Here is a 64,556-nt window from a genome sequence, read left to right on the forward strand (position 1 = left end):
CGCTCCGCGTAGCTTGATTGATTGATTGATTGAAAAGTTTATTAACAGATTGCAGAATGGGTACAGTACAGTACAGCTCAGTACATACAATTGTTAATTGGGGATGCAGACCAACTTTCGTCCTGTTTACATCAGGGTCCCCCATTTTCAATTCATCATAAATCATAAAGCTCAACTCGTTATTATTTTGCGCACAGACCGCCGAAACACGGGAACGTTTTGATTATATTTAAAAGGCTTTACGTTAAACGAAACAAGTGGAATTTCGAAGCTGTAAGCAGAATAAGTCATATGAATATAGTGTTCTTCCCCCTTTTTACTGTACAAGAAAGAATAGAAAACGCATTGCAATGACACCATGCAGATAGTGGACAGACTATATGATGGAATTCAAGTTCATGTATTGAAAGGCAGGATACATCATACATGCAGTGAGATTCATTGTTCTTGTATATGCTCTCGTATTATATTGTTTATATAGGCTACCCAATACTGACATCAAAATAGATTGTAGTAGTATGCCTCTAGAAATCATGCAGCAGGTAGAAAATTGACGGGAGATCCATCGCGATTTGGAATAGAATTGAGGAGAACTTTAATCCGTGGGTATTAATCAAACAACACGGGAAAAGGCAGTCATATTCCAGCGCGGTCTTTATTAGCCGACAACAAAATAGATGCCTCTAAAAATCATATAGCCAATCGAACACAACTAATAAAGGCATTCATATTGTACAGCACGGTTATAATGACACACAACACAACCAACGCCAAACAGTGGTCAACGAACGGTCTTTATTAGTATTTTGAGCTGTCCAGGCAGAATTGCAGCAATGGTCTTAGGGAGCCGTTGATATCTGACATCACCGTTTACAAATCCGCCTTTTATTTATCCACCTCCGTTACGAGGACCTCCACCTCGGTGTCTGTGTAGTTTCTCTTTTTCGTTCGCTTTGCCATCCTCCAACATTCCACGCACAGGGATTCCCTCATGGTATTTGAAGGGGAGGGCCTGACCATATTTGGTTGGTCGGGGCGGTTTTGGTATGCAAATACGTGAAAGCGTGCACGAGCTGCGGCGCAGGGCCAAGGTGGGATTCATCATGACAGGTGTGCGTAGAGCCTGCTTACGCACGTGTGATGAATGCCGACTTCCCTGTGCGTGCGCTAGTTCTAAATTCCGTGCTTACGTGTGGAAGTAGGTCAAGGTCAAAGTCCACGTTGATGAATGAGGGCCCAGGTCTGTAACTTCCCCCCCCCAGGGAAGGGTTAATTGAATGGGAAAATATTAATGCACACACATTGTATCACGCTCAAAGAAAAGGAAATAAAACCAAAGTGTGGGCCCACAATTACCAAAACAAAAGCCCTATGCTAATGCCGGCATGTAATGTAATGTTTGGGGTCTGCAGTTAGCAACGTTAACTTCACCCGCAGGCCGCTCCACACTGTGTAAGGTGCAATAGATCCTGGGCGCCGAAGCCCTAATGTTTACTCTACCAAAATGGCGGCCGCGCCGCTCCACCACCGTCCTGGTGGCAAGATGGCGTCGAACACTCGCGTCGCAGGTGCTAGCAGGCGGAGCTATAGCAGAGGGGCAGTGCTGGCTGAGCTGGTGCTGGGCGAACTCTGCTGGTGGTAAAGAACTCCCCGTGTCCTGCAGGCAGCCTGGAGCTCTCCGGTGCAGACAGCTGTTGACGCCCGGGCAGACTGCTTGGATGTCCCGTACGTCTCTGGCACGCAGACTATACCGTCACTGTAACTAGGTATAACACGAGCAATGCTACTGTGATCCTTAGCCGCACGCTACCTATACCGCTCACTGTAACTAGGTATAACTCGACTCTTAGTGCCTGACTCTGCACTTAATGTTCATAATATCATAACACTGGTACTGCTAGGATATCGTATCCACTAGCCAGTACTTCCTATCACCCGTCACTGTTCCACGGGGCACTCCGGCATAAAGTCAGCAACGGGGCTATCCAGAGCCCCCCCGTTAGACGTGACTTCTCGTTGTCAAGTTCACTGCCGAAGAGAACGACTTCCGCTCGGCTCCTCCCTTTATCATCTCTCAGCTCTCTCCGCCACTCTCTGCCTGCTACTGCCCCCTGCTGGTCCCGCCTGCCAGTCACAAGGGGGACGCACTGTAAAATATGAATCAATACTGTCATTTATGATCCGTATTCACATGCTCTTTGGACGGGGCGTTTGTGTCATTGTTCGTGTGAATCAATGACACTAGTTAGAATGTCTTTGTGTACAAAAAGGGATATAAACACAGTCAGCAGTTCTGAATAATATACCATATTTTCCAGACTGCTACACATAGTTTCTAAAGGATAATCTGTAATGCTAAAACACAGAACATGCATCGTTTCTAAAGGATAATCTGTAATGCTAAAACACAGAACATGCATCGTTTCTGAAAGGATCATCTGTAATGCTAAAACACAGAACATGCATAGTTTCTGAAAGGATCATATGTAATCCTAAAACACAGAACATGCATATTTTCTAAAGGATAAACTATAATCCTAAAACACGCTGGAAGTCTACGTTTGAATTGGTTCTCAAACGGACGTAGGTCTGCAGTAAGCATCGACACAGAACACAAACCTAAACGTCGTCAATCCACTCGCTCTGTCAACGTGTCAACGTCGATAACCCGTAACAACAACAACAACAACAGTTGAACATTAACAAAAAAACAACTCCTTCTTTTCCTCCCCCGCCCCCGCCGCCACCACAGAGAACCTGGAGCGCATCGTGGAGATCGCCAAGCTGCGGGCGACGCAGAGGAAGGCGCGCTTCGCCAAGCTGAAGATCTGCGTCTACAAGGAGGAGATGCCCATCACGCCGTACGAGCGGCCGCTCTTCAACTCCATGCGCTTCGAGCGCTCGGACAGCGAGGCCAAGCTCTTCGAGCACCACTGCGAGGTGGACGTGTCCTTCGGCCCGTGGGAGGCGGTGGCCGACGTCTACGACCTGCTGCACTGCATCGTCAGCGACCTGGCGGACCGCGGCATCACGGCCGACCAGCAGTGCATCGGCGTCTGCGACAAGCACCTCATCAACCACTACTACTGCAAGAGGCCCATCTACGAGTTCAAGATCACGTGGTGGTGAGAGAGGAGGCCCGTGTGCGGTGCGTGGCTCGCGGGGGGGAACGGAGCGGGACCGGGGAGGTGGCGGAGGTCCGGCGTGGGTCGCCCCCCCCCCCCCATCTTCATCCCGATCTCTCGCTTATGAACACCTGGTTTTGAGAACTCCCCTTTTTCCGATTCGATGTAAATTCGATCCGTTCCTGAAAGCGCCGACACACCGGCGTTGTTTTCATTTACAGATACGGGAAGTAGGGTTGAAAGGTCACACGTAGCACCTCCCTACCAGCTTCCTGTTTCACAAGATAACTATACAGACTGAAGGGCTGTTCCCCCTTCCGGCCAAGTCTAACAGCGCGGCTGCATTCAATTAATTTCCAATGTAGAGGAGCGTACGCAGTACCTGGCGTTGTACGTCGTGGCTGCGTTACGCTCCTCTACATCGTGTACCTTGTGGCTGAGTTAACTTACACTCCTCTACATCGTGTACCTTGTGGCTGCGTTATGCTTCTCTATCTCGTGGCTGTGTTACGCTCCTCTACATCGTGTACCTCGTGGCTGTGTTACGCTCCTCTACATCGTGTACCTCGCGGCCGCGTTACGCTCCTCTACATCGTGTACCTCGTGGCTGTGTTACGCTCCTCTACATCATGTACCTCGTGGCTGTGTTTGTTACGCTCCTCTACATCGTGTACCTCGCGGCCGCGTTACGCTCCTCTACATCGTGTACCTCGTGGCTGCGTTACGCTCCTCTACATCGTGTACCTCGTGGCTGCGTTACGCTCCTCTACATCGTGTACCTCGTGGCTGCGTTACGCTCCTCTACATCGTGTACCTCGTGGCTGTGTTACGCTCCTCTACATCGTGTACCTCGTGGCTGTGTTACGCTCCTCTACATCGTGTACCTCGTGGCTGTGTTACGCTCCTCTACATCGTGTACCTCGTGGCTGCGTTACGCTCCTCTACATCGTGTACCTCGTGGCTGCGTTACGCTCCTCTACATCGTGTACCTCGTGGCTGTGTTACGCTCCTCTACATCGTGTACCTCGTGGCTGTGTTACGCTCCTCTACATCGTGTACCTCGTGGCTGTGTTACGCTCCTCTACATCGTGTACCTCGCGGCCGCGTTACGCTCCTCTACATCGTGTACCTCGTGGCTGCGTTACGCTCCTCTACATCGTGTACCTCGTGGCTGCGTTACGCTCCTCTACATCGTGTACCTCGTGGCTGCGTTACGCTCCTCTACATCGTGTACCTCGTGGCTGCGTTACGCTCCTCTACATCGTGTACCTCGTGGCTGTGTTACGCTCCTCTACATCGTGTACCTCGCGGCCGCGTTACGCTCCTCTACATCGTGTACCTCGTGGCTGTGTTACGCTCCTCTACATCGTGTACCTCGTGGCTGCGTTACGCTCCTCTACATCGTGTACCTCGTGGCTGCGTTACGCTCCTCTACATCGTGTACCTCGTGGCTGCGTTACGCTCCTCTACATCGTGTACCTCGTGGCTGTGTTACGCTCCTCTACATCGTGTACCTCGCGGCCGCGTTACGCTCCTCTACATCGTGTACCTCGTGGCTGTGTTACGCTCCTCTACATCGTGTACCTCGTGGCTGCGTTACGCTCCTCTACATCGTGTATCTCGTGGCTGTGTTACGCTCCTCTACATCGTGTACCTCGTGGCTGTGTTACGCTCCTCTACATCGTGTACCTCGTGGCTGTGTTACGCTCCTCTACATCGTGTACCTCGTGGCTGTGTTACGCTCCTCTACATCGTGTACCTCGTGGCTGTGTTACGCTCCTCTACATCGTGTACCTCGCGGCCGCGTTACGCTCCTCTACATCGTGTACCTCGTGGCTGTGTTACGCTCCTCTACATCGTGTACCTCGCGGCCGCGTTACGCTCCTCTACATCGTGTACCTCGTGGCTGCGTTACGCTCCTCTACATCGTGTACCTCGTGGCTGCGTTACGCTCCTCTACATCGTGTACCTCGTGGCTGCGTTACGCTCCTCTACATCGTGTACCTCGTGGCTGTGTTACGCTCCTCTACATCGTGTACCTCGTGGCTGCGTTACGCTCCTCTACATCGTGTACCTCGTGGCTGCGTTACGCTCCTCTACATCGTGTACCTCGTGGCTGCGTTACGCTCCTCTACATCGTGTACCTCGTGGCTGTGTTACGCTCCTCTACATCGTGTACCTCGTGGCTGCGTTACGCTCCTCTACATCGTGTACCTCGTGGCTGTGTTACGCTCCTCTACATCGTGTACCTCGTGGCTGCGTTACGCTCCTCTACATCGTGTACCTCGTGGCTGCGTTACGCTCCTCTACATCGTGTACCTCGTGGCTGTGTTACGCTCCTCTACATCGTGTACCTCGTGGCTGCGTTACGCTCCTCTACATCGTGTACCTCGTGGCTGCGTTACGCTCCTCTACATCGTGTACCTCGTGGCTGTGTTACGCTCCTCTACATCGTGTACCTCGTGGCTGTGTTACGCTCCTCTACATCGTGTACCTCGTGCCATGCTGCTAGACTTGGCTGCTTTGGGTGAGAACGAACTATTAGATGTGATTTTGGCACAATGACACCACAATAACAATTAGCCTTCGCTAGCGTGGCTAAAGATGCGTGTTACCTACTTCTAATGTCTCACGAATGAAAACAGCGGTGCGGGTGCTTTATGGACGGCCTGAAACAACTCCCAGTTTGTGACGAATCGGACGGGCTTCCTAAAAAGGGGCGGAATATCCCTTTCGAACCTCTTGAATAGATGGGTTTTTAGTACTTTTAGTAACGATTGTTAGAAGTTACATCTTATCTCTATTATTTTGTATCGGAACAGTGTGATATTACATCGTTAGGGATGAAAATGGTCTAAGACTCGAACCATGTTCAGTGACATGGAATAAGCACATAATTAAATGGTTGAGTCTAAAATGGCGTCACATCACAGTCCATAATCACGAGGACCGTTTTGATTCTCTCAACCATTAAAACCATGTGACCACGTGGTTCGAGTCCAGGCGGTTCTCATTCCAAACCGCCTCCTATCTTACTGAGTGGAACCTTTAAGGTATGGATCAGGATCCAATGTGGGTTGTGGGTCTTTTCTTCTCTTGGGGGGAGGGTACTAGAAATACCATAGTATGCTGAACCCCAGACCCGAGGCGAGACTAAATCCACGCACTTTGCATCTTTGCCTGAGATGCTGAAGATCTGTTTATAACTTGTTAATTTATTGATGGCCACCCAGCCGTGGTCTTTATTGTGCTAAACTCTGAGAGTTTCACCATCGAGCGTTAGTTCGTTTTCTGTCCAGGGATTGAAGGGTTTTAGGGCGGAGAGTTGATCTCATATTGTGATTATTACTATGATGTCTCTACTTTGGACTCCAGTGTCATTCATACTATTGCGGTTGTTCTGTTGTGATAGCGCTCCTGCAGCAGGCAAGCTGGTTACAAGACAATGTCCTCACAACCTGGATGTACTGTACAGTAGCAAGCTGGTGAGACGTTTCTCCGGTACTGTACATATCTACAGTACATCAAAATTACAATTTTATTACTGATGCTCTTGCCCTTGGCTGATGACAGTGGTTCCCCCGGAAACAAATAAATTGTCTTTGTGAGGGCATGGAAGGCAATAATATGATCAGCCTGTCGTTCTGCAGCTCAGTGGTGACCCCTACTGGCGCCAATGCATATTTCATCTTCATCATGGGAAGGGGGTTGTTACCAGGGAAACATGACCTGTATCTCTGCAGAGATGTTGCTAAGATACTTATCATTTTGCAAAACCAATGACCCAATATTAAATGGGCACAACGCTGGTTTATTTGACACATAATGTCACACACATCCAAAAATTCTGAACGGTTTTGCACACATTCGTTTAGTTTGACAGTTATTGAGAGTAAAATGGGTGTGAATATGGACACCAGTGATGTCACCAGGGACTTTGAATCCTTGTGTTGTGTTAATTACAGCTCAATGAAATGATAAGGTAGCAGTCCTGTCCTTATAAGACAAGGTATTGCTACATTATTTCATGGAGCTGTAATTAACACAACACAAGGATTCAAAGTCCTCGATGACATCACTTTAAATATTACAGTTCCTAAAATGTCATCAGTACCTCATCAAAGAAAAGCTGTACGTACACTCTGCTCTCACACTACGCTTCACTGCTGCTCTTTTTTTTCAAAAGGGAGGGGGATGCTGTACACTCTAAAGAAAGATGGTTCCTCAGAGGTTGTTTTGTGAGACGACGTGTGAACGGAAGCATTAGTGGTTCTCTTTACCACAAAGAAGGTTTGCGTGAAGAACCAAGTGGTTCCGTGGGTTGTTTGTGATACTTTTACTGGTTCTTTATAGAACTGTAACGGGTTCCGTTTAGAACTTTTGTTGGTTCTAAACGGATCCGCTGTGGTTGTTTTTATAATTCTGAACTCCAGCAGACCAATAACCTCCTCAGTGTTGTGATGGAGCAGTTTAAGCGTCTTTCTCGGTTTTAACGTTTTTGTTTTGAAACGGTGCTATGCAGCACCAAGTGATTACGGTTATATATACAGTAGCACCTTTTTAACAGGGGTTCTATTTAGCACCAAAGGTGGTTCCCCTATGATCACTAGCCAAGGAGACTCTACCTTTGCAGAGTGCAGTGGTTGGGCCCCCAGGACCCCAAGCCTCTGGAGCCACATGTAGTAGAGGCCTGGGATGGAACCCTCCTCTCAGCCTTCCTGCTGTCGGAAAAAATAAAACAAAGTAAAGACAGTGTACTAAAAAAATACAAATAAAGATCTTTAGGGCCTCCAAAAATGTGGGTCAGGCCCTGAATAGAAACGTCAGATATTTACATATTGCAGGAACATACAGATGTCACAGTACAGAAATAACACGTGTCCAGTAGTTATAAACATCTTGACTTGTAAGCAGTTCAACCGTTTGTTCAGTTTTTATTATTATTTATATAATATTTGTATAATATAAATATTATATTTATATATATGTAATTATTTATATAGTAGCTGCCACATAGTGCTTGTCTTAAAGTACACTTAAGCACCTACCATTTCCGTTGCAGCGCATGGCATAGAATAGTCTACAAGTCTTTATGACCCTTTATGACCTTTCCATTAAGTCCAGCTTTAAAGTGCCTTTTCTTAAAGGGCACCTCAGTTTGCACTTAGGGTTCATGTAGCTTCATTCATTAGTCTAGACTCTAAGTGACTAAATGACTAAATGTAGTCAGTGGTACAATTCTGTCACACCTTCTGTTTTATTTCCCTATTTAAACCTATTCACCATTTTTTTTTTTTTTAAGTTGAACACGTATGTTGATTTACTTTAAACTATGGATCCAGTGATGTGCTATTAACTATGTAACAGACTGTGTTTCTGTTGTGAAATCCACTTTTCAGAAAACAAGTAATACTTTACATTAGGAGCCCAATGAGGAACCAATGAGGAACTATAGGCTATTGTGTTAACAACGCATTAACCATCGGTTCCTCAATTCTCAGACCTGATGTCTCAGTGAGGGGAAATCCTTCATACTTCACTTCCCAATGAGTCAGTAAATAACTAGAACTATTAGAACTACCCAACAACACATTCAGTAAAGAACTAGAACTATTAGAACTACCCAACAACACATTCATTAAAGAACTAGAACTAGTAGAACTACCCAACGACACATTCAGTAAAGAACTAGAACTAGTAGAACTACCCAAAGACACATTCAGTAAATAACTAGAACTAGTAGAACTACCCAACGACACATTCAGTAAAGAACTAGAACTAGTAGAACTACCCAACGACACATTCAGTAAAGAACTAGAACTAGTAGAACTACCCAACGACACATTCAGTAAAGAACTAGAACTAGTAGAACTACCCAACAACACATTCAGTAAAGAACTAGAACTATTAGAACTACCCAACAACACATTCATTAAAGAACTAGAACTAGTAGAACTACCCAACAACACATTCAGTAAATAACTAGAACTAGTAGAACTACCCAACGACACTTTCACTAAAGAACTAGAACTAGTAGAACTACCCAACAACACATTCAGTAAAGAACTAGAACTAGTAGAACTACCCAACGACACATTCAGTAAAGAACTAGAACTAGTAGAACTACCCAAGAACACATTCAGTAAAGAACTAGGACTAGTAGAACTACCCAACGACACATTCAGTAAAGAACTAGAACTAGTAGAACTACCCAACGACACTTTCAGTAAAGAACTAGAACTAGTAGAACTACCCAACGACACATTCAGTAAAGAACTATTAGTGATTTCTATCTCTATCTATTTACAACACAAATGTCCACCGGTATTTCCCGACAGTTAATGTGAACTCAAACCACACCATGTGAATGTATTTTTGCTTGTTTTTTTTCTTCCCGAATTTAGATTTTTTTCAATTACAAGTGTTATGATCTGCACCTTCTTACTGTTGGGTGTTTTTTTCTCCTCCACTCTGGGTATATATTTGTTTTAATATTTTTGAACATAATGATTGTTTTTTTTTTGGATCTTTCAAAATGTCCTTCTGTGTGGCTGGTGAATGTCCTGTGCAGAGTCCACCCCGCTGGCTGGCAGTATAGCTATAAACTGCTGATGGCACACAGGAAAGAAAAGCAACAAAAGAAAAACGAACAAAAAAAACTATCGTGCAGCTTTACAGTTCAGTCTGCAAGGTAACTCTCGCTTTAAAGGAACACGCCAAGGTTATGGGGAATGCACTTACCGTCTTCTCCAGAGTCAGACGAGATGACAGTACAGTACTGTATTTGTAAATCTGGTACGTCATAAATGTATAGATGTAGCAGTACTGTCTATCTGTATGTCATATTATGTTACGATGTATTGAAAATGGGGGACCCTGATGTAAACAAGACGAAAGTCTTTCTCTGGTCTGCATCCTCTTAACAATTGTGTGTATTGAGCCGTACTGTATTGTACCCATTCTGCAATCTGTTCATACAATTTTCAATCAATCAATCAATCAATCAATCAATCAATCAATCAATCAATCAATCAATCAATCAATCAATCAACCAATCAATCAATGATAGATACATGTACTCTCTGTGTGTTCAGGAGAACGCTATCTGGCTGCAAGCTGGCCTATAGTTTACCACAAATTAATGGAAGCAGATACGGACCACTAGCCTATATATCTTAAAACTCCAGGAGAGGTGTTTTTGGCCAACAGCTAGGCTAGCTGGTCCGTATCTGCTTCCATTCATTTGTGCTAAGCTAGGCTAGCTTGCAGCCAGAGAGCCTGAACACGCGAGAGGAAATTGGTTTCTATCTTCTTATCTGACTCTGAAGAAGACGGTGAGTGCATGTCCTTAATATTGCCGTGTTCCTTTAACATATTTGCATTATTTGATGTAATGCTTTGCTATATTGTACGAATAGTAAGTTGTGTATATTTTATGGGTTTTATAAAAATATAAAATGCAGCTTGACTTTAGTCTGTGGTCATTGATTTATTCACTCACGCAGACATTCACTGAAGTCATTCATACAATCGTGGGACACGCTGTCAGCGAGATCTAATTTTGTTCTTCACATGATAAAAACTAGTAGAGACTAAATCTGGATATTAATGAATATAATATAATAAACATATATCACACAGTATATTTAGGACACGATACATTTCAGATAGTCTAGATCTGAAGTAAATAACTTGACAACTATTTGAACGTTGGGTGATGTCACAGATTGTACTGTTCTCTGGTCTCAAGCTGCATGAGAGAGTGAACTGTCCTTTAATTCAACATTTTCTCAAATCTTCATGGAATGTCGTTTTCTGTCCAGCATCTTTGGATTTCAGAAAAGGAGACTAAATGTGAAATAATCGTATGAATATCGGGGGCAGAGTTAAACGCTCAGATCATCATGCAGCAGAGGTTACAGACGGGCGTCAACAACATTATTTTCTCTTCACTGATTTAGAGTTCAAAAGGAAAAATGACAAGTCATTACAGCCCTTCCTGAAGGTCTGCTGAAAAGGTTTTACATTTTTCCCACCAGGGGGCGCTGGTGATCCTTACTTGTCTTGATAAAACAAATTGTGTTTTTTGTTTATTATTCTAAGATGGTCTTTAGAGAAAAAAAGTAATATAAGAACCTTGGATAGTGCTGCCCACTACAAGAATGATAAGATAAGATATTCCTTTATTGATCCCCTTGGGGAAATTATCATTAGCATCATAGCAGCATGGGGGAGGGGGGAGGGAAGGTACAGGGTAGTAAAAAGCAGTGTAAACAATATAACAAATCAATTTAATTAACATAACATAATTAACTCTGGACATGTGCATAATGGTCAACAAGGTGTGAGATGAGGGTATGTATGACTATGCCCTCTCAGTTATATTTGCCCTACAATAAAGAGTTACAATATATAATCTAATCGAATCATCTAAATATAATCTAACATATAGTCTGAAAAAACGAAATGCTAATGCAATATATAATCTAATAATCTAAATCTAATCTAATATATAATAAAAAAAAAAACTTAAATGCTAAATATATGATCTGATGAAGTATACAGTATTCACATAAGGTGCGGTATGCATAAGGTAGTATATTGTCCTTTTAGGTTCCTAGTAGTTGGATGTCTGGCAGCAGTCCCTGCCCACTGTTGTGGAGCCTGATGGCCGCTGGTATGAAGGACTTTGGCCGAGGCGGTTAGTTGAGTGTCTATGAGTCTAAAGTATATAGTTATTATAATATTAATATGAGCTCAATCATCACTCAAAATAAAATACAATTAAATCAGTTGTTATTATTATTATTATTGTTATGGCTATTGTTATTGTTATTATAATAATAATAAAATAAAAAATATTATTATGATTATGTACTCAGTATCCATGTATCGTGTGGTCACTATGGTAACCGAGTCGAGGGGAATGACCACTTCCTGTACACTTCCGGTATCCGCTAGAGGCGGGACCAGACATGTTATTTTCATACGAGGTGTAACGTTCGTCACTGTGGTTGTCCTTGAACACATTCTGGAAGAGAGGTGAGCATTTAATCCAATTCATAAATGCATGTTTATAAACTACTAGACTATAATAGTGAACTGTGTTGCGCGAAAACAAACTACTAGCTCGTTAGCATTACGTGTATAAGCTAGTATAACGTTAGCAGACATTCATTATATGTACACTCTCAGCAATTATTATTAATATCAGGGTATACCCGTATACCAGGGATATGACCTAACATAACATTAAGAACCAGTCCTTAGCGTTAGTGCTGAAAGAACAGCTCCTCTACCTGCATCCTGTACAACCGCAGTTAGTCGCTATTCTATTAGCTGTTCTCCTGAGGTCATGCAATTTAATATTAATAAGGACTGCTGTAATGTACTTGTATCATGTTTTCAATATGAGTGTTTAGATCAAGGCTATTAGTATTGTAAGTGCCCTTCATCAGCGAAGTAGCATCATGATAAATCATTTAAAACCGCATCGGATCGATAACTAAATGTCCATACACTTATGCAAATTACCTTCAACCAACTGATGATGTACAAGTGCTTATTACAGTACAGTATCGTTTCTGGGATACATTTCGCATTGGTTGAAATATCTAGTAAACACATTGCTGCACATCATTAAGTTAGTTCAAGTCCTTCTCACTGCTGCAATAAAAATAACAGACACAGGACAGTTTGGGCTTCAGGAAGAAATTGTGTTAAAACAGCTATTACATGGCAGTAGATTATTACATGGCAGACAGTAGATTATTACATGACAGTAGACTATTACATGGCATTAAACTATTACATGGCAGTAGGCTATTACATGACAGTATGCTATTACATGACCGCAGACTATTACATGGCATTAAACTATTACATGACAGTATGCTATTACATGACCGCAGCCTACTGTTGTTTTTCTATGATTGGATGATTTGTTTGTAGGCATACACACACTTGAATGCGAATTTATATTGGAAACATAAAAAAAACAATGGTAGTTGACAGAATTCTATAGTATGAGACGGTACTATGAGTACTAGCACAACGGTATCTAATGACATGACATCATGAGGAATGAGATGAGATAGCCCACTGTCTGCTGGACAGAACATTGTTTTGTATCCAAAAAGCCCATATACCACAATATGTAGCCTAACACCAATACACACATAACAATATATACTAATACACCACAATATAGAGCCTAACACTAATACACACATAACAATATATACATACACCACAATATGTAGCCTAACACTAATACACACATAACAATATATACGAATACACCACAATATAGCCTAACACTAATACACACATAACAATATATACTAATACACCACAATATGTAGCCTAACACCAATACACACATAACAATATACATTGTGTGTATTTGTAATGTGTGTATTTGTAATGTGCGTATTTGTAATGTGTGTATTCATAATGTGTGTATTTGTAATGTGTATTTGTAATGTGTGTATTTGTAATGTGTATTTGTAATGTGTGTATTTGTAATGTGTGTATTCGTAATGGGTGTATTGGTAATGTGTGTATTTGTAATTTGTGTATTTGTAATGTGTGTATTCATAATGTGTGTATTCGTAATGGGCGTATTCGTAATGTGTCTATTTGTAATGTGTGTATTTGTAATGTGTGTATTCGTAATGGGTGTATTCGTAATGTGTATTCGTAATGAGCGTATTCGTAATGTGTCTATTTGTAATGTGTATTCATAATGTGTGTATTTGTAATGTATTTGTAATGTGTGTATTCGTAATGGGTGTATTTGTAATGTGTGTATTTGTAATGTATTTGTAATGTGTGTATTCGTAATGGGTGTATTTGTAATGTGTGTATTCGTAATGGGTGTATTTTTAATGGGCGTATTCGTAATGGGTGTATAGAATAGAAATACTTTTATTGATGTTCCAACAAGCCATTATGAAAGGGAGTTTTAATAGAGACATAAGTACAGCAATTATCACACTGATACAGAAAAAAGGAAAGGATGGAAACATCTGTGCTAACTATCGTCCATTGTCCCTTCTTAATGGAGACTTAAAATGATATGCCAAGGTCCTCGCACGACGTCTAGAGACGATACTGCCAATATTGGTCCACCCAGACCAAACTGGATTTGTTAAACAAAGATTTGCATCAGATAATTTAAGACGACTGTTACACATTATTGACAAAGCTCCAAAAATATCACCATGTGCAGTGTTGTCCCTTGACGCCGAAAAGGCCTTCGATAGGCTGGAATGGGAGTACTTATGGCACACCATGAAGAATATGGCATTTGGAGACACATTTATAAATATGCTCAAAATCTTATATCATAATCCAACGGCCATGGTTATCACATCCAATCAGTGTTCCACACCCTTCCCTATCAGACGTAGCGTCAGGCAGGGTTGCCCCGCCTCCGCATTATTATTTGCGTTATCTCTTGAACCCTTGGCCCAAAAAATTAGAAATTGTGCCGAAATAAAACCCATAATAGTAAATAACACCTACCATAAAATTTGTCTGTACGCAGACGATCTGTTATTATTTCTTGACAATACACCACGGTCCCTACCTGTAGTCCTAGACACTATTAAACATTTTAGTTTTATTTCAGGCTACAAGATCAACTTGAATAAATCAATTTTACTTCCCCTAAATACAGCAGCAAGTAGTCCCCAACTACATACAGAAATACCAGTGGGCTCTGGTTTCAGATATTTAGGTATAGATATATACACATCCATTGACAAAATTGTGTCAAAAAATTACAAGAGCCTTAAGAAGGTAATATCTGACGAGTTAAACCGTTGGTCACTATTATTAATCCCATTTTCAGTCAGGCTTTCAGTAGTCAAGACCCACATTCTCCCTAAGATCAATTTTCTGGTAAGCATGATTCATTTACCGCCACCTCCAGGATTTTGGGAGAAGCTACAGGGACTAGTATTCAAATTTATATGGCGTGAACAACATCCACGAATCAGCAATTCCACACTCCAAAACAGTAGGAAAGCAGGAGGGCTATCTGTTCCTAATTTTGAACAGTACTATTTTTCTTTTATGCTCAGACCGTTGCTAAGATGGTTCAATAATGATTCTGACATACCATGGGTGAATATGGAGAGGCACATTGTATCTCCATATACATTCAAAGATATACTATTTTCTGGTCTATCCCCAAGCTTTTGCCGTACTAAATTCGGCCCAATTATAGCACATTCAATTTACGTCTGGAAATATATTGCCGAAACGGGACAGTGGAACACAAAATGGCACATAGATACCCCTATTTTTGATAACAACTTCTTACTGTTGGGAGGGGAACCAGTTACATTTCCCAATTGGCAAAGACAAGGTATTCACAAACTATCTGACATATACAGTGAATACGGTCTCAGATCATTTCAAGAGCTCAAACAAATCTATAATGTCCCTAGTACATCCTTCTTTTTTTATTTACAGTTACGCACTGCAATGCGCACTTATGGTGTCCCATGGAATCAGCCTTTACCAGGTCACCCTTTAATGAATATAGTGAATGGCATAAATGTTAAAAATGGTTTTTGTTTCTGGGTTATATAATAAAATACAAGGAAAACTAAACAGAACTACAGGTAATACCACTGTCTGGAACATAGATTTAAAGAATTACAATGCCTGCATAAATTGGCAGAATGTATGGGATAATATTCCACTAACCTCTCGTAATTATAATAACCAATTAACTCATTACAAAATGATACAAAGATTTTATCTGTCACCCAGGAAACTCTGTCAAATAAAAATATTACAAAGTCCTCTATGTGCTTTATGTCCGCAAAAAGTTATAGGAACATACATACATATGATGTGGGAATGTCCAGGAGTACTCGCTTTTTGGGCCAAGGTTGCATTATTTCTCACTAATATAACAGAGATAAACATACCTTGTTTGCCACAGATTTTATTATTAAATGATGATTCATCTCTAAAATTAACACCTCACAAAAAGAGAGTGTTTCTGGCCGGTTTAACGGCAGCAAAGAAAATGCTCGTAATGAGATGGAAACCACCCCATAGTCTCAATATTTACCGTTGGAAACTGTCCTTCTACGAAGTATTGAGATTAGAGGCATCCAGTGCTAGAGCACAGGGAGCAAGGACAGAATCGATCCAAATATTACTTACTGCGGCCCAGAAGGTAAAATCAGTACTCCACTAGGTTGAACACTTGTACCTTGACACCAGAGAATGAACAAAAATCATGTTGCTGTTGTTTCCATTTATCTTTTCCATTTATCTTTTCCTTTTCTGTTTACTGCTATAATTTGTTGTGGTTGTTTCTAAATTGTATTGTATTTTTCCCTATTACTTGGTTATCTAACAAACATAATTATGATTTATTTTCTAATTAAGAGTATCCTATACATGTATGCATCAAGGTTTCCCCCTCTCCTAAAATGTCTATGCAAACCCGGGGGGCTGGGAGTGGGGTTAAGAAGCGACCTGGGCTGTCTCGCAGCCACAGGACCGCCAGAACGGAGGAAAAGACTGTCACAACTGCAACAGGCAGGCTACACAGTATATGAATATACTGACGGACAATATATACTGAAAAGACACTTTTTATGCCACTGTGTGAATTAATATGAAATGCTGATGTGAATGTCCTTCCTCTGAACTTGTTTTAAAAAAAGACAAAATAAAAAGTTGGTCACAAAAAAATACTTTTATTATCCCGAGGGAAATTTGACACTGCAAATCGCTCAACATTTAAACATTTAAACATTTAGACAGAACAGGTCACGAATAAGAATAACAAAACAAATCAAATCAAATTGCCTAAGATAGGGCGGTCGGGTGGCGTAGCGGAGATTGCGCTTGTCACCAATGCAAGAGGCTGCGGTCTCGACTCCCGGAGTCAGCATTGCCTCTGGCTTGGACCGGCCGTCATTCTAACTCGTTTGGCTGAGTTAGGGGGAGGGAAGTCGTGGGTGGTGGTCAGGTCTGGGCGCCTGCTCGCGTCTATATTAATCCCAGCCCAAGAGTGCTTCGCGTTTCTCTGATTGGCCACGACGCCCATGTGACCGAGGCTGCTGCCTCCGCGTCAAGAAAGACAGACAGGCATTCTATTGCCATGCTTTGCGACAAACTCTAACCTTAACCAACTCCGAAAGAATGCCTAAACTTAACCCTAACCTTAACCAACTCCGAAAGAATGCCTAAACTTAACCCTAACCTAAACTTAACCCTAACTTTAACCAACTCCGAAAGAATGCCTAAACTTAACCCTAACCATAACCAACTCCGAAAGAATGCCTAAACTTAACCCTAACCTTAACCAACTCCGAAAGAATGCCTAAACTTAACCGGCGAAAGAATGCACGTTTATATAGAGAGATGATAAATTAATTAAACGTAAAAAAAAAAAGAAAAAAAATTGAAGTGATTCGAACTTGTCACCAACACACCGCAGGCTCCACAGCAAGGCGGCGAACGAGTTGAGCTAACCGTCGATGTTAAAACAGGGGGGATTACGGCTGCATAATGCCGCGGCAACCTATCGCTCTGCCGCTCCGTTCTGCCGCTCAGCCCTGCCGCGGGGCGCGCTAGGCGTTGTCGCGGCCAATCAGGGAAAACGCGGAAGCACTCGGCAGCACTCTTGGGCTGGGATTAAAGAATAGGCCGCCTGCTCAGCGAAAGGCAGGAAGTGGTGAGGGCAGCGTGACCTCCCACGCGTTACACTTCACCAATGAGAGTCCTCGCTGCCAGGTGAAAAGAGAGCCACTGGCTGTCTCCACATGTGTCGGAGGAAGCATGCGGTAGACTTCAGGGTTCCCTTGTACAGACGAGTAGGGGGAACATGTGCACAACGACCAGGTAGGGGAGGGGGGGGAATTGGCATAGCGACTAAATTGGGATGGGGAGAAAAAGAGAAAAATCTGAGAAAGAGAGGATAGAGCCATATGAAATCCGTTTTATTATTTTCCAAATTCCATTTTATTTTTTCCCAAATTCCATTTTTTCCGTTTTAATATTTCAGAATTCTGTATTTTGCCTTTTATGCTCATTTTACCATCAGAAATAGTGTCTAATAAGTGGGAATTAATAAATGTCCACAATTGAATAAGATATAACAGTCCATTTAATGTTTTTAAGTGCTGTAACTCAGAAATACAGTTCAATTTTACACAATATTTTTCAATTAATATTATGACAAAATAAAAATACATATTTCAAGTGTAAACAATAGATACAGCTAGCTACTACTGACATTATCACAATGACAATGTCAGTAACCTAGCTATATCTATTATATTGTGATGAAATATAGTAATGCATAATTTAGGCACCTTTAGTTTAGTTTATTTCGTTGCATTAAACAAATGGATGGGTGCACTAGATTTAGCAAGAAGCTATCATTTCCATCTATAGTCCTATGTACTGTAACGTTTCATAGCTATTTAAGTTTATTTAGATTATAAAGGGCAGTGTATGACAATCGTTTGCATTAAACAAATGGATGGGTGCACCAGATTTAGCTAGAACTTCTAGAAGCTATCATTTCCATAGATAGTCCTATAACGTTACATAGCTATTTAAGTGTATTTAGCTTATAAAGGGCAGTGTATAATGACAATGACAGTTTGCATTAAACAAATGGATGGGTGCACTAGATTTAGCTAGAAGCTAAACGTTCTAACGTTATAGCTATTTAATCACAATAGTGTCGCAAGTGTTTTTGCGGGTCCAGTCCATGGAACGTTGACAGAATTAGCAAAACACCTTATCACCGGAGGCATAAAAGTCATTAGGATACTGTTCTGCTCTGAATTGAGGGCTTATTGTGGAATTGTTTAGCTTCTTGACGATGTTAACACTGAAGCAGCCAGACGCTTGAGCACCGCGGCTGTGTTGTGTGTAACACGCTGTAGAGTCCCCGCCTCCCCGGTCGCGTGTGCACCAAACGTTCCACCCAAAAATGAAATTTCAGTCCAGATTAGGCCAAATTCTGCAATATTCCACGTTTTGCAGTTGATTCCATTTTTATTGGTTAATTCCGCGATTCCGTCCGCGATTCCGTGAACGCGGATTTCATATGGCTCTAAGAGAGGATAAAAAAAATAAAATAAAAATAAATTGCCTAAGATAAGAGTAGAATCAAATAGAATAAAAACGGAATAAAATATACGGTAAATAAATACAGTAAAAATATACTTAGGTCTACAGTAGGTGTTCTCATGTTATCCTTTGGATCCTTGTTGTGTGTTTTTAATCCATCAATAAAATCAATCAATCAATATTGCACAGTGCTGTTTCAAAACTAAGAGTCCAGGAAGATGGTAACTGTCACTCAGTGCTCAGTGATGCAGTGAGGCACAGTGATGCATTGTATAGTCTGATGGCTGTCGGAATGAAGGACTTCCTGTGCCGTTCAGTGCTGCATTTAGGTAGTGTGAGCCTGGCACTGAACATGCTCCTCCTGTCAGCCAAGTCTGTGTATAGTGGGTGGGAGGAGTTTTCCGTGATGGCCTGGAGCTTAGCAAGGCTCCTCCTCTCCACCACCCTCACTAGGGAGTCCAGCTCCACCCCAACCACGCTACTGGCCTTCCTGACCAGCTTATCCAGCCTGTTTGTGTCCCCTGCTCTCAGTCCGCTGCCCCAGCAGGTCACAGCATACAAGAAGGCGCCCACCACCACCACTCATAGAACATCCTCAACATCCTTGTACAGACATTGAAGGATCTCAGCCTTCTGAGGAAGTAGAGTCGGCTCTGGCCCTTCTTGTAGAGTGCCTCTGCATGTTTTGACCCGTTCAGATTGTTGTCGATGTGCACACCGAGGTATTTGTACTCCTCAACCATGTCCACATCGACCCGCCTGATGGAAACTGGGGTCACAGGTGTACTCCTCCTCTTTCCCAGATCCACAACCAGTTCCCTGGTCTTCGCCACATTTAGCTGCAGGTGGTTTTTATCGCACCATGTGACGAAGTCCACTACCAGTTCCTGGTATTCCTCCTCATCACCGTCCATAATACATCCCACTATCGCAGAGTCATCAGAAAACTTCTGAAGGTGGCAGGACTCTGACCGATAGTGGAAGTCGTTGGTGTAGACGGTGAAGAGGAAGGGAGAGAGGACTGTCCCCTGCAGGGTCCTGGTGTTGCTGACCAGTCTGTCTGACACACAGCTCCGTAGGCACACGTACTGTGGTCTGCCCGTCAGATAGTCAACAACCCAGGACACCAGGGGGCCTCTACCTGCATCGCCACTAACTTCTCACCCAGCAGCCCAGGCCTTATGGTATCAAAAGCACTGGAGAATTCAAAGAACATGACTCTCAGTGCTCTCACAGTGCTCCCCGGCTTGTCTAGGTGAGTGTAGGCTCGGTTCAGCAGGTAGATGACGACAGCATCCTCTACCCCCAGTCGGGGCTGGTAGGCGAACTGGAGTGGGTCTGTGTATTCGTAATGTGTGTATTTGTAATGTGTGTATTCGTAATGTGTGTATTTGTAATGTGTGTATTCGTAATGTGTGTATTCGTAATGTGTGTATTTGTAATGTGTGTATTCGTAATGGGCGTATTCGTAATGTGTCTATTTGTAATGTGTATTTGTAATGTGTGTATTTGTAATGTGTGTATTTTTAATGTGTATTTGTAATGTGTGTATTTGTAATGTGTGTATGTGTAATGTGTATTTGTAATGTGTGTATGTGTAATATGTAACTGTAATGTGTGTATTTGTAATGTGTGTATTTGTAATGTGTATTTGTAATGTGTGTATTTGTAATGTGTGTATTCGTAATGTGTGTATTGTAATGTGTGTATTCGTAATGTGTGTATTTGTAATGTGTGTATTTGTAATGTGTGTATTTGTAATGTGTGTATTCGTAATGTGTGTATTTGTAATGTGTGTATTCGTAATGTGTGTATTCGCAATGTGTGTATTTGTAATGTGTCTATTTGCAATGTGTGTATTTGTAATGTGTGTATTTGTAATGTGTGTATTTTTAATGTGTATTTGTAATGTGTGTATAATGTGTGTATTTGTAATGTGTATTTGTAATGTGTGTATTTGTAATGTGTGTATAATGTGTGTATTTGTAATGTGTATTTGTAATGTGTGTATTTGTAATGTGTGTATTTGTAATGTGTATTTGTAATGGGTGTATTTTCTGGCAGGAAGCAGCCAGTCCAGTGTCATGAGTGTATTTGTAGTGGGTGTATTTTCTGGCAGGAAGCAGCCAGTCCAGTGTCATGAGTGTATTTGTAATGGGTGTATTTTCTGGCAGGAAGCAGCCAGTCCAGTGTCATGAGTGTATTTGTAGTCGGTGTCTTTTCTGGCAGGAAGCAGCCAGTCCAGTATCATGAGTGTATTTGTAATGGGTGTATTTTCTGGCAGGAAGCAGCCAGCCAGTCCAGCGTCATGAGTCAGCGAACGGAGCGCCGCGGGATCCATGTGGACCAGACCGAGCTGCTCTGTAACAAGGGCTGTGGTTACTACGGCAACGCTGCCTCGCAGGGCCTGTGCTCCAAGTGCTGGAGGGAGGAGTACCAGCTGGCCCGACACAAACAGATCCAGGAGGACTGGGCCCTGGCCGAGAAGTGTGTATATTTCAAACCTTTATTTAACCCTTTCACTGCCACACGACGGAAGGTTAACCCTTTACTATCACACTACCGACGGTCGCCGTGCTGTTGTGTGGCAGTGAAAGGGTTAACCTTCTGTGTGTTGTCACAGTGAAATGGTTAACCGTTTGGTAGTGCGGCAGTGAAAGGGTTAAACCCAAAAGGCAACTGAGGTTTCCCTCATTTACAGTCACGTCGAGTGTACATACAGAGTTAAGCAAAAAAAGGCACATAAAATCACACAGCATATAAAATCATAACAATAAGACAAGCAAGGATAACAATCAATTAAAACACGTACAACTTGACTGACAAAGGTTGGAGATCAAGGTTTTAAACTCTGCAACAGAGAGGAGAATCTCAAGCTTTAAGGACTGTTGGAGTTCATTCCATGAGCTAGAGGGCATCATAGCGAAATTCAGATTTACCCTGTTCAGAGCAAACTCAGGGGACCTTAAGGACCAGCCAGTCACTAGAACTCACCAATAATGATGTAGTATAAGGAGGTATTTTACCAATAAGGGCCTTAAAAATGAACAAATACCAGTGTTTGTGGCGCCTCTCCATCAGCGAGGACCAACCAACCTTCTCAGGACGGACACAGTGATGAGTGTCGTATCTATCATTACTGATGAATCTGAGGGCAGAGTGATATACAGAGTAAAGGGTTTAAGGGTTGAGGCCACATATAACATAGATATATCGTATTTTATCATATCATATAATTTATCATATTTTATCATATTTGTAATTTGATATATTCATATCAAATTACAACACCATCCTTGGTGCTCATCATTTCTGTAATGAGAAATGATATTTAAGGCTTAAAGGCGCATGCCAACATTATGGGATATGCGCTTACTATCCTCTTCAGAGTCAGACAAGAAGATAGATACCAGTTTCCTCTCTGTGCGTTCAGTAGAAAGCTATCTGGCTGCAAGCTAGCCTAGCTTAGCACAAATGAATGGAAGCAGATACGGACCAGCTAGCCCAGCTGTTGGCCGAAAACACCTCTCCTGGAATTTTAAGCTATAGGCTAGTGGTCCGTATCTGTGTTAGCGATCAGCGACAGCATTAGCGATCTGTTCTGCATGTTTTTCCATTGGGTTTATCTCTTTTTCTGGAGGGGAAACCCTTGCGAACACGGGGAGAATATGCATACTCTACACAGAAAGGCCCGGGAGATACCCCACCTGGGTACATGGCAACCCGGCAACCTGGTCCCCAAGTGGGAATCCAACCCAGGACTTTCTTGCTGTTAATTTAACGGTTAACCGGTCAAATGTCACACTGCGGTCCGTAACAGGGAGCACCTTTTTCACCACTTTAATCTCACAACGTTTAGATGATTACTGAATATACCTGTGGTTTCTACGCAGACTTCAGCGAGAGGAGGAGGCGGCCTATGCTAGTATCCAAGGAGCCCAGGCCACGCCCCCACATGCCACACCCCCACAGGCCACGCCCCCACAGGCCCCGCCCAGCCAGGCCTCCCTGGGGCCCTTCTCCAAGTTCGAGGAGAAGAAGACCAATGAGAAGACGCGCAAGGTGACCACGGTGAAGAAGTTCTTCAGTCCCTCGTCACGCACCGCCCCCAAGAAAGGTAGAGTCTTCACCACAAATACCAAGCGTGAAAACTCCAGAACAGATCTTTACACGTTTATTTAATTTTTTTATCAAGGTATAACACGGGGAGATATTTTCCCTAGTATTTTATTATTGAATTCTACAGTTCCTGATTCATGATTTAGGATTCACACAGTAGCATTATTCTCCACCACACAGACACACTGTTGGCCGCTTGTCTCGTGGTGATTCATGCATCACAGATACTGTATATCTACCAAACATAGGTAATGACCTGGCGAGGGAGGTTAGCCTGGTTAACCAAATTAGGGTGGGAAATTGGCACCATTCACCAGCCAAACGCTGGTAAATGTTCTCTGCGGCTGGTGAGGTTGTTGAGTCTGTCAGGCCTTGTGTCTGTATAACAGCGCCTGGTGCACTCTTTGTGTGGCCCCTAGCGTTTTTTAGAGGAACACGGCAACATTATGGGAAATGCCCTTCTCCAGAGGCAGACAAGATAGACGGGGGTGACGGCGGCTCAGGAGGTAGAGCAGGCGTCTGGTAATCTGGAGGTTCCCGGTTCGATTCCCGCTCCTCCCGGGCAGCGTGTCCAGGGGTGCGTTGGTCATGGGACGGGGGTTGCACGCCGCGCAAACGGGGGTCTGTGAGCACGCACATGCAGGGATGTGCACGCGCATGCACACAGGAACTGCACTCGACTGATGCGCCAACTCGCCAAGTACCCACCTGGCTACTTTGCATAACAATAGCTCACGTCGTCGGGTGTGTTCAAATACGTCCTCGGATACATTCACACAAAACTTGTTACATTCCATTCCTAGAGGCAATTAGGTGTTGTCTTTATTCTGTGCACACGCAAGGGGAACATTTATGTGCACGTGGCGTCATTAAAACACCAGTGCAACCAGGTATGAAATCACCAACGCACCACTGCTTGTGTCGAAGTGTCCTTGAGCAAGACACTTAACCCCCCTAACTGCTCCCGATGAGCAGGTTGGCACCTTGCGTGGTCGCCTCCGTCGTGGGTGTGTGAATGTGTGAGTGAATGGGTCAAATGTGAGGAACAAATTGTAAAGCGCTTTTGGATAAATGCGCTATATAAATGCACCATTTACCATAGATACCAATGTCCTCTCCTATCTGCCTGCACGCTAGCCTAGCTTAGCACAAATGATCGGAAGTGGATACGGACCACTAGCCTAACTTAAAACTCCGGGAGAGGTCTTTTTTGGCCAACAGCTAGGCTAGGCGGTCCGTATCCGCTTCCATTCGTTTGTGCTAAGCTAGGCTAGCGTGCAGCCGGATAGCTTCCTACTGAACACACAGGGAGGACACTGGTATCTATCTTCTGGTCTGCTGCTAGAGAAGACGGTGAGTGCATTTTCCATAATGTTGCCGTTTTCCTTCTGAAAACCTCATAACTTTTCAGAAAGGCGCCTCTGTCATTGGTGCTTCCCAACACCCTGTCAGCGCCTTTCTGCCCGAAAACAAGAATAATGTGACACAAGCCCTTATTAACCACTTCTCTGTTCTAAACATGAGAGGTGAGTTATGATCCACCAGCCAAGTTAGTTTCCTACAGGGGAAATTACCAACATACGCTCTTTCTTAGTACACAGTCCTCAGACCTCTCTCACTTACCCCCTCCTACCTGTGTACATCACTTACCCCCTCCTACCTGTGTACATCACTTACCCCCTCCTACCTGTCTCTCTCACTTACCCCCTCCTACCTGTCTCTCTCACTTACCCCCTCCTACCTGGGTACATCACTTACCCCCTCCTACCTGTCTCTCTCACTTACCCCCTCCTACCTGGGTACATCACTTACCCCCTCCTACCTGTGTACATCACTTACCCCCTCCTACCTGTCTCTCTCACTTACCCCCTCCTACCTGGGTACATCACTTACCCCCTCCTACCTGGGTACATCACTTACCCCCTCCTACCTGGGTACATCACTTACCCCCTCCTACCTGTGTACATCACTTACCCCCTCCTACCTGGGTACATCACTTACCTCCTCCTACCTGTCTCTCTCACTTACCTCCTCCTACCTGTCTCTCTCACTTACCCCCTCCTACCTGTCTCTCTCACTTACCCCCTCCTACCTGTCTCTCTCACTTACCCCCTCCTACCTGTCTCTCTCACTTACCCCCTCCTACCTGGGTACATCACTTACCTCCTCCTACCTGTCTACATCACTTACCCCCTCCTACCTGTCTCTCTCACTTACCCCCTCCTACCTGTCTCTCTCACTTACCCCCTCCTACCTGTCTCTCTCACTTACCCCCTCCTACCTGTCTCTCTCACTTACCCCCTCCTACCTGTCTCTCTCACTTACCCCCTCCTACCTGTCTCTCTCACTTACCTCCTCCTACCTGTCTCTCTCACTTACCCCCTTCTACCTGTTTCTCTCACTTACCCCCTTCTACCTGTTTCTCTCACTTACCTCCTCCTACCTGTCTACATCACTTACCCCCTCCTACCTGTCTACATCACTTACCCCCTCCTACCTGTCTCTCTCACTTACCCCCTCCTACCTGTCTCTCTCACTTACCCCCTCCTACCTGTCTACATCACTTACCCCCTCCTACCTGTCTCTCTCACTTACCTCCTCCTACCTGTCTCTCTCACTTACCCCCTTCTACCTGTCTCTCTCACTTACCTCCTCCTACCTGTCTCTCTCACTTACCCCCTCCTACCTGTCTCTCTCACTTACCCCCTCCTACCTGTCTCTCTCACTTACCCCCTTCTACCTGTCTCTCTCACTTACCCCCTCCTACCTGTCTCTCTCACTTACCTCCTCCTACCTGTCTCTCTCACTTACCCCCTCCTACCTGTCTCTCTCACTTACCCCCTCCTACCTGTTTCTCTCACTTACCCCCTTCTACCTGTTTCTCTCACTTACCCCCTCCTACCTGTCTCTCTCACTTACCCCCTCCTACCTGTCTCTCTCACTTACCCCCTCCTACCTGTCTCTCTCACTTACCCCCTCCTACCTGTCTCTCTCACTTACCTCCTCCTACCTGTCTCTCTCACTTACCCCCTTCTACCTGTTTCTCTCACTTACCCCCTTCTACCTGTTTCTCTCACTTACCTCCTCCTACCTGTCTCTCTCACTTACCCCCTCCTACCTGTCTCTCTCACTTACCCCCTCCTACCTGTCTCTCTCACTTACCCCCTCCTACCTGTCTCTCTCACTTACCTCCTCCTACCTGTCTCTCTCACTTACCTCCTCCTACCTGTCTCTCTCACTTACCCCCTCCTACCTGTCTCTCTCACTTACCCCCTCCTACCTGTCTCTCTCACTTACCCCCTCCTACCTGTCTCTCTCACTTACCCCCTCCTACCTGTCTCTCTCACTTACCTCCTCCTACCTGTCTCTCTCACTTACCCCCTCCTACCTGTCTCTCTCACTTACCCCCTCCTACCTGGGTACATCACTTACCCCCTCCTACCTGTGTACATCACTTACCCCCTCCTACCTGTCTCTCTCACTTACCCCCTCCTACCTGTGTACATCACTTACCCCCTCCTACCTGTGTACATCACTTACCCCCTCCTACCTGTCTCTCTCACTTACCCCCTCCTACCTGTCTCTCTCACTTACCTCCTCCTACCTGTCTACATCACTTACCCCCTCCTACCTGTCTCTCTCACTTACCTCCTCCTACCTGTCTCTCTCACTTACCCCCTCCTACCTGTCTCTCTCACTTACCCCCTCCTACCTGTCTACATCACTTACCCCCTCCTACCTGTCTCTCTCACTTACCCCCTCCTACCTGTCTACATCACTTACCCCCTCCTACCTGTCTACATCACTTACCCCCTCCTACCTGTCTCTCTCACTTACCCCCTCCTACCTGTCTACATCACTTACCCCCTCCTACCTGTCTCTCTCACTTACCCCCTCCTACCTGTCTCTCTCACTTACCTCCTCCTACCTGTCTCTCTCACTTACCTCCTCCTACCTGTCTCTCTCACTTACCCCCTCCTACCTGTCTCTCTCACTTACCTCCTCCTACCTGTCTCTCTCACTTACCCCCTCCTACCTGTCTCTCTCACTTACCTCCTCCTACCTGTCTCTCTCACTTACCCCCTTCTACCTGTTTCTCTCACTTACCCCCTCCTACCTGTCTCTCTCACTTACCTCCTCCTACCTGTCTACATCACTTACCCCCTCCTACCTGTCTCTCTCACTTACCCCCTCCTACCTGTCTCTCTCACTTACCCCCTCCTACCTGTCTACATCACTTACCCCCTCCTACCTGTCTACATCACTTACCCCCTCCTACCTGTCTCTCTCACTTACCCCCTCCTACCTGTCTCTCTCACTTACCTCCTCCTACCTGTCTCTCTCACTTACCTCCTCCTACCTGTCTCTCTCACTTACCTCCTCCTACCTGTCTCTCTCACTTACCCCCTCCTACCTGTCTCTCTCACTTACCTCCTCCTACCTGTCTCTCTCACTTACCTCCTCCTACCTGTCTCTCTCACTTACCTCCTCCTACCTGTCTCTCTCACTTACCCCCTCCTACCTGTCTCTCTCACTTACCCCCTCCTACCTGTCTCCCTCACTTACCCCCTCCTACCTGTCTCTCTCACTTACCTCCTCCTACCTGTCTCTCTCACTTACCTCCTCCTACCTGTCTCTCTCACTTACCCCCTCCTACCTGTCTCTCTCACTTACCTCCTCCTACCTGTCTCTCTCACTTACCCCCTCCTACCTGTCTCTCTCACTTACCCCCTCCTACCTGTCTCTCTCACTTACCCCCTCCTACCTGTCTCTCTCACTTACCCCCTCCTACCTGTCTCTCTCACTTACCTCCTCCTACCTGTCTCTCTCACTTACCTCCTCCTACCTGTCTCTCTCACTTACCCCCTCCTACCTGTCTCTCTCACTTACCCCCTCCTACCTGTCTCTCTCACTTACCCCCTCCTACCTGTCTCTCTCACTTACCCCCTCCTACCTGTCTCTCTCACTTACCTCCTCCTACCTGTCTCTCTCACTTACCCCCTCCTACCTGTCTCTCTCACTTACCCCCTCCTACCTGTCTCTCTCACTTACCTCCTCCTACCTGTCTCTCTCACTTACCTCCTCCTACCTGTCTCTCTCACTTACCCCCTCCTACCTGTCTCCGTCACTCACCCCCTCCTACCTGTCTCTCTCACTTACCCCCTCCTACCTGTCTCTCTCACTTACCTCCTCCTACCTGTCTACATCACTTACCTCCTCCTACCTGTCTCTCTCACTTACCCCCTCCTACCTGTCTCTCTCACTTACCCCCTCCTACCTGTCTCTCTCACTTACCCCCTCCTACCTGTCTCTCTCACTTACCCCCTCCTACCTGTCTCTCTCACTTACCCCCTCCTACCTGTCTCCGTCACTTACCCCCTCCTACCTGTCTCTCTCACTTACCCCCTCCTACCTGTCTCCCTCACTTACCCCCTCCTACCTGTCTCTCTCACTTACCCCCTCCTACCTGTCTCTCTCACTTACCCCCTCCTACCTGTCTCTCTCACTTACCCCCTTCTACCTGTTTCTCTCACTTACCCCCTTCTACCTGTTTCTCTCACTTACCCCCTCCTACCTGTCTCTCTCACTTACCCCCTCCTACCTGTCTCTCTCACTTACCCCCTCCTACCTGTCTCTCTCACTTACCTCCTCCTACCTGTCTCTCTCACTTACCCCCTCCTACCTGTCTCTCTCACTTACCCCCTCCTACCTGTCTCTCTCACTTACCCCCTCCTACCTGTCTCTCTCACTTACCCCCTCCTACCTGTCTCTCTCACTTACCCCCTCCTACCTGTCTCTCTCACTTACCCCCTCCTACCTGTCTCTCTCACTTACCCCCTCCTACCTGTCTCTCTCACTTACCCCCTTCTACCCGTCTCTCTCACTTACCCCCTCCTACCTGTCTCTCTCACTTACCCCCTCCTACCTGTCTCTCTCACTTACCCCCTCCTACCTGTCTCTCTCACTTACCCCCTCCTACCTGTCTCTCTCACTTACCCCCTCCTACCTGTCTCACTTACCCCCTCCTACCTGTCTCCATCACTTACCCCCTCCTACCTGTCTCTCTCACTTACCCCCTCCTACCTGTCTCTCTCACTTACCCCCTCCTACCTGTCTCTCTCACTTACCCCCTCCTACCTGGGTACATCACTTACCCCCTCCTACCTGGGTACATCACTTACCCCCTCCTACCTGTCTCTCTCACTTACCCCCTCCTACCTGTCTCCGTCACTCACCGCATACCTCTCATACACTGTACGTTCTCATCTCACCCCTCTCTTACGTTACTGACCCAATATCTGTACAAAGCACCAACTCAGTTGATCCACTCCCCTGTATCAACACTCTGTTATCTCACATTATTATCTCTGATTCTACAGAGATCCAGGGTAATGCATTCATCGCTGTACTTTGAATCTCTCCACGCTGCACCACCATGTGCTTTCATTACGTTCCAGCCTCAACCAAAGACTCTGCTGTTCGACCCCGTGACTCATCTGTTTAGGCTTGACAAGATTATTCCCCATCATACATCTATACATCTATACATCTGCCTCGCGGTCAGAGCCTGACCCACACTGGATTCTTAGGGCCGATACAGAAATAGAGAGTAAAAAAATTCAATATCAATATTCTTTATTTCTATATATATTTTCTCAAATATATATGTATATATGTAGTCACACACCTACTTCTTCCACTCTCAGCTATCTGTAAAAAGAAACTATAAATAAAAAAGTGAGACATTAAATTAATTATATTTGAGCTATTCTATAGTCTATTCTAAATAGCTTAATCGTTACTAATGATGAATGTATCTTTATTTCTAGATAATAGTCATTTTAGTAGTAATTTCTCTCTGCCTTATGCTCTGTAAAGTTTTCCTGTTGGCGCCTATCGGCCGATACACCGATTTGTTGTTGGTGATAATATTATTATTAGCCAATATTATTATTCTGATTATTCGGTCAGGCTCTATTTACGTTGTGGAATTCTTTTTTTTTATCTATTTTTTCTCCCCCCTTTTTCCGTATTTTTCTCCCATCCCAATTTAGTCGTTATGCCAATTCCCTTCCTGGTCGTTGCGCGCATTTCCCCCCCACTAGCCGGCCTAGGGAGGGTTGAAGACTATCACATGTCTCCTCCGATACATGTGGAGTCAGCCAGCCGCTTCTTTTCACCCGACAGCGAGGATTCTCACTGGGGGAGTGTAACGCGTGGGAGGATCACACTACCTCCCTCAGATCCCTTCCCTGCTGAGCAGGCGCCCCGACCGACCAGTAGGAGTCGCTGTTTACAACGACCAGGATACATATCCCACCGGCTTCCCACCCGCTAACACTGCCAATTGTGTTAGTAGGGACGACTGACCAAGCCGGAGGTACCACTGACAGCTGGATTCGATCCCAGTGTCTCTGCGGTGGTAGGCGAGCGCTTAGTCCGCTGCACTACCCAGCCGCTCCCCACATTGTGGAATTCTTGTAGCTTATATTGACCGGGTTAGGGTTAGCTAACCTCTATACCAGTGGACAGCTGAGGCATCATGTAGAACCAGCACCTTGTTTCCTCTCTGTCCTCTAGGGACAATTATTATTATTGATATTGAAGTCACGATTATTAAACACGAGTACTCATTGATTTGACTGAATTTTTTTTTTTTTTTTTTTTTTTATATTTTTCTCCGCCTGATTTTCTGTGCTTTTCCTCCCATCCCAATTTTTTGTCGTTATGCCAATTCCTCCGCAATCTCCGCTGCACCACCCAACCGCCCTTGACTGAATTAGTTTGACCTTTCTTCTTGACCAAAGGCTGTCTTTCTGTCGTCTTCTACAAGTTACCAAAGACGTTTCTAAATAACTGGAGAAACGCGTCGTGGCTCCTCCCTCCTCCCTCCTCCCTCCTCCCTCCTCCCTCCTCCCTCCTCTTTCCTCCCTCCTCCCTCCTCCCTCCTCCCTCCTCCCTCCTCCCTCCTCCCTCCTCCCTCCTCTTTCCTCCCTCCTCCCTCCTCCCTCCTCCCTCCTCCCTCCTCCCTCCTCCCTCCTCTCTCCTCCCTCCTCCCTCCTCCCTCTCAACACCAGCTGAGATTACTGTTTGGGCTTCAGATTCAGATTCAGATTCCTTTATTGTCACTTATTTCAGTACTTTATAGCAAGAAGAGTGAAAATCTATTGTGGTCCCTCGACTATAGCAGCTTCCAATAAAAAAAAATATATATATAATTTTTTTGCATAGAATAAAATAAGATGACTAAAATAAAGATTACTATATACAGTTCTAAAAAGTGTGCAGTGCAATACAATAAATTGAGCATAAAATAAAATAAGATGACTCAAATAAAGATGACTATATTACAGTTTAAAAAAAGTGTGCATTGCAGATCAGGATGTAGATATTATACTATATGAAATTTGAATAACAAAATGGCTATGTACAGTTCCAAAAGAGTATGTTGCGTGTGATGTGCAATGAGCAATGTGCACATTTTAGCAGTGTGTAGAATGCAACGTGCAATACAGTCTTTTATCGTCGGCAACAGTGTTTCTCAATTGAGGGGGTCGAGGGGCGGAGCGCACCGCTGTGAAGGAAGGGTGCGCTGCATTTACAACACGATCGTGGGAAGACGGGATGGTGACTGGAACTGAAAGTGGATGAATGTCCCAGCCCCCAGTGTCCTCTCTCCCGTCTCAAGCTGAGCGCCCTGGACGAACCACGGAGGGGTGACCGATTGATTTCTAAGATCCCTCGCTCCCCTTGAATCCATTATGGACCACGAGACGATCTCTATCGGACTTATCTGATGGACAGCGTGACCCCGGGCCCTGCTCATGAGCACCGGGGCCCCTGATAGAAACACATTCTTTACCGGGGGAAAATCTGCCGACTCTGCTTCTCTTCATAGTCATTCTGTAGGCTGAATAAAGGTGATCCTGTTTGGTGATTTCTCTGCTGACCGAGCTAGTTAACGCACGTGTGTGTGTGTGTGTGTGTGTGTGTGTGTGTGTGTGTGTGTGTGTGTGTGTGTGTGTGTGTGTGTGTGTGTGTGTGTGTGTGTGTGTGTGTGTGTGTGTGTGTGTGTGTGTGTGTGTGTGTGTGTGTGCGTGCATGTGTGTGTGTCGGTAAACCACGGTAACCTGTGCATTTCTTATCCAATTTGGCGAAAACATGGTGATCAGGTTGTTGGCCAAGAACCTGCACTGTTGATTTTTCTTTTTTCAAATCGGACAAAGATTGACGACGTTGAACAAGGTCATGGTTTCAGCCATTGTTATATATATTATTATATTATATGGTACTAAGCAACCAGATGTCTGACTGAGGGATACAAGCGAGGTCGACACCAGGTCTACATGAGGTCTCCGACCGCCAAGAACCTTGGTGTGGTCCTTGACGACCGGCTAAACTTCTCCACTCACATCGCCACCAACAACCAGAAACTGCAGATTTCTCCTGAGCAATGTCAGAAGGATCCGCCCCCTTCCTGACAAAAGAAGCGACTCCACTCCTCGTGCAATCAACAGTCATATCTCGTCTGGACTACTGCACTGCAATGCACTGCTCGCTGGTCTACCGACCACGGCCACCAAGCCACTTCAACTCATTCAGAACCACCTGATCTCCAACCTACCAAAGTCAGCATTATGTCACCCCACTTCTTAGAGACCTGCACTGGCTCCCCATCGCCGCACGAATACGCTTCAAGGTCCTCGACCTGGCATATCGCGTAGCGAAGGGAGCGGCTCCCGCCTACCTCTGGTCAATGGTCTCTAACTAACTACACACACTACAAAATCCCTCCGCTCTACATCTTCTAACTACACACCCTCAAGACCCCTCCGCTCTACATCTTCTAACTACACACACTCAAGATCCCTCCGCTCTACATCTTCTAACTACACACACTCGAGACCCCTCCGCTCTACATCCCCTGGCCGCCTCAGACCCACTCCTATCTGAGCTCCGGGAGGGTCATCAAAGAGAAGCCGCCTATTCTCAGTCCTCGCTCCACAATGGTGGAACGAACTTCCCACCACAGTCAGGACAGCCGAACCACGAGCAATCTTTCGCCGTCGACTAGAAACACACTTCTTCAATCAATATCTGAAATGAAAAGAAATTAATTAAAAATAAACACTAACGTCTAATGTCTATGCACTCAATACTGCAGCACCCAAGTTGGTGTCCATAGGATGGTGATAATATTGTATCAGGAACTCTACTGTGCCTACCACTATGGCTGCTCATTCATATTTTTTTCTAATTTAATTTAGCCTTTATTTAACCAGGTTTGCCCCAATTGAGATCCAGGATCTCTTTTACAAGGGAGACCTGGCCAAGAATAGCAGCAACACAAAGTTTCAAAATACACACATAGACATTACAGATAAAAGTAACGTTACAAAATGGTCAACATTTGCACACAGAAAACGTGGTTACAATAGGCTTCACCATAGCCTTAAATACATTCAGTGTGTTACCAAGCTTTGAATCTTCAGATCGGACTGGAGATTGTTCCATGCAGTAGGTGCGGAAAACCTAAAAGCTTTCTTTCCCATTCCTGTTTGGACATTGGGAACAGCAAAGTGCATAAAATCCTTCGAAGAGAGTTTGTAATTTCCACCATTCAAATTTAAAAGAGACGATAAATAAATTGTAAATCAAAACATACCAATGACGACATGCACATAAGGAAGTCCAGTTCACTTTTGAACATAATACACAATGGTGAGTACGAGATCCACAGTTTGTAATACATCTCAGAGCCCCATGATACACGCTATCCAGCATGTGGAGACAGTGAGCAGAGGCGTTCATATACAACACACATCACCATAATCAATCACAGGCAGAAAGGTAGACTACTCCACCAGTTTCCGTTTCACACCAAAAGAAAAGCAAGATTTATTTCTAAAATAAAATCCTAGTAAAAGCTTCAGCTTCTTTGCAACATAATGGATATATGCTTTAAAAGACAAGTGGTCATCAATAAACAATCCTAGGTATTTAAAAGTAGATACCAACTCAATTTGTTGACCATCTCTGGTAACAATTTTATCGGACAATGTTGATCTTACTCATATGTTTTCCTATGTCTACCACTATGGCCACTCATTTATATGTTTTCCTACTGTGCCTACCACTATGGCCAGTCCTTTATATGTTTTCCTACTGTGTCTACCACTATGGCCAGTCCTTTATATGTTTTCCTACTGTGTCTACCACTATGGCCAGTCCTTTATATGTTTTCCTACTGTGTCTACCACTATGGCCAGTCCTTTATATGTTTTCCTACTGTGTCTACCACTATGGCCAGTCCTTTATATGTTTTCCTACTGTGTCTACCACTATGGCCGCCCATTCATGTGTTTTCCTACTGACCCCGTGGCCCCACATTACAACCCACGGTTGTCTCCCACTCATCTCATTCTCAGCCCCTTCTGAAAGAGAGGAGAAGACCCATAGGGACTGGAGGGGGATGTTTATACCCTCATGGGAAATGGTCTCTCCAACCGAAGGTAACGCCTCTCCCATAGAACTAGAATTGATAGAATGGCCATCCCTGTACAAATGACTTACATTCCTGAATGGACATCTGGCTGGTACACCATGAAAATGGCTGCCACGGAATGTTTGGTGAGAATTGTCATGGAAACCAATGTTGGTTTGGTGCACGAGACTCAGAAGGTCGGTGTGTTACCGACATTCAACATTTTCTAGATTTGAATTGCTTATCTCTCCACTCACTCCCACAGCATACAAGTATGTGAAAAGCAACAAATAAAATACAATACAAAAAGCTACAGCTTAATAATATATATATATACATGACTGATAATATAATGCAAAAATGTGTATTGTATTACAAAGAAATTGTACAGTGATTAATACCATGAGAAGAAAATGATTTGATGAAACATTCAGCAGTTCAGGCAGTTCCGTTCAGTGGAACCTACTTTCAGGCACCAAACCAACACCAACTTCCATGACAGCAGCATCAGAATTCTATGGCAAACATGTTATCATGTACCATTTACCATGGTACACTAGAAAATGCATTCACCCTGGTAGACTAGAAAATGAATTTACCCTTGTACAATAGAAAATGATTTCACCCTGGTACACTAGAAAAACAATTTACCCTGGTAGTGCACTAGAAATAGAAAATAAATGTACCCTGCTACACTACTAGACAATGAATTTAGCTTGGTACATTAGAAAAGGAGTTTACCCTGGTACAAATAAAAAGGAATTCACCCGGGTAAGGAAATTACCTGGTACACTAGAAAATTAATTTACCCTGGTACACTAGAAAAGGCCCTTTCTATCCACTCAAGTTCTGTGGGCTCTCCTCTGTAAAGGAGATGCGGAGTGAGCAGGCTAATAGATCACCCTGTTTGATGAGGTCTCTGTGTGTTAAGCCAGGATAACCCTGCTTTGGTTATTATTTTAGTAACCCCGCGAAAACGGATTGGCTGGGAATACCTGTCAATCCGACAGACTGGCCTGATCTTCCGATTTGCTGTGAGATTGTGTGTGATGTGGTGGTACAGTAGTAGCCTGTGTGTGTGTGTGTTCAGTCCTCCCAGCGTGTGTCTCGGATGCAGAGAATAGTTTGCTTGCTTTAGTGTTTTTTTTTAACATTTTGTTTGTTTTGATGTGACTCAACCATTGTGTTCATTGTCTCACCAACCCACTTGGCTACGGTGCTGGCAGCACTGGTGGCCAGGCTCAGAGGTGGGTGCAAGTCTCACTAACTGTTAAATATCTGTATTTTTACCTGTAGAGGAGCACCACTGCGTAGCAGAAATAGATAACGTGTTCTGAACGCTTTGAGTTCCTCTCATCACTTTTCATTGTAGACTTGCTTTCAACATTAGAGTTAAAGGAGGCGGCTGGGTGGCGTAGCGGAGATTGCGCTCGTCACCAGTGCAAGAGGCTGCGGTCTGGACTCCCGGAGTCAGCATTGCCTGCGGCTTGGGCCAGTCGTCATACTATCTCAATTGGCAGAGGTAGCGGGTGGAAAGTCGATGGGTGGGGATTGGACGTTGTGGACAGCGACTCCTACAGGTCGGTTGGGTGGCGCCTGTACAGCAGAGACAGGAAGTATCGGGGGTAGTGTGAGCCTCCCACACGTTACTCCTCGCCACTGAGAGACCGCGCTGTCTGGTGAAAAGATGCGACAGGCTGCCTCCTCGTGTACCGGAGGGGACACGTGATGCAAGGCTTCTATCCTCACTACAGCCGACCAGTGGGAGGCATAGTCTAGCAACGTTCAAGACATGGGAGGGGAGAATTGAAGGGAAATAATTGGCGATACGAAATTGGGATGGGAGAAAAATAGAAAATAAGGAGAAAAAGTGGATAAAAAAAAAACATTAGAGTTAAAGGTATAATCTGTAATGCTGTCGAATAGCGACCTCTAAGGCAAAAAAAAGTTTTGCACTTTGTTGACGTGTTTGGTTTGGGTCTGATGTGTGGGTTGGAGTTGAGTGCAGAGGGGCTGCTGCTGCTGCTGGCCCCACCTCAGGCTCTGCTGAGAGAGATCTGGAGAAACACAAAGGGATTGCGCAGCTTTTTCTGACACTATGCCCCGTGCAAATAGCCCCAAAACAAACCTTGCTATTCACAAAGCACTCGCAAAGGGTGAAATACTGTGTGAAAGTAAAAGTGAAGTTATTTACGTCTTCAGAGAGTTGGTAACTAAGCGCATTCATAAGGATAACCGACGTTTCGTCAGGTCCATGTAAATCATCTGCCCTATATTAATTAGCTTAGATTTTTTTGTACACGTGATCTCAAGAATGAGCTCAGTGGCAATTCCACGTCTGGTCAATGTTAGCATATGGTGTTATTCACTGTCAAAGATGGAAAAGAAAAAATAAATAAATAATAATTGATATTCTCCGTTGGTTCATTACAATTTACTCAAGCATAGTAACAGACACAATATTCCTGACACTGGGAATACATTCCCTGAGGTCCATAGATGTCCCTAGATACCAAGAACATGCAAATGGCCTTGTAGAAGTGGAGCAATCTTCCATTTCTTTAGGTATGTACTTTTAGGTGAATCTTCTGAAAATATGCTAGGGCTTAACAGGTGCTATTAGTGGCTGCAGTGCAGTCCATTCTTTGTGAATTCGCCCCTCACAGTATAATAAGTTACTAAACTCCAACCCACACATCAGACCAAAACAAAACAGTGCAGTACCAGGCAGGCTCTTTTGCCTAGAGGTCTTCTCAGACGGCTGTCCTGGGACTAAATCTTCTCAGACGGTTGTCCCTGTGATTAAATCTCGGGTGTTTTTTTGTCTGATTCATCTGATGTTTCTAGTGTATCAATTAGGGCTTCATCCTCTTTGTTAGTTTATTAATTAACCTGTCTATTTGTTGTTGTTTAATGGTGTTGTTTTCCCCCCCATGCTGAATGAGTTACATTATTGTAAAATGTGTTAAGCATGTCATTGGACAACGTCCTGCTCATCAGCAGGGGTGTAATCAATGGTGTCGATACGGAGGGGAAAGATTAAAAAAGAACGGACCTTCAGTACGGTGTATAGAAATGTAAAACTGTATCGGCGATTCTCCTCTCGTTCTCCTCCCTGGGTCTCGTCTTCTCTCAGTTTAACTGGTGGTCGATTACCATGGCAGAAGTCGAAGCTTGGAAGCACTGGGGTCAGCCCTGACTGTAAAACTGTACCTAACTAAAGTCTTCTTGGCTTACAAGCCACTGTGTATTCATAACGTTAGATTCACTTCTAAATTAACGGAATCTTTTTGTAACAGGTGTAACTTCAGGAAACAATCTTAGTCAACAAGCAGCGTATCTGCCCCATCCTCTAATGTCTTGTCTCCACTAGCCAGGGTTTAGCCGGGGTTTAGCCAGGGTTTAGCCAGGGTTTAGCCGTGCAGTGGCACAAGTGAGCGTCTCCATTTTCTTTATAACCTGGCCAGACCGCGTGAATACTTTACGCAAGCAAGTTGTCCTTTTGCGCGATCTGATTGGCCACTGACGTTTCTGGTCATGTGACATGTGCGCCCAATCGTGTGACGGCAAGTTCTTTGGACGGTTAAGCTTAGGCGCGCTTTCGAAGTTGGTTAAGGTTAGAGTTTGTCTTGGAGCAGGGTGAGAGTCCTCGCTGTCAGGTGAAAAGAAGCGGCTGGCGACTCCACGTGTATCGGAGGAGACATGCGATAGTCTTCAACCCTCCCTAAGCCGACAGTGGGGGGAAATGCGCGCAACGACCAGGAAGGGAATTGGCATAACGACTAAATTGGGATGGGAGAAAATATGGGAAAAAAGTGAGAACAAAAAATAGATAATAAAAAAAAAAAAAACGCAATGGAGACGCAAACCATACCAAACCTGGCCATGGCTAGCTCCAGCCAGGCTGGACATAGCTAATGGACTGGTCAGGACTCCCTGGAAGAAGAGATCTTGTATCTCAATGGGACATTCCTGGATAAATAAAGGATAAAAAAAAGAAATAAAATGGAGACAAAAACCCAACCAATGGAGACATGGCATAGGTTACACAGCAGCCTTTACCATTGATTGAATTGTTGGTGTTATTTTACTATCATCTCATCAGCAGGACTCACTGTGTAATGTCACATCCTAGAGAGGTACAGGGCAATTTGTCTGGTCCGGGGCCATGAAGAGGAAGGCAGCGAAAGGTAACGTTCTTACCGGTACGTCGTGGCTCTCCCTCCGCAGAAAGCCAAGAGGGCAAGACTCCCAGCCCGTCCATCAGCCGCCAGTCCAGCGTGGAGACGGACCGCGTGTCCAGGGACTTTGTAGACTTCCTGAAGAACCTCCACAAGCCTGGGAAAGAAATCCATAAGCAGTGCCGGGCCTTCATCGACAGCATGGCCAACAAGAAGGTCTGTCGTTGTCTACATGTTGAGAGTGTTTTTTTTTTTTTTTGCCATTGCAGCTTAAAGGGTCTATAGATAACATTTTATATAGAGTAATCATTAGAATAAATAAATAAGGGCACCCAAGTGGCGACCCATGTAACGCGCTGCGTCGCGAAGCGGCCGACCCGGGTTTGGTTCCCGGACCCGGCGTCCTTTGCCGAATGTCTTCCCCCCCCCGCTCTGTCTCCCGTTCTTCCTCTCTCTCTCCCTCTACCGGACTGCCCGGTAGTACAAACAAATAAAAATCTACAAAAAAAAAATAAAAAGAATAAATAAATAATACATTCACACTTTCTATTCAGCTTTTACAAAGGTGTGGAATAAAAGTCTTGCTTTTCCCCCCAAAAAAATTATTGATTCATGAATTTATCATTAAAAATCTTTTTTTGGCAGGTCCAAAATGAATGTTGTTGTTTACATGTTACCTGCATGTATCCCCTCCCTACTTCCCATTTCCCCACGTGGAATGCACCTGATTGGATAAATGACCAATAGTGTGAGAATTACAGGTGTCCATGAGGGACACTACGCATAACAAAAGACAACTACAGGTGTCCATGACAACGTACTGTATACGTAACAAAAAAGCAACATATTCCATTCAATCGCATGAGTTTACTATGGAGTTCTCTTTTAATGGGTGTTGTTCAATGTGTCAGATCAGGATGGGAGGGAAGGCTTCCATGCAGTAATTGGAACATGCTGTATACTGGCATTGAGCATTGATGTCATGCAGCAGACGCTCACTGTTGATTCGTCAGTCAGCATTGACCCCATGACCCCTTTTGTCCTATCAGGACCTCGGTGCTGACGAGCTGTCGGAATGCGTTCAGGATTTCTACCAGAACATGTCTGACCGCCTGATGACCCACTTTAAAGGTCGGTTCATGGATGGTTCTTATTCATGGAAAATGTGAAATCAAATGACCGATTACTAGGGATGTCCGATATTATCTGCCGATATTGGCATTCAAATGTAATATCGGAAATGATCGGTATCGTTTAAAAAAATATATATATATATATATTTTTTTTACATTTATTTAACCTTTATTTACCCAGACAAGCAAGTAAGAACAAATTCTTATTTTATGTATTGTCAAAAGTATGCATAATGTTGTGTTAATTCCACGAGATATGTAAGGGATAATGATAGCTACGAGGTCATTGTCGCAAAATAATTGACCGACACAGAGTTTAAAATACCGAGGCGCAGCGCCAAGGTGTTTTAAACGTCAGTGAAGGTCAATTATTTTGCGACAATGATCGAGTATAGCTATACATTATCCCGCTTATTACATGGCTAACTTACTAACAATATACCTAATTCATCGACAAGACGAGATCAAATGCAGACGCAGTTGTTCTGTGGCTCTGTCAGCCCAAATAAAGTGATTATTATTATTGGCAGCCGGCAGGTCTGTGGTCTGATTGCATGACTGAGTGCAGCTGTGCATATGCTGAGCAGCACTGATACAGTGTGTGTAGTGGGCTTGATTGGTCCAGCTGCGCACAGCGGTCATTATTGTTCAGCAGAGGTCCGTTATCGAGTAATATCAGACCTCTGACGAGCGCTATTGACCAATCACAAGCAAGCATTTCGGCGAATGTGAAAACGCCATGTAATAAGTAATGTTAATTGCCTGAAATTATTATGTTTTTTGGGGGGGGGGGGAAACCCCGCATATATTGGTATCGGTTGATATCGGTATCGGAAATTAAGAGTTGGACAATATCGGTATATCGGATATCGGTAAAAAAGCCAATATCGAACATCCCTACCGATTACTGAGGTATCATAGTGTGATACCAGTCTTGTTTTGTGGTCAAATTTGTTCCGACAAACGTGATAAACGAACAATATAAAATGTCAGGAATGTAGTCTTGAGTTCAGCCCTGGTGAAAACTGTCTCTGGGTATTTTACTGTATAGGGGAAACAGGAGCTTGACGTAGATAGCCTAATGCCTATTTTACAGACAGATATACTAGTATTCGATTTTTGGAGCACTCTTTATTATTATTCTCCATGTTGTCATGTTTTTGTTTATAAACCCCTAATTCATAGTCAATAAGTAGTATTGAAGTATCAGCCTATACTGTGGTCGCCAGGCTCGTCGGAGCGCGTGGAGCGCGTCATGGACCAGGTGGAGAAATACGTCATGACGCGTCTGTATAAGAGCGTCTTCTGTCCCGAGACCACCGATGATGAGAAGAAAGACCTGGCCACGCAGAACCGGATCAGGTGAGTCCGTGTCTGCCAGGACCACAACCACAGCCACAACCAGTACCAGAACCACAACCAGTACCAGAACCACAACCAGAACCACAACCACAGCCACAACCAGAACCACAACCACAACCAGAACCACAGCCACAACCAGTACCAGAACCACAACCAGTACCAGAACCACAACCAGAACCACAACCACAGCCACAACCACAACCACAGCCACAACCAGAACCACAACCACAACCACAACCATGAAGCACTTTATTCAATGTAGGAATACACTGTGGTACATCAGTGCAAGAACACACAACAGTCCAGGTTCTAACAGGACAACACACTGAATGAATGAATGAATGAATGAATTATTTTATTTCGAATGTTTACACATACAAATAAATAAACATAAACAAATAATTTTTCGAAAATGTTTACAAATAAACAAACGAAAAGGATAGGTTTGAAGCCGAAGGCTTATAGAGCAACCTACCCCTAATTCAAAAACAAATTCAAAAAAGTTAAAGTTTTCAAAAAAAAAAAAAATCAACAATCAAAAATCAACAAAAACTGATCCAGAAAAGAACATACTTACTTGACTATAAGATTCTAGAACCCTGTTTTTAAACATCTTTTTAAACTTAAAAATACTTAAAAACTTAAACAGGGTACAGGACAGAGGACATATCACATTATTGTAAAGACAGGAGACTGATGGACTATACAACAAATCTAATATATACAAAATATAAGCTATGTATGTTTTAAGCTGCTGTCTTGGCCGCAGGCTTCCCTTGGAAAAAAGAGCATTGTGTCATGGGACTGACCTGGTTAAATAAAGGTGAAATAAAATTAGAAAAATAAATAAATGTGGTAGTCCTCCCCAGACCGACAGTAGGACAGCATGAGGTAGTCTACACCCTCCCCAGACCGACAGTAGGACAGCATGAGGTAGTCTACACCCTCCCCAGACCGACAGTAGGACAGCATGAGGTAGTCCCCTCCCCAGACCGACAGTAGGACAGCATGAGGTAGTCTACACCCTCCCCAGACTGACAGTAGTCTACACCTTGTATGTGTCTGTTTTCCAGGGCCTTACACTGGGTGGACATTGAGATGCTGTGTGTTTCTATGGACGAGGAGAACGCAGAGGTGTCAGACAACGTGGTCAAGGCAATAACAGGTCAGACTGGACACACACTGTCAATCTGGTCACGTTTAATCGACCAATCCCAAGCTCCGCCATACATTTTTTGATGTAGAGGAGTTATTTCTTTATAAATTATTTGATGTAGTTTGATGAGTTATTTCTTTATTAATTATTTGATTTAGAAGAGGTATTTCTTTATTAATTATTTGATTTAGAAGAGGTATTTCTTTATTAATTCTTTGATTTAGAGGAGGTATTTCTTTATTAATTCATTGATGTAGAGGAGGTATTTCTTTATTAATTCATTGATGTAGAGGAGTTATTTCTTTATTAATTATTTGATTTAGAGGAGGTATTTCTTTATTAATTATTTGATTTAGAGGAGGTATTTCTTTATTAATTCATTGATGTAGAGGAGTTATTTATTTATTAATTATTTGATTTAGAGGAGCTATTTCCTTATTAATTATTTGATTTAGAGGTGGTATTTCTTTATTAATTCATTGATGTAGAGGAGTTATTTCTTTATTAATTATTTGATTTAGAGGAGTTATTTCTTTATTAATTATTTGATGTAGAGGAGTTATTTCTTTATTAATTATTTGATTTAGAGGAGCTATTTCTTTATTGTGGACCACGTATCATCACAGTGGGAGAGGCGCGGCTCCTCCACAGCAGCTTGAGACACACAGGCCTCTCGTATGGTCTCTCTCTCTCTTGTGCTTAAACACCCTCAGATGAAGGCAGCCTGAGACACACAGCCTTCTCGTATGGTCTCTCTCTCTTGTGCTTAAACACCCTCAGATGAAGGCAGCCTGAGACACACAGGCCTCTCGTATGGTCTCTCTCTTGTGCTTAAACACCCTCAGATGAAGGCAGCCTGAGACACAGGCCTCTCGTATGGTCTCTCTCTTAAACACCCTCAGATGAAGGCAGAGTTGTAGAATAAGGGCTGAACAAACAAACCAACATTCCAAAACACATGGTAATCACATAAGTGACCTCTGCAGGCAAGATAACCTCAAACCACAGAACAATTGAGCTGGAATGTCTCTCGTTTGTTTCTCAGAGCGACACTCATAACACATGTTGTAATGTTTATCTGATAAATAATGATGAATGTGTTATTATAAGAGATTATTAAAAGCCTTGTGTTCTTTTTAAAACGATTAATTATATTCTTGATGTCCGCCAGCCTGTTTGTCTTGAAGCTTCCACTGAAACAAAGTTGCCAACATTAGAGCTAGCACGTCCACCCCTACATGTGACCATTCTACTACTGTCACCTGCCCTGCCACCTTTAGCCAGTTTGAGCCTGTGTCCCTTGCTCAGCTAGAGGAAATTATTGCCCATATGAAGCCCTCAGGCTCCCCCTTAGATGTCCTTCCCCCTCACCTTGTCAAAGAGGTCAGCGGGGTCATAGGACCAAATGTCCTAACGATCATGAACAACAGCCTTGCAGGTGATGTACCTGTACTTTTTAAACATGCTGTGGTGCAACCGCTTATTAAAAAGCCTAACCTGGACACCTCTGTCCGCTCTAATTTCAGGCCTATCTCCAAGCTCCCGTTTTTTGGAAAGAATTGTACTTGTCCAATTAATGTCTTTCCTTGACACACATGGCATTCTGGAGGTCTTCCAATCCGGTTTTAGAGCACTGCACAGTACCAAGACTGCACTCTTAAGAGTTTTTAATGATATCCTTCTGGCCACTGACTCTGGTGACTCCCTTATCCTCGTACTTTTAGATCTCACTGCTGCCTTCGACACAGTGGATCACAATATCCTGCTCTCCCGTCTGGAGCACTGGGTTGGCATTAAAGGCTCAGCCCTGGAGTTTTTTAGATCATATTTGTCTGAGAGAAGCTTTTTAGCCTGGGCGACGCTGTTTCCTTCACAGCACCACTCCCCTGTGGGGTTCCCCAGGGCTCAATTCTCGGGCCAATTTTATTTGTGTTATATGTGCTCCTCTTAGGGCCTATACTCCGAAAGCATGGCGTCTCCTTTCACTGCTACGCAGATGACAGTCAGATCTACATGCCATTAAAAAGAAACAATAGCAACCCAGTGAAACCATTGTTAGCATGCCTTGATGATGTTAAGGCATGGCTGGCATTAAATTGTCTATGTCTCAATGACAGTAAAACAGAGGTCATGGTGTTTGGTCCCAGCAATGGGCATGTGTCTCCTCCTGGTGACTTGGGCCCCCTTGGGCTTTTTGTGAAGCCAACTGTAACCAACCTAGGGGTGAAGTTTGATTGTGACCTAAAGTTGGACAAGCAGATCAATGCTGTGGTGGGAAAGAGTTTTTTCCAACTTAGGAGGCTGTCCAAGGTCAAACCTTTTTTATCCCGTTCTGTTTTCGAAACTGTAATCCATGATTTTATGACCTCTCGCCTTGATTACTGTAATGCCCTATACGTTGGCGTCAGTCAGGCCTCCCTCTCTCGTTTGCAGCTAGTTCAGAACGCCGCTGCCCATCTGCTAACGGGAACACGAAAGCGGGAGCACATTTCCCCTGTGCTGTCTGCCCTCCACTGGCTTCCTGTGCGTTTTAGAATTGATTTTAAGGTTTTACTGTTTGCTTTTAAATGTTTGAACGGCTTGGCACCGGGTTACCTCTCGGACCTGCTGGAACCTTATGTTCCCCCAAGGTCCCTCAGGTCCTTTGACCAGCTCCTCTTGGCTGTTCCAAACTCCAGGCTGAAGCTTAGGGGGGACCATGCTTTCGCTGTGGCAGCCCCAAAGCTCTGGAATGAACTGCCACTGCATGTTAGGCAGGCCCCCACTCTGCAGGTGTTCAAATCACGCCTCAAGACACATCTATTTGCTCTGGTTTTCCGTGTTTTAAACCGTTTTTGAGAGACCTGCCTTTTTATGTGACATATTGTACTTGTTTTTATTGTGTGCTTTTATTAAATTTTTATGTTTTTATGTTTTATCTTATGTTGTGGACTTGTACAGCACTTTGGTCAACTTTGTTGTTTTTAAATGTGCTTTATAAATAAAGTGGATTGGATTGGATTGGATATCAAATCACCAACACTACCAAAGGGCAATTTTTACCATATATATATATATATATATATATATATATTTATTCTTACCGTATATATATATATATTAAGGCTGTCAAAGTTAACGCGGTATTAACACGTTTTTATTTTTTTTACTAGACTTCACTCAGGTGTATTATTGATATTCTCATTGATACTATGTTTGTTTCTGACTCAAAGTGTGTGTGTGTGTGTGTGTGTGTGTGTGTGTGTGTGTGTGTGTGTGTGTGTGTGTGTGTGTGTGTGTGTGTGTGTGTGTGTGTGTGTGTGTGTGTGTGTGTGTGTGAGAGATAGAGAGAGAGAGAGGGGGTGAGAGAGATGAGGAAGGGGCAAGAGAGAAAGAGAGCTGGGAGAGTGTGTGTGTGTGTGTGTGTGTGTGTGTGTGTGAGAGAGAGGGGGGGCGGGGGTGTGAGTCCTCAGCCCATGTATGGGGGAATGTAACAAGTTCCTAATGTTTTCTTTCCCCTATTATTTCATGCACACTTTATTCATTGTTTTAAATTATTATTTTCTTTTAAGTTATTTTGTGCATCACTCTGTTTTGAATTTGATGCAAATTTGCAATGCATGAGGTTCATCCTTTTGTGTTAAATGGCTGCATAAAGCAAGCATTTGTTGACTCTCATGTTGATAAGAGTATTAAAACGTGGAACTTGAAAAATATCTGTTTAACACTTTCCGTGCCACTCACGAGATTTCTCTGGTTTTTTTATAGGTGGTTGCGTGCCACTCACGAGATTTCTTGGATTTTTTATTTTTTTATTTTTTTTATCGATCTGAAAAATTATTGCATCACCCGAGCCTACCCGAGTATAGCCGAGGGGCGCCGGCGATCACTGTGGAAAAAAGCGCCCCCTGTCGTCTCCCAGATGACATAAGTGATTTTGGAATGGACTCAATGAAAATGAATGGGGAAAAAAATCCGGTACTCCACATTTTCCAGTTCACTGATCCAGCCGGGGTTACCACAGTTCATTCTGGAACCTCAGATCCCCGCGGATCATGGAGATCTACAGTATAGCGTTGGATCCATACACGTATCGATTTTTTCTAATGGTGATCAGGTATTGGAATATACCAGTTGGATACCATCTGATGTCAGGTAAGGACTCTATGTTATCAGTGTTAGGGTAATCAGAGTAAGTTTGATGAAGTTATAAGCTGTTTTGTGAAATGTCTTCTTTCGGTTTCACTGTAAAAGTCTGTGAGGAAATCAACGGAGCGATTATCCGCGCGCGGCCGTAATGTGCTTGCGTGCACGTATAATATTGATCATCTAGCGTTTATTTGAAAACGATTCATAAAAAGGCCGACGAATATCAACGTTGTGGAATATTCCACTAAAAGACGATTTTCATAGAATGCTCCAGAATGAGCTGTTTTTTTATATCAAAACGGGGGCTTTTCTAAATGCTCTAAAATGGAAACGACGCGATAAAAAAACAATCTGCCTTCACAGCACTGACTGGAAAATAGTCTTTGATAATGCGATGGGCAGATTAGACACATAGCCATAATTTAAAACATAGATTAGGCGATATTAACGGTAACATTGGCGCCGATCGTGGCATTCAGCCGGTAAAACGGAAAACCAGGCGTGGCGCTCAAAGTGTAAGGTAGATACAAAAATTATAAAAAAAAAATTGATTAATTTGCGATTAATTGCAAGTTAACTATGGACAATCATGCGATTAATCAGATAAAATATTTTAATCGATTGACAGCACTAATATATATATATGTATCTGTCTGTACATACCTACACATAACCTTTTACATATCTGTAGATACTATATCTATATCTGTACATATCCCTTACCTACTCTTATAGTTACGCTGCTGGCCAGTATGACTTACTACAATAATATATTGTCTGTACATAATAATACTACAACTCTGTACATACATCTGATTAGCACTACACCCAGTAGTACTAATTTATATAATTTATACCCAGTTTAATCATTGTACATTGTATATTACTATTGCACTTTACTGTTACATTACCATGCTCTGTAAATAACTCATGTACAGATACTGATATGCCTACTTTGTTTACTTGTTTATTGCACAATGTCACTCTATTGGTTGGACTCTTATTATTATTATTATTATTATTATTATTACTTGTATTATGCACATCGTTGTGGGCGAGACCCCCCGCATTTCACTGTATACCTGTATGCCGTGACAAATAAAACTCTTGTATCTTGTATCTTGTACATTTGCACTCTGGCTGGATGCCAACCGTCTTTTCGTTGTACTGTACTTGTGCTGTATGATGACAATACATTTTAATCTAATCTAACCTAATCTAATTGAACCTAATCGAATTTAATCTAATAGAATCTAATCGAATCTAATAAAATGTAACCTAACCTAATCAAATCTAATCTAATTTAACCTAACCTAACCTAATATAATCTAATCGAATGTAAACTCTGTGTGTAATTTAACCTAACCTAATCAAATCTAACCTAATCTAACCTAACCTAACCTAACCTAACCTAACCTAACCTAATCAAATCTAACCTAACCTAACCTAACCTAACCTAACCTACCCTAACCTAACCTACCCTAACCTAACCTAAGCTAACCTAACCTACCCTAACCTAACCTACCCTAACCTAACCTAACCTACCCTAACCTAACCTAACCTACCCTAACCTAACCTACCCTAACCTAACCTAACCTACCCTAACCTAACCTAACCTAACCTACCCTAACCTAACCTAACCTAACCTGACCTAACCTAACCTAACCTGACCTAACCTAACCTAACCTAACCTAACCTAACCTAATCTAACCTAACCTAACCTGACCTAACCTAACCTAACCTAACCTAACCTAACCTAACCTAATCTAACCTAACCTAACCTAACCTAACCTACCCTAACCTAACCTAACCTAACCTACCCTAACCTAACCTAACCTAATATACTCTAATCTAATGTAAACTCTTTTTTTTGAACAAAATTGACATGACATACAGTAAAACTAGACACACAAACATTAAAAGTAAAAATCCACAATAAATCATAGGACTATGATAGTCCAGTATTTAAATCAAAATAAATGTAGATTAAAGGATATACATATACATAATAATAATTACGATACACTACAATACATACAAATGCTCTTGCTGGCTCTTCTGCACCCTTCCTTTCTCCTTCCCCCCCACCCCCCCCTCAGGACCCCCCTTGGACAGTAACCACCATTTCGTTTAACACCAAGGATCACAAATTCAAATGCTGTGCTCTATCTTCTCCACCATATCTGACCAAATTGCTATGTTGGCTTCACTGACACCCAGAATTCGTGCGGTAGACATCTCTAAATAAATCACATCTAGATAGGTAAGAATCCATACCTTCAGGCACATTTTATCCGGTTGAATCCAGCGTGATGCTATTAACTGCGGCATGGTCATGCTAGACCTACAAAAGGCCTTCGACACTGTCAATCACACCATTCTGATTGACAAGCTAAAAGCAATTGGTTTTGATAGTTTATCAGTGAGCTGGATACAATCCTACCTGGAGGGGAGAGAACAGATGGTGGAGGTAAACGGTACCCTATCCCCCCCCCTCACAGTGAACTGTGGTGTTCCACAAGGAAGCATACTAGGACCACTACTGTTCCTAATTTATGCAAATGACATGTCGTCAGCTTGTGACTGCAACTTGTTCCTGTTTGCGGACGACTCAGCCCTGCTGGTCTCTGACAAGAACAAATTACAGGTTGAAAAAAACCCTCAGCTCGGAACTAGGCAAAATCTGCATATGGCTCGCCGACAACAAACTATCATTACACATGGGCAAAACAGAGTCCATTCTCTTCGGTTCAAATAACAAACTCAGCAAAACAGACGGCTTCTCAGTTACAGTGGGTGACAATATTGTCACAAGGAAAGATGAAATTACCTACCTGGGTTCCATCCTAGAGGCTAATCTTTCCTGTGACAAAATGGCATCCAATGTAATAAAAAAAGTCAATCAACGAACTCGATTCTTGTACCGGATCTCCTCCCTGGTAAACAAGTATACCCTGAAGACTCTGGCAGGAGCACTCATTCAAGGGTACTACGACTATGCTTGCACCTCATGGTACCAAAGCACCTCAAAGGCACTAAAAACCAAATTACAAACATCTCAAAACAAACTAGTCAGACTACTGCTTGACCTGACTCCTAGAACCCACCTCACCCCTGCACACTTTGCCAACCTAGGATGGCTTAGAGTAGACGACAGAGTACAGCAACTTGCAATGGGCCTGGTCTACAAGATACACTACACGACCAAGGTACCCATGTACATGTCAAAATACTTCCCAAAGGTCAGTGAATACCACGATCACAACACCAGAGGGAGCTCCACAAATCATGTAAAACCCAGATTCGGCACAAACAAGGGACTAAACACGTTTCGCAATTATGCCACAACAATGTGGAACGCCCTACCCAAAGCTGTAAAGGAATGTAAATCACTACCCACCTTCAAAAACACTCTCAAAGAACACCTACGGGAGACTGCAATTCAAAACTGGCCCCTACAAATGTCCTAACCCAGTTGTACAATAAAGACCAAGCATGGCTTTGTCAGTATTCCAATGTACAGCCCCACCCAACCCAACACCTACACAACCTCCTCCAATGTACAGTTTCCATGTCAAATGTATGTCAGTATTCCAATGTACAGTGTGTGTCCCCCCCCCCCCCCCCCCCCCCCCACCTCCAATGTACAGCCCCACCCCACCTACCCAATCTCCCCCAATGCACAGTTTCTATGTCAAATGTATATACTCTTCTTCTGGATTTTTTTAGTATCACAAACAGTACTGTATTTGAAAATCTGGTATGTCATAAATGTATAGATGTAGCAGTACTGTCTATCTGTATGTCATGTGTGTCATATGATGAATTGAAAATGGGGGACCCTGATGGAAACAAGACGAAAGTCTTTCTCAGGTCTGCATCCTCTTAACAATTGTATGTATTGAGCTGTACTGTACTGTACCCATTCTGCAATCTGTTAATAAACTTTTCAATCAATCAATCAATCAAACTTTTTGGCAGCCGTAAGACCGGACAAGATTAGCCTCTTAACATCTAATGTAAACTCTGTGTGTATCGTTCACACAGACGTCATTGAGATGGACTCCCGGCGGGTGCCGAGGGACAAGCTGGCGTGCATCACCCGCTGCAGCAAACACATCTTCAGCGCCATCAAGATCACCAAGAACGAGCCGGCGTCCGCCGACGACTTCCTGCCGGCGCTCATCTACATCGTGCTGAAGGCCAACCCCCCGCGGCTGCAGTCCAACATCCAGTACATCACGCGCTTCTGCAGCCCCAGCAGACTGATGACCGGGGAGGACGGGTACTACTTCACTAACCTGGTCAGTGGGGCTAGGGTGTGTGTGTGTGGCCCCCGCTTATTCACCATGAGGGCCCACAAGTCCCCACAAGTGATGAAAACGAGATTTATTCATTGTGGGGACATTGGCCGGACCCCACAAGGTGAAGGAGCTATTTTTAGGGTTATGGTTAGGTTACGGTAAGGGGTTAGGCATGTAGTCATTATGGTTAAGGTACGAGTAAGGTAAGGGTACAGTAAGGGGTTAGGCATGTAGTCATTATGGTTAAGGTGTTAGGCATGTAGTCATTATGGTTAAGGTAAGAGTAAGGTAAGGGTAAGGGGTTAGGCATGTAGTCATTATGGTTAAGGTAAGGGTAAGGTAAGGGTAAGGGGTTAGGCATGTAGTCATTATGGTTAAGGTAAGAGTAAGGTAAGGGTAAGGGGTTAGGCATGTAGTCATTATGGTTAGGGTAAGGTAAGGGTAAGGGGTTATGCATGTAGTCATTATGGTTAAGGTAAGGGTAAGGGGTTAGGCATGTAGTCATTATGGTTAAGGTAAGGGGTTAGGCATGTGGTCATTATGGTTAAGGTAATGGTAAGGTACGGGTAAGGGGTTAGGCATGTAGTCATTATGGTTAAGGTAAGGGTACAGTAAGGGGTTAGGCATGTAGTCATTATGGTTAAGGTAAGGGGTTAGGCATGTAGTCATTATGGTTAAGGTAAGGGGTTAGGCATGTGGTCATTATGGTTAAGGTAAGGGTACAGTAAGGGGTTAGGCATGTAGTCATTATGGTTAAGGTAAGGGTACAGTAAGGGGTTAGGCATGTGGTCATTATGGTTAAGGTAAGGGTACAGTAAGGGGTTAGGCATGTAGTCATTATGGTTAAGGTAAGGGTACAGTAAGGGGTTAGGCATGTAGTCATTATGGTTAAGGTAAGGGGTTAGGCATGTAGTCATTATGGTTAAGGTAAGGGTACAGTAAGGGGTTAGGCATGTAGTCATTATGGTTAAGGTAAGGGGTTAGGCATGTAGTCATTATGGTTAAGGTAAGGGTACAGTAAGGGGTTAGGCATGTAGTCATTATGGTTAAGGTAAGGGGTTAGGCAAGTAGTCATTATGGTTAGGGTAATGGTAAGGAGTCAGTGGCTCAGGAGGTAGAGCAGTTGTCTCAGAAGGTTCCCGGTTCGATTCCTGCTCCTCCCGGGTAGCGTGTCGAAGTGTCCTTGAGCAAGACACTTAACCCCTAATTGCTCCCGATGAGCAGGTTGGCACCTTGCATGGTCGCCGCCTCCGCCGTCACTGTGTGAATGTGTGAGTGAACGGGTAAAATGTGAGGAACAAATTGTAAAGCGCTTTGGATAAAAGCTGTTATATAAATGCAGCCATTTACCATTTAAAACCTGCTGTACCTCAGTCCTCACTTCCACATCTCCCCCTGGTGTTTGTCTCTTGTATGAACTCAGTTTAACTCTGTCTCATGTTTAACTCAGTGCTGTACCTCAGTCTCTTCACCTCCACATCTCCCCCTGGTGTTTGTCTCTTGTATGAACTCAGTTTAACTCTTGTCTCATGTTTAACTCAGTGCTGTACCTCAGTCTCTTCACCTCCACATCTCCCCCTGGTGTTTGTCTCTTGTATGAACTCAGTTTAACTCTTGTCTCATGTTTAACTCAGTGCTGTACCTCAGTCTCTTCACCTCCACATCTCCCCCTGGTGTTTGTCTCTTGTATGAACTCAGTTTAACTCTTGTCTCGTGTTTAACTCAGTGCTGTACCTCAGTCTCTTCACCTCCACATCTCCCCCTGGTGTTTGTCTCTTGTATGAACTCAGTTTAACTCTTGTCTCGTGTTTAACTCAGTGCTGTACCTCAGTCTCTTCACCTCCACATCTCCCCCTGGTGTTTGTCTCTTGTATGAACTCAGTTTAACTCTTGTCTCATGTTTAACTCAGTGCTGTACCTCAGTCTCTTCACCTCCACATCTCCCCCTGGTGTTTGTCTCTTGTATGAACTCAGTTTAACTCTTGTCTCGTGTTTAACTCAGTGCTGTACCTCAGTCTCTTCACCTCCACATCTCCCCCTGGTGTTTGTCTCTTGTATGAACTCAGTTTAACTCTTGTCTCGTGTTTAACTCAGTGCTGTACCTCAGTCTCTTCACCTCCACATCTCCCCCTGGTGTTTGTCTCTTGTATGAACTCAGTTTAACTCTTGTCTCGTGTTTAACTCAGTGCTGTACCTCAGTCTCTTCACCTCCACATCTCCCCCTGGTGTTTGTCTCTTGTATGAACTCAGTTTAACTCTTGTCTCGTGTTTAACTCAGTGCTGTACCTCAGTCTCTTCACCTCCACATCTCCCCCTGGTGTTTGTCTCTTGTATGAACTCAGTTTAACTCTTGTCTCATGTTTAACTCAGTGCTGTACCTCAGTCTCTTCACCTCCACATCTCCCCCTGGTGTTTGTCTCTTGTATGAACTCAGTTTAACTCTTGTCTCGTGTTTAACTCAGTGCTGTACCTCAGTCTCTTCACCTCCACATCTCCCCCTGGTGTTTGTCTCTTGTATGAACTCAGTTTAACTCTTGTCTCGTGTTTAACTCAGTGCTGTACCTCAGTCTCTTCACCTCCACATCTCCCCCTGGTGTTTGTCTCTTGTATGAACTCAGTTTAACTCTTGTCTCGTGTTTAACTCAGTGCTGTACCTCAGTCTCTTCACCTCCACATCTCCCCCTGGTGTTTGTCTCTTGTATGAACTCAGTTTAACTCTGTCTCATGTTTAACTCAGTGCTGTACCTCAGTCTCTTCACCTCCACATCTCCCCCTGGTGTTTGTCTCTTGTATGAACTCAGTTTAACTCTGTCTCATGTTTAACTCAGTGCTGTACCTCAGTCTCTTCACCTCCACATCTCCCCCTGGTGTTTGTCTCTTGTATGAACTCAGTTTAACTCTGTCTCATGTTTAACTCAGTGCTGTACCTCAGTCTCTTCACCTCCACATCTCCCCCCTGGTGTTTGTCTCTTGTATGAACTCAGTTTAACTCTGTCTCATGTTTAACTCAGTGCTGTACCTCAGTCTCTTCACCTCCACATCTCCCCCTGGTGTTTGTCTCTTGTATGAACTCAGTTTAACTCTTGTCTCGTGTTTAACTCAGTGCTGTACCTCAGTCTCTTCACCTCCACATCTCCCCCTGGTGTTTGTCTCTTGTATGAACTCAGTTTAACTCTTGTCTCGTGTTTAACTCAGTGCTGTACCTCAGTCTCTTCACCTCCACATCTCCCCCTGGTGTTTGTCTCTTGTATGAACTCAGTTTAACTCTTGTCTCGTGTTTAACTCAGTGCTGTACCTCAGTCTCTTCACCTCCACATCTCCCCCTGGTGTTTGTCTCTTGTATGAACTCAGTTTAACTCTTGTCTCGTGTTTAACTCAGTGCTGTACCTCAGTCTCTTCACCTCCACATCTCCCCCTGGTGTTTGTCTCTTGTATGAACTCAGTTTAACTCTTGTCTCGTGTTTAACTCAGTGCTGCGCCGTAGCCTTCCTGGAGAAACTGGACGGCCAGTCCCTCAACCTGTCCACGGAGGAGTTCGAGCGCTACATGTCGGGCGAAGCGTCCCCCCGCCGGCCCGACTCCGACGGCGGCTGGCCCGCCGACACCCTGGGGCCCGCCCCCTCCGCCGCCGCCGCCAACCCCGTCCTGGCCCAGCTCAACCAGAACCTGGACCTCCTGTCGGGCCTGGGGAGCCGGCAGGAGAAGCTGATGGAGGCGGCGCAGAGTCTGCAGAGCGACCTGCTCTCCTGGCAGGAAAGCGTGGAGCGCGACGTCCAGGACATCCTGGAGAAGTACCCGCTGGAGATCCGACCGCCGCGGGCCTCCTCCTCCTCCGCCATCGACGCGGAGAACGTGGAGAACGACCGCCTGCCGCCGCCGCTCACGCCCCAGATGTTCGCCGGGTAACGCGGAGTTCCAGAGAGGAACGGCTTCTCGTTGTGTAAAGACTGTGTATGTTAAACAGGTGAACCGTCTCAGATCGTATTATTATGGTGCCGTTCAAGAAGTTGGGGGATTTCTCACACAGTATTACTTAGTGGAGGATCTACCGTCTTAATCCCTGTCGGCTTTTGTGTTTTATCCTGAGCTCGTTTTTTTTTATGGTCTGAAGATGCTGGGAACGCGTAACGGCTAGGGAACGCACACCGCTATCACGCTTTACCATGTAGCATATTGCTGTTGTTGGGTGGAAACCCTGTATCTCCAAAAAGAAAAGGCTAAACTTGCCTAGGAATGAAGGAAAAACAAGCTCGCTTTCAGATCAACACTCCTGTCTTCATGAAGTTCTAGTAGACGTTGGGTTTTAAATCGGTCGTGTAACCTACACGTTAACTGTCCATTCAAGTCAATACATTGAAAGGAACTAAATGGGAGATGCAAGGTAAATGGATCAGTATTGTAGCTACACTGTCATCATGTGAACACTTCTTATGTCACTCTACGCTGCTACATTGGCCGAATGTAGCCTTTATTGTTATTAATAATATACTTTATTTGTATAGCACCTTTCGTATAAGAATTGCAGCCCAAAGTGCGTCACGTCAGTAAATACAGTAAAATAGACCTAAAAGTAGCATAAAATAGACAGAAAAAAACAATGCAGAAAGTAAGAAAAGGGTAAAAGCAGATTTATAGTTCATTGTCTTATCTGTCATCGTATTGCAGTGGTTTCTATATCTCAGTTGCGGTACATCATTTTATCGTGTGAATTAATGATAAAAAGCAAATATCAAGACAGAATTAAAAGTCGGAGCAAAATGATGTCTGAGGAAGGTGAGTTTGTGAGTTAAAATGTACAGTTTCAGTTTGATACTTTGATAGTGAATCACATTGATACTGAATCACACTGATACTGAATCACACTGATACTGTATCACACTGATACTGCATCACACTGATACTGAATCACACTGATACTGCATCACACTGATACTGCATCACACTGATACTGAATCACACTGATACTGAATCACACTGATCACTGTATCACACTGATACTGAATCACACTGATACTGTATCACACTGATACTGCATCACACTGATACTGAATCACACTGATACTGTATCACACTGATACTGCATCACACTGATACTGAATCACACTGATACTGCATCACACTGATACTGAATCACACTGATACTGAATCACACTGATACTGTATCACACTGATACTGAATCACACTGATACTGAATCACACTGATCACTGATACTGTATCACGGTATCAAACACAGTATCCTTAGCCTGCAGTCCCACAGTGACTGGATTATCCAGCATGTGATTTTACATACCCAACTAGATATGATGATACATATCGACATCAAAAGTCCTTTTCTGGATATTATGATGTTTATTATTATTTTTTCCATCCATCATTATGTCAAATCAAATCAAATAATTGGCCTATTACGCACTATTAGTATTTCCTGCTAATAACATTTTAAGTTAAAAAAGAAATACAACCAAATGCCATAAAAGCATCAACAAAAACAGAAGAAATACATTTAACAAAATATGTCCATATAGTTTGCATCAGTGTAGATAGATTAACAATATAGTGTGATTGTGGCGTAATTTGTGTATTTTAATCAAATAAAATACCCTGTTCTTCTTTTTATGCTATAAAAGGGAATGTCTGTTCCCATGTCATTTGTTATAATTGTTGTTTGATGAACTGACATCCAATATTGTCAAAAGCTCCAAATAGTCTGACACTCCGGATGTGGACCGTGTATAAACCTACCATTGACCGTGTGTAAACCTACCATTGACCGTGTGTAAACCTACCATCCGTGTGTAAACCTACCATTGACCGTGTGTAAACCTACCATTGACCGTGTGTAAACCTACCATTGACCGTGTGTAAACCTACCATTGACCGTGTGTAAACCTACCATTGACCGACTATTGCAGTCGGGATTCCTCTCCCCTTCCGCTTTTTTTAACCGTTTTCAAAATCCCCACCGATAGGATCAACAACAACAACAAGTCTTTGAGCTACTCTCTTAGTCTCTTAGCTCCAACAGACTTTCAGCCTCTGTAATACTCATTGGCTCAGAGAAATGTTATTTATTCAAGTTTTATCATTTTACTGAGTGTTGTGTCTCTGTGGATATATGACCATAATATGTGTCTTTAAGTTTCCCCCTGATTGATAATGGTGACCTCAGCAGTACTACACTATAACGTCAGTGAAAACATCTTAATCATGAAATGGTCCTTTGATGTTCAGCAGCGTAACATTATAATATCACTCGACAGTGATAATGTCTGTGTATTGTAAACAACATTTTTGTTTGTTCGTTTCTTTGTTGTTTTTTCCAACGCCAGTGAACTGCTGTAATTTGATGCTGGGTTATAGGCTACAAATTCATGATGTCATGCTCTAAAGAGGGACTACAGTAGAAGCTGTAACGGTACTCATCTTACAATACTAACTGACAGTGACTGACTGTTGTACATATATACTGTATGTATATTTCTCAAGTTTTAAAAATGAATTGCTTAACACGTCACTATTTATAATGTATTTGTCATGCAGTGTTTATTGATGGTGTAATGAATGCCTGTTTTATGAATTAAAAACTCATGGATCCATGACTTGCAGTTTTATTTGAAATGCACAACATGCAGTGTGCCTGCTGTAAATGGCTCTTTACTGCCATCTCCTGGTGGCACCACAGAATGCACTAGGTGACTTTTACTGGAAAGAATAGGTACACAGTTCCTTTGCTCAAGTAAAAGTAGAAATACCCAGATAAAATAGTACTCTGATGAAAGTAAAAGTCCTTGTTTCATTGACCTCTGAAGGTCATGTTAAAGCGGTATTTAGTCCAGTTTTATTTGAATTATCGGAGCATCAAAATTGGTGGTAGGTGGGGAGAGACGGCAGGATGACATGACATTAGTGACAGTGCTTTGTACAAAAAGGTTACTAGAGAAGTTAAATGATAATCTCAAATGGGCTAGGATGAAGATTAAGCCTAGTAAATCGAGAAGCATTTCATTGACCAGAGGGAAGGTAGTAGAGAGAACGATTTACGTAGATGAGGAAATTCCATCGATAAGGGACAACAAGCTGCAGTGAAAAGTTTGGGTAGGTGGTATATTGAGTAGTTGCATGATAGTGAACAGATAGAGCAACTTAGGAAAGATGTTGTAGAGGGGATAGGAAGGATAGAGAAGTCAGTGCTTCCAGGAAAGTTTGTATGTGTATGTCATAAATGTCACTATGAATTGAAAATGGGGGACCCTGATGTAAACAAGACAAACGTCTTGTGTTCTTCTTGTGCAGCGTTGCAGTCTGTAGAAAACATCTCTGGTATGATGACCCTGTAGCGGTGTTGGTCAGTAACGCGTTACTGTAATTGTATTACTTTCCCAATAATGAGTAAAGTAAGGCATTGCCATTTCCAAAATAGTAATTACATTACAGTTACTAATCCAAGTAACGCTGCGTTACTGCGTTGCCAGAATGCAATGTGTTTTTTTGTCCTATAACGTTAGATTATAAATACGTGGGAGATGACGTGTGTCACGACTGAACTAGTGGAACCCAATATGCAAACACAGAGACAGCAGACAGGACTTGGTATAACCCAAAAGACGGGTGCTTTATTGTATAATCGGCCAAGCCATGGCATGGGGATACTTATACTGTCCAGAATCGGATACTCAAGTAGTTCAGGGTTAGAGCAAGGAGCGGGGTAGTCAGCCAGGCGGTGGGTCATACACGGTAGCGAGTTCCTCATGCGGTCCGGGGTGTAGGCAAGGAGAATCGTCAGGCAGGCAGAGGTCAGGCAAGAGAGCTCCAGGAGTAGGGAGAGCACGCGGAGCCAGATGAGGAACTATGAAAAAGAGAGACAGAATGGGTAAGACACGAGAGAAGGAACACGGAATATACGACTAACTAGAAGTGAGCAAAGAACTATGACTGACTGGGTAATACTAAGCTACGATCTGGCAGCATGATGACATCTGCGCCAGGTTTAAGTAGGTGCTGTAAATGTCCTAACCCAATAATACACGAGACCCTCTTCTTGGGACCAAGTAAGGTTTCGTCGATAATCCAATGTAGTTACCCCCCCCCACCCAACCACCTCCAATGTACAAATGTTCCACAACGTTCGATCATGACATCATACTGTGACATCACAAATGTTCTAGAATGTTCTATTATGACAAAAAAAGCCGGTTCAATGACTTTATCTAAATCCAATCAATATTCCTAATGCCGTTTCAATGTAAGGTTATAAAAATAAACATATAAACATTCATATAATACAATAACCTAAATATAGCTTTGGCTCCTCCACCATCTGCCATGCTCTTGGGAAAGACAAGTCCACAGCACTTCCCATCTTCCATTCACACACTGGCTGTGACACAACTTCAACATTTTGCGGGAAGGGGAAGAAGTCTGCATGGGTGGCTTGGAATGCCTACCCTCAAGTCACAGAGGCCTTCAACTTCATGGCAGAAAATCCATTTACTCCTGTGACCATAGAAGCCCAGCACTTTCACCTTCTGGAGCGCTTTACCATCATCCTCTATGACAAGACTAGTGAATTGAAACCTGTCGATGAAGCACGGCGAGTGTTGTTCTGTCAAAGAAACAGATCCATGGAACACATTCCACCTACCCAAGATGCACTTCTGCAACATGTAAAGCGAATTGCTTACCAGTCTGGGATCTGGGCGATGTCTGACCTGGCCCAACAGCCGGCACCCAGTCCTGAAGGGTGGGGATGGACCTTGGATGGAGAGGTCTGGCTTCCTGTGTGGAGCACTCTACCCATGGCATCAAAAGCCTGCAATGAACTTGTGAAGTGCAATTGAAGTGGTTGTGGTGCAAGGTGCTCATGCAAGAAGGCACATTGGAAATGCACAGATCTTTGCAGCTGCCATTGGGACAGATATGTCACAGCTTCTGTGCACTCACCCGGAGATTCCCTGGACCTCTCTCTCGTGCTTCCTGGACTCCAGCCTTCCTACCGCCTGCCCGCTGAGGAAGATTCCGACCAGGATCAAAGCCAGCGTGCCATGGTTCCCAGTGCCAGACCATGGCCACATATGGTAGGCTACAGTCTAGTTCTCTAGTCTATTCTATCAAGCTTCTTTTATTGTTTTGTATTTTGTGCTGCCTTACAACCTACAACCGTGCTTACCAGTGTTTGCTTTTGCCCCTCAGTGATTCCCCTGGACCTGTCAAGACACCTTGTGACCCCTCTCAAGCCTCACGTTCCCCCAGACGTTCCATGGACCACTCCCTCATGCTTCCAGGACTCCAGCCTTCCTACCGCCTGCCCGCTGATGAGGATGCTGACCAGGATCAAGGCCAGCATGCCATGGGTCTAGTGCCAGAACCTAGACACATATATACTGTACAGTCTTGATTCTATTAAGCTTTTCCAGTGTTTTGTATTTTGTGGTGCCTCGCATTCGCTACAAGCTCGTACTTACTCATGTTTCCTCTCGCTCCCCAGTGACGCCTCCAACCAACTTTCCCTGGACCACTCCCTTGTGCTTCACAGACCCCAGCCTTCCTACCTCTGGACTCTTGCTCAAACACAGGCACACATGCTGGACTCTTGCACACACTCTTGTGTGTGTGACTCTTGCACACACCTATGCATATTGGTCATACGCAACATCATTCCCACATAGTCTTTGCACCATATTATACTTAGTTCCACACTCCATAACAGTTAAATACGCCTATACGGGCTAAAGAGTTATGATAATAATAATAATAATAATAACAATACATGTAATTTATTGAAGTTCCTATGTCTCTGTGCCACCTCCCTCCGCCATAACTTTACGAGATAATTTGTTCTTATAGAGTGATCCTAATAAAATGTCTATTCGATTCATGCATGTCTGACTGTTAAACAAGTAAAAAAATATGTAAATATGTTGTTAGAATGGTACAAATATTCATCTGGTGACATTCTTCATAGCATTAACACATTTATTGACCCAGAAAATGTGTAGTTTGACACCAAAATTGATCTTCTATGTTCAACATTCTACATTCACATTTTTGGCGGCAGTTAGAATGTTCGACACATTTGTACCACATGCACAAACCTGCTTGATTATCTCCCCAAATAGCATGCAAGTTGGACAAAGTGGGTATGTCTGGAAAGAAGATCCCCCCAGGTACCGGGCTCCTCATTCACTTCCATTCACTTTGGGGGCCTAGTCTAAAAAGCATCTGAATTATGAACAAACAATATAGCAATAGTATTCTGTGTAATATTATGTTTTATGTGTCAAATGTACTTGTTTTTCTGAGCGACTATTGCCATTTTCAAATTATGAGTAGGAGGTGTAGGAACTAGTTCTCACTTTGACCAACTGTCAACTTCTCACAGAATGTTTAGAATCTTTCTTCCAGCAAGGCAGCAGGTAACCACGGTAACCACTCCCCAACATTCCACGCAAGGCAAATATACACAGCACACTCAAATTCACAACAAATTGAGTGGATCTGCAAATACTCTGTACTCTTTATTGAAATCCTCACAGCAGTAGTTTGTTTATACTTCAGAAGTACGATAGGTTTCCAAAATGAATGGAAGTGAATGACGACCTGGGAGGAGCCTGACACAGGGACACTGTGACACAGGGACACACTAGTTCACATGTAGATGACTTTAGATATTTCATTTTTCATTTATCATTTCTGACTCATTCTAAGTTTAACCCTGATCTTAACTTTAATCCACTAACCTCTTAAGCCTGAGCCATATTTTCAGAGAATTTTCCTAAAAGTACATACCTAAGTAAATGGAAGATTGCTCCACTTCTACAAGGCCATTTGCATGTTCTTGGTATCTAGAGACATCTATGGACCCCAGGGAATGTATTCCCAGTGTCAGAAATATTGTGTCTGTTACTATGCTTGAGTAAATTGTAATTGATTGAATAGTTTATTGATTTAAATGAATAACACATACAATTTAACAGGTATACATATCAGCCCACCATTTACCAATAGAATAAAAAAAAAACAATAAAGCCATAATAGGCTTGTTTCCATTGTGTCCGTGGAGTCATGTACTGGTGTGTGGACGTGGGTGTTTGTAGTGTATGTGTGTCAGGATGTGTGGTATAGAATACCATGATCAGAGTCTGCGGATATGCATGGATGAGCCCGCCATGCCAGGGGAGGGGGAGGGGATGACATATTGCAGACAACTTACAATCAATTGATCAACTATTCAATACTATTAATACATACATGAAAAATAGTAATCCATTTTACAAACAACAAAAGAACAAAAGGAAAGACACATAATATAATCCCTTTGTTATCTACTCCCAGCTTCTGCTACTCATGATCCACCTCTTTCTAGATGATTTAAAAGTGGAGAAGCTGCTTAAGGACTTCCACTCCATTGGTAGGCTATTCCATAGTACTGCTGCTGAATACAGGAATGAGTTTTGGAATGAGCAACGAACGAAAGGAGAATATAAATTATTTATTTATTAATTTGTTCCATCTTTGACGGTGAATAACACCATGCTAACATTGACCAGACGTGAACAATTGCCACTGAGCTCATTCAGCACCTTCTTGAGAAAAGATCTAAGCTCCTACAGTAAATAGTCAGGATGGGTCAAATGCAGAGGATGAATTTCCCCAAGGGGATTAATAAAGAATAACTTAACCAGGTGATCTCTAAGAAATTATGTCTAAAGACACACACACAGAGACAGAATGCAAGTATCTCTTTATTCATTCAAGTATCCAATGATAAAAACAGTACCACAAGGAATGCATTGTTACTGGCAGGTTTCATCAGGTTTCTGACACAGATACATGCAGTAGTAACCCCTAGCCCCTAGCCCCTAGCCCCTATCCCCTATCCCCTAGCCCCTAGCCCCTAACCCCTAACCTCTAACACCTAACACCTAGCCCCTAACACCTATCCCCTAGCCCCTCGGGGCAGCAGACTGGAGCAGGTAATCAAATCTGTTCACTTCAGCCCCAAATATGATCCACAATGCAATGCATTGTGCCACGCCTTTTCTTTTCCCTCAAGTACAAATGGCAGCAACAAGCTTTGTTGAGTAAACTTATAATGTACTGCAGATTTATTTATTATTATTATTATTATTATTATTATTATTATTATTATTATTATTATTATTATTATTATATATATATATATATATATATATATATATATATATATATATATATATATATATATATATATATATATTATTATTTTTTTTATCCATATTTACCCAGGGTTGGTTCTCTGAGCGTTTTTTCAGCATCACCCTGCATCATACTCACACAGTTCCACACATTCAAACCTGAGAGCTGCCCAGTACAACCACAGTCTAACACTGTTGACCACTAGGAGCTGCCCAGTACAACCACAGTCTGACACTGTTGACCACTAGGAGCTGCCCAGTACAACCACAGTCTGACACTGTTGACCACTAGGAGCTGCCCAGTACAACCAGTCTGACACTGTTGACCACTAGGAGCTGCCCAATACAACCAGTCTGACACTGTTGACCACTAGGAGCTGCCCAGTACAACCACAGTCTGACACTGTTGACCACTAGGAGCTGCCCAGTACAACCAGTCTGACACTGTTGACCACTAGGAGCTGCCCAGTACAACCACTGTTGACCACTAGGAGCTGCCCAGTACAACCACTGTTGACCACTAGGAGCTGCCCAGTACAACCACTGTTGACCACTAGGATCTGCCCAGTACAACCAGTCTGACACTGTTGACCACTAGGAGCTGCCCAGTACAACCAGTCTGACACTGTTGACCATTAGGAGCTGCCCAGTACAACCACTGTTGACCACTAGGAGCTGCCCAGTACAACCACTGTTGACCACTAGGAGCTGCCCAGTACAACCACAGTCTGACACTATTGACCACTAGGAGCTGCCCAGTACAACCACAGTCTGACACTATTGACCACTAGGAGCTGCCCAGTACAACCACAGTCTGACACTGTTGACCACTAGGAGCTGCCCAGTACAACCACAGTCTGATACTGTTGGCCACTAGGAGCTGCCAAGTACAACCACAGTCTGACACTGTTGACCACTAGGAGCTGCCCAGTACAACCAGTCTGACACTGTTGACCACTAGGAGCTGCCCAGTACAACCAGTCTGACACTGTTGACCACTAGGAGCTGCCCAGTACAACCACTGTTGACCACTAGGAGCTGCCCAGTACAACCACTGTTGACCACTAGGAGCTGCCCAGTACAACCACTGTTGACCACTAGGAGCTGCCCAGTACAACCAGTCTGACACTGTTGACCACTAGGAGCTGCCCAGTACAACCACTGTTGACCACTAGGAGCTGCCCAGTACAACCACAGTCTGACACTGTTGACCACTAGGAGCTGCCCAGTACAACCACTGTTGACCACTAGGAGCTGCCCAGTACA

At 43.8% G+C, this 64,556-nt stretch overlaps 2 protein-coding genes across 2 annotated transcripts in view; both read left to right on the forward strand.

Annotated features, from left to right (window-relative positions):
- The window catches only part of kctd7 (potassium channel tetramerization domain containing 7), a gene marked incomplete at both ends in the record, with an annotated part of 17,469 nt that extends 14,340 nt beyond the window's left edge, over positions 1–3,129 (forward strand). Inside the window, one exon of the mRNA XM_084320603.1 lies at positions 2,753–3,129. Within this exon, the coding sequence (XP_084176729.1) occupies positions 2,753–3,129 (377 nt within the window). The remainder of the gene's footprint in view (positions 1–2,752) is intronic.
- Positions 3,130–12,106: 8,977 nt separating this feature from the next.
- Positions 12,107–57,699, forward strand: rabgef1 (RAB guanine nucleotide exchange factor (GEF) 1). The gene is made up of 9 exons (XM_084320648.1): positions 12,107–12,167; positions 21,532–21,734; positions 23,141–23,364; positions 39,082–39,248; positions 40,082–40,163; positions 41,395–41,527; positions 42,601–42,692; positions 50,859–51,115; positions 54,587–57,699. Exons 2-9 carry the CDS (start codon positions 21,556–21,558, stop codon positions 55,019–55,021), a joined length of 1,569 nt encoding a protein of 522 aa, XP_084176774.1. The 5' UTR covers positions 12,107–12,167; positions 21,532–21,555; the 3' UTR covers positions 55,022–57,699.
- The last annotated feature ends 6,857 nt before the right edge of the window (positions 57,700–64,556 follow it).

Source organism: Notolepis coatsorum (genome assembly GCF_963971535.1).
Source record: "Notolepis coatsorum genome assembly, chromosome: 8".
NCBI classification, from domain to species: Eukaryota; Metazoa; Chordata; class Actinopteri; order Aulopiformes; family Paralepididae; genus Notolepis; species Notolepis coatsorum.

What these genes read in the sequence shown, in the direction of transcription:
- rabgef1 (XM_084320648.1), top strand. Translation starts at nt 21,556, where the DNA reads ATGAGTCAGCGAACGGAGCGCCGCGGGATCCATGTGGACCAGACCGAG. An exon ending in ACAGCATGGCCAACAAGAAG is followed by an intron (nt 39,249 to 40,081) that starts GTCTGTCGTTGT and finishes TTGTCCTATCAG; the next exon opens with GACCTCGGTGCTGACGAGCT. An exon ending in GCCACGCAGAACCGGATCAG is followed by an intron (nt 41,528 to 42,600) that starts GTGAGTCCGTGT and finishes TCTGTTTTCCAG; the next exon opens with GGCCTTACACTGGGTGGACA.